This window comes from Pan paniscus, chromosome 5 (assembly GCF_029289425.2).
Source record: "Pan paniscus chromosome 5, NHGRI_mPanPan1-v2.0_pri, whole genome shotgun sequence".
Lineage (NCBI taxonomy): Eukaryota > Metazoa > Chordata > Mammalia > Primates > Hominidae > Pan > Pan paniscus.
The window spans coordinates 99988588-100060676 of NC_073254.2; the positions used below are offsets into that span (position 1 = coordinate 99988588).

General features: G+C 37.5%; 1 protein-coding gene and 1 pseudogene across 1 annotated transcript; both read right to left on the reverse strand.

Annotated features, from left to right (window-relative positions):
- Positions 1-13575: 13575 nt before the first annotated feature.
- ELOVL4 (ELOVL fatty acid elongase 4) lies at positions 13576-46397 on the reverse strand. Its single transcript, XM_003816367.7, has 6 exons — positions 45945-46397; positions 24959-25146; positions 23717-23797; positions 20393-20564; positions 18190-18317; positions 13576-15647 (listed from the first exon to the last, which is right to left on the reverse strand). Exons 1-6 carry the CDS (start codon positions 46042-46044, stop codon positions 15372-15374), a joined length of 945 nt encoding a protein of 314 aa, XP_003816415.2. The 5' UTR covers positions 46045-46397; the 3' UTR covers positions 13576-15371.
- A 5328-nt stretch (positions 46398-51725) lies between these two features.
- On the reverse strand, positions 51726-52779 carry LOC100968692 (glyceraldehyde-3-phosphate dehydrogenase-like; annotated as a pseudogene).
- Positions 52780-72089: the final 19310 nt, after the last annotated feature.

Sequence of the window (72089 nt, forward strand, 5' to 3'; positions counted from 1 at the left end):
ATATAAATAACAATGCAGTGAATCCTTTACTAAGTGGTTAATATACACAATGTATTATGTTACATTAAAAAATGCTTAATACAATCAATTCACAAGAAAGAGGGTGTAATTTTTTAACTATAGAAAAGCCATTTTAGAAGTAAACTTTAAGCCGTGAATAGAAAGGAACAAGAAAGTCATGATGCTGATGTAAGTAAGTAATGAACAGTTTCTTTCCTGGTGGAGGGGAATGTAACCCTTTTTGGAAATGAATATAAGAACATATTGTGGATTGCTTATGACAAGAAAATAGCTTAGGGCAGTTATTCTCTTTATTTTGTATGACTGTGAAAAGAATAATAATCCTGCAAACTACCTAACCTTCCCCATTACTGCCACATAATAAATTAAGAAATGAAATTAAAACAATTTAACCAAATCTGAGGATGAATGAACTTTTAAGGGGATGCCAAGAAAAATGCAGGGAAATCACATTTATTAAGCAATTCCATGAAGCAGACACTGTGCTAAATACTTTGTATGCATTTTTAAATTTAATTTCCAAATATTAATCAAGTTAGAGGTTATATCCCCATTTTACATTTGAAGAAAGAAACCCAGAAAGATTAAGTTACTTGTTCAAGGTTGTATCAGTGACAAAGCTCAGATTGAATCCTCATTGGTTCAAGGATGACTTCAAAAACATTTTCTTTTTTAGGAATATTGAACAGCCTTCTGACTCAAGATGGTAGTGTAAGCTCAACCATTTATTTTCTATCCATCTCAAGGCTCTGTTTAAAAAAATAGTCAAAGATTAGCAAAAATGTCTAAACCCACAACAATGGGAAGAATATGAAGGGGCCTCAGCAAATAAAATATTTCAATAATTTTCTGCAAGATGGAAAGTAGGCAATTAAATTATAGACTCATGAAGCGAAGTAGAGGAAACTGCCACCAAGTTATATGCAGAGGCAGCTGTAGTGAAGGCGGTAACCAGGTTTTCCACCACAGCCCCCAAGAAATGCCAGACTGATGAATTGTTGTTGGAATGAGAAGTTGGGTAAAAAAAAAAAAGGCAGTTTGAAAAGCCTGTATACAGAACAAACTCCCAATTCCCTCATCCACAAAATTTATACCATTATAGCACTTAAGCTTTACTTCTTATATTGTCATTGAAAAAAAGAAAGTTCTGTTAAAATTTATGTTGAGAACTAGGGCATCAGCTAATAAATCAGCTAATAATAAATATCACCTGGATAACTCCATGGACTACAGAATGAATTTGGTGTCTAGAGAATATTGCAAACAACTGGACACACTAGAGATTACACTACAAGCCAGAGAGTAAGCGCAGTCTTTTATTTTTTTTAAGTGGGGAGTGGTTCTTGAGAGTCAAATCAGCTGTATTAAGTGTTTGGTGCTCAAAACTACATTCCCTCAGCCTGCTGCTCATTTCAGTGCTGTAATGGACAGTTCCATGATCACTGGCAGTGAATGTCCCATCTCAAACTAATTTTTGCTGCTTCTCTTTTTGTTTCTGTCTCAGAGTTACTTAGCCTGAAAATAGGCATATCCCAGACATCAGGAGGAGGGTACAGACAATGCTCCCGAGTAACCAACGGGAGACAGAAATCTGTGGATAGATGTCCAGCCTCTCTCATCCTCCAGATATAAGATTCTAGGTGGTCTCTTTATGGTTCCCCAGAGGGTTCGCAGCAGATGTACTTCGTGGCTCACAGCAGTAACCAGCCTAGAATATACCCTTTATTGGCATTCCCTCTTTCCCTATCTTACTCCCTTTACTCATTCATTCCAGATTTCTAGAAGCAACGCTCAAATAAACTGTCTGTATTTAAAACCTGTCATCAACTCTTAAGAAACCCCCAAAATAAGAGAGGAGAGGTGTAGGAATCAGGCCTATGCTAAGATCTGTGGATGCCCAAATTAGGCCAATTATTTGGCACTCATCCAAACATTGAGAAACATTTCTTTAACATTTTTTAAAAGTTTGGAGGTCAGAAAACGGCTTCTGCCATTGCTACCATCACTGATAACATCATATTTTCCCCATGTGAATGAAGCTGATAATAAATGATGAAACATGGGATCCAGCTATTATCAGAGTTAACTGTCTGAGCTATTTGAATTACCTTCTCTCTCCAAAAAATCCACTCACTCAAGTACATTTCATTGGTAAAATATAACCGGATCCAAGGCTGTAGCTTCAAGGAAGGTTGGAAATACAGTTTTTAGCACTCTAGCCCTTGCAATAGTGATATGTGGGAGGGTATAAGAAAGGAGTGGGAATGCATGTCAAGTGCATTGAACAATATTGAACACAGTGTGCTGTGCAGCTACTCAACATCCACAATCTTTTGCCTATATTTATATTTCAAAGAAAAACCAGAGCAAAACCAACATGCTCCAACCTTGCATATTACAACAGGACTTTTTAGAGACAAAAATACGCTCACTGTCTCCTGAAAGAGAAAATCCAAAGTCTGTTAATTGTATCCTTCTAGTGATATTGTTCATTTCTCTTCTAGTTCAGTTATAATTCCACCTTGATATCTTTTTTTTTTTTTTTTTTTTTTTTTTGAGATGGAGTCTCGTTCTGTCGCCAGGCTGGAGTGCAGTGGCCCGATATCGGCTCACTGCAACCTCCGCCTCTCAGGTTCAAGCAATTCTCCTGCAACAGCCTCCCGAGTAGCTGTGACTACAGGCGAGCGCCACCATGCCCAGCTAATTTTTGTACTTTTAGTAGAGACGGGGTTTCACCATGTTGGCCAGAATGGTCTCAATCTCTTGACCTCGTGATCCGCCCGCCTTGGCCTCCCAAAGTGCTGGGATTACAAGCGTCAGCCACCGCGCCTGGCCGATATCTTTTAAACTTAGGGCTAAACTATAAATTTTACCATCAATAATATGCCTTATATCAAATAGAAAGGAATAGAGAGAGAAGAGATTTGGGGTTAATATATACAAATATAAACACCAAGCAGGGGAAAATGTGCAAAACTATCTCAGATCTTGTTCTTGCAACTGGTCACAAAATCATAAGTAGTATGGTTAACCTAATTTTCCACTGCTTATTCCAATTGTCTTTTGCCTCAGTTATTATTTAAACTGGAGAGGATTCTTCACATGGCAGAGAAACCCTAACCTTCATTGCTGAAAGAGTTGAGGCCTCGGTAATCCTGTCTCCTTCTGATTACTAAAGGCATCCATGAAATTTTATCACTGCCCATGCAAATACTTGGAAGCACCAAAGAGGATCTAATTCAAGACATAGACCTCTCTTTTTTACCCCAGCAATCACCACAGCAGATATAGTTCTCTTCTTTGTTGAATGGCAAAAGAATCCCTAAATTTTAGGTGGCCATTTTGACTTTAAGTGAAACCATTATTTTATCTCCCAGTAGAAACTTTCCTTCTCTGGGTACTGAAAATCTCTAAACCAGCACAGCAAAAAGCCACAATGATAAAAACAAAAGATTTCTGCATGTGGGTACAGTATTAATAGTATAAGAATCTGCTTTCAAATCTATCCCTTGGTTCCCAAATCCAAGCATCCTGGCTTGGGGAGAGAGAGATCATACATTGGTGGCTGGTTTCAGAGCATATAGTATACCTTGTAGGAAAGCATCATAGGCTCTCAAACTGTTGTCTGTAAGCTAGCGTCATAACATTCTTTAATAAGACATTTCACTGACTTAAAAGCCACATGCTTCAGGGAGATAGTCTATATGGTAGGTTGCAGATAATAGTTAGAGGCTCACAAACACATTTCCTATCTTCCTGGAGACAAACTTAGATTACATTTCTCAGTATCCTTTGCTCTTAAGTGGAATAATTTGAATGAGTTCCTGTCAATAGAGTATGGGTTAAATTTAATGATAATCACCTCCAAACCTGGGTCATTGACAGCCTACTCCCTCCATGAAATCCTCTGAGAAGCCCTTCGGTAGCTTCATCTCCTCAGCTGAGTGCAGAAAACAAATTGAGGGAGGGAGGCCTGGGATCTCTGAATGACTGTGGACAGAGCCTTTCACTCTGCCCACTATTACACTGTGAAAATGGAAATCGAATTTTTAAAAATTATCTATGTGTTCTGTCATATTAATTATATTAAACCCTTTAATTTGGGGTTGTTATAGTAATTATCCTATCCAGGCTAATACATGGAACAATAACTAAATTCCATATATGTGAAACCATTGCCTTATTTATTTTATTACAAAATGACTTTTGGGGATATGAAGCAATGTTCTGTGGCATAACATGGTATTGGGTAACACATTCAATACATTTACAAATGGATCGTATTGCTGGCAAATTCATTTCAGAGTAAGTGTCATTCTAGTAAGAATGAATTGATCCCTTTCTGTAATGGGAGCGAAGTGGCTGGCTATTCCAAGTCCATATCACAAGGTCAGTCAGCACTGGACTCTGCTGTGGGCAGGTGGGCACTCAGCAGCAGTGCTAGCCAGACCAACCTTGCTGAGAAGTCCATACCATTTGAACCCATGTAAACCTCTTCCTGGTAAATAATACAAATAATACTTGTGTTACTTTCCTGTGGCTGCTATAACAAATTACCACAAAATTAGTGGCTTAAAACAATAGAAATTTATTCTCTTACAGTTCTGGAGACCAGAAGTCCAAAATGAAGATGTTGGCTGGGCTGTGCTCCCTTTGAAGGGTCTAGAGGAGAAACAACTCCTTGCCTCTTCCAGCTTCTGGTGGCTGCCAGCCTTCCCGACTGCATCACCCCAGTCTCTGCCTGTGTCTTCACATCACCATCTCCTCTTTGCAGGTATAGCATTTCCCTCTTTTTTTTTTTTTTTTTTTTGAGATGGAGTTTCACTCATGTTGCCCAGACTGGAGTGCAGTGCTGTGATCTCAGCTCACAGCAACCTCCGCCTCCCGGCTTCAAGCGATTCTCCTACCTCAGCCTCTGGAGTAGCTGGGATTACAGGCATGTGCCATCATGCCCAGCTAATTTTGTATTTTTAGTAGAGATGGGATTTCTCCATGTTGGTCAGGCTGGTCTCAAACTCCCAACCTCAGGTAATCCGCTCACCTTGGCCTCCCAAAGTGCTGGGGCATTTCCCTCTTATAAGAACACTTGGAATGGCATTTATGGTCCACCCAGAGAACCCAGAGTTATCTTCTCTTCTTAAGGTCCTTAACTTAATCACATCTATAAAGACTCCGCTTTTCAAATAGGGTGACATTTATAAGTCCCAGAGCCACCATTAAGCACACTACACTGTACTTTGTCCATTTTGTTTATAAACCCAGTGAGCAAACATGGGGTGGCTAGGGAAACTAAGGAAGGAAGCTAATATCCACAGAACAGATTATCCCGTCCCTCTGTTTATTAACAGCCTCTTCTGCAGTAGGTGCCTTTGGTGAGCATTTACATGGAACACACACAAAAAGTCCCACTCAGAACTGTTTATCACCAATCCTCAATTTTATTCCTTCCAAATCCTTGAGTATCTAGCCAAATCATTATCCGTTACCCAAAAAACTGATGTAAATGCACAACCCTGGGAAGTTTTCGTTCTAGGAAAAGGGAGCAATCAGATGTACTGCCCAAAGTTCTTTCATAAGGAGGATTTTCCTCCCACGCACATTTCAGGGCAACTCCTAAGTGCTGTAATGCTACCACAGTCCATTTCCAGCTGGTGTTTGCATACTATGTGGAATAATTTGTAAACCAGGCTCAATTACTTTCTTTTACAGTTTCTCAATAAGGGTCCCATCATAAATTAGACTTTGTCCCAGATGGTTTAAATACAGAGCCTTTAATGAAAGGATTGCATGTAGAGATATAGGCAGGCATAAAGAAATAAACAAGGGATGGGGAGGTGCAAGAAAACTAGCAAGAGTGTGAGCTGTTATTATTCTCTGGAGGGGCAAGGAAAGAAACAGAGCTCAGTGAGAATTAGACCTATGGAGAAGCTGCTTCCAAGCTGGGGCTGTGGTTGTGGAGGAAGGTATGTAGGGTCAGAGATGCAACACTAAAGTATGAAGAGGGCATGGAAGTGTTCTTCACACTCTGGAAACTTTTGATCTCCCATTGGCACTTGCTATTGATTGAATCCAACTGGAAGACAGCTGGCAAGGGAGCCAAGATGATGTAATCCATATGGTTCAGCATTTCAGGGCACAAAACAGATCAAAATGGATTGGAGGTGTGCAAACACAACCAGCTAACATTTCATAGGAACTTCCATGTGGTCAAATATGTGGGCTGAGGGAGAAATGGCAATGCAGCAAGAGCAGGTGCGATGGTCACCTGAGGCATTGCTCATGCCTCTTACCTGTGTCTTTATGACTTTCTACTTGATGAAGGAGTGCTGCTGTGCATGTCCTAGTTTATGAAATAACACCCAGACCATGATGGGCAGTTGTTTACATGATCATTTTATATTCTGTGGTCAGATACACAAGTCTCTGCCATGACCCAAAAGCAATCCAAGATCTGTTTCTTAACATTTATTTGGAGACTAGGTCAAGGTTTTGCTCTAAAACCTGAAAGGATTGCACTGTAATTCTAAATCAAGGTTTGACAGGGGTCTCCTACAGGATTGCTTTCTGCCAAACACTCCAAGCACCATTTAATCTGTTGGATCTTAAATCTCAAATAGCAGAGTAGCATGCACAACAGTTCATAGTTACAAATCATTTTCTTACTCTGGATCCCATTCAGAACTAGCAATCTTATGGAATACTTGATAAATAGGTCCAAGTAGCACATTTAAAGGTGTGTACGTTGTTTCAGAAGTCCAGTGAGATGGTAACAATCATTGGGTCTTTTTAATAGTGTGCAATTTTAATAGCGATTTTCTTTCACCCACTATTAAAGAGACACAATGATTGTTACCATCTCACTCGATTTTTTCTTTTTTCTTTTCTTTTTTTTTTTTTTTTTTTTGAGACGGAGTCTCGCTCTGCCGCCCAGGCTGGAGTGCAGTGGTGCGATCTCGGCTCACTGCAAGCTCCGTCTCCCGGGCTCACGCCATTCTCCTGCCTCAGCCTCCCGAGTAGCTGGGACTACAGGCGCCTGCCAGCACGCCTGGCTTTTTTTTTTTTTTTTTTTTTTTTTTTGTATGTTTTTAGTAGAGACGGGGTTTCACTGTGTTAGCCAGGAAGATCTCGAACTCCTGATCTTGTGATCCACCCACCTCGGCCTCCCAAAGTGCTGGGATTACAGGCGTGAGCCACTGCGCCCGGCCTCACTGGATTTTTGAAACAACATATATACAGCTTTGTATATGGAGGAGGAAATATCTCAACTTGCTATAAACTAATGGACTGCCATAAACTTTATTGATGTCATGGCCTTTGAATTTACATGATTTGTTTTTTCCTCCCACCTTCTGGCACACGCGTTCCTTACCAAGGAATCTATGATGGTTGCCACTTCCTACTCACCACAGCCAACCAGCATGATGCTAACCATGTAGTGGAACGAAGTGATGTCCTCTGGCATGATGAGACAGACAAGGTTCCTGTGGACTAGATTATTACAGAAAACTGGATAGCTGAGGTAAGATGGCAAAGACATACAGCTTACCCTACCAGGTGAAATGACTTCTGTCATCTCTTTGTTAGAAGGGAGAAAACCACTTTTAACAGATTCATAGCAACACGTCAGCTCTGAACATTTTATTTGCTTCAGTTAACTACATCTGAAACAGCCATTGAATTTGGAGTTACATGGTTAATAATAATACACTCTCTCCAAGACTCCCCAGTTTCTGCTTGGGTCAAACAGGAGTGTTAAATGGGGGTACGACAAAAAATCATCACCCCTGAATTTTTCAGACCTTGGATGATGACATGGACCTCTGACATTCACCCAGAAATGTGGCAATACTTTTGGTCTACTGTTTCAATAAGAAGGGGACATTTTAGAAGCTTCAACTTGGTCCTTCATACCATAATGGCCTTCATTCCATGGGACAGGGAGCTAATGTGGGAGTTCAGCTGGAGGTTGAATATATCTAATCCAACTATACGTGCAGGAACTGGGAAGGGTATGTTTGAGGACCCACTGAATCACTGTGAGATGAACTCAGATCAAAATTATATTTATCACCTGGCCTCTATAAGCCTCCATTTTGACTGGTGAGCACAGTAGCAATTGGGGATGCCCAATGAGCAGCATCTGCTCAGAGTCAGTGTCCCAGTAATCCTCCCAAAGTGTGCTTATTTTCTTTCCCTTTTGGTGAAAGCTAGAAAGAGGACTGATAGTATATCCTGTGACATCACCACAGAATATTTCAAGGGAATCCGATGTTCCCTCCATTTAAAAAACTCTGGGTCTGTGTACTGAAACAAGAATGGGAATTGGTGAGGGGCTGTGTCTCTCATTGTAATGACCCAAGTCGGGCCAGTGTTTATCAGATTAGTCAAGTTATACTAGTCAAGAAGGACCTTAGTCTATCTATTTCAGTCCTCAGGACATCAAAATAAATTGGCCACCACCATAGATGCCCACAGGCCAAGGTATTCTAACAATAACTCTGGCTCTTTTGCCCATGACTATAATCATGTCTATTTTGTCTCTGGCATTTAAATACTGCCATTTGGCCTCTGCCAGTCTGATACTCTAATTCCCACTGAAATTGAAATTAAGGGACTCATTTTAGGGACAGCTTCCTCCCTCCATCATGATCCCAATCTATAGAAAGTAACCACTACAGAATTTTCCAAGGATGCTGGTGGAACTTACCAATAGATATCTCAAACATAGAGAGGGGCTAGTCAAGTGGGTCACACATGGTAGATCTTCTCCAACACTCCTAACTCCATTAAGTCTCTGGAGTCTCTCCTCATTATTCCAAAGAGTTTCTAACATATATCTGAGTTTAATATAGGCTGCCACTGAGTCCCTGTTTCAGTTGAACAACTGAAAAACCAGTAAAGCTGCTCCTCACTGTTTAGCTATGTCCTCAAAATAAGAATTTTTGGTAATATATAAGAACTATATCAATAATTTCAGTTCATTCTAAAGAAATGTTTCTCCCTGCCTTAATACCCTGAGAACCTATTCCTACACATTCCTGCAAATGAAAATTAGCCAAATCCTATCATTCTAACTGCCTCCTCCCAGGATAGATTTTGTATTTGTTCTCCTGGGGCATGCTGCGATCTAATTCTCTTTGCAGATCTGATGGCACTGAAAGGGGAGAAGGCAGGCATAAAGGGGATCAGCATCCCCTTGGAAGGTAACTACCTTGGTTGAGATCATTATAGTATCTCAAGCAACAAAGGACTAATGTCATCTGATAGGCAAGACAGACTGCTTTTATGAACAGGCATATTCAAAGCAATTTAAAGATTCATGTTCTCAGGTTCATCCAAATCTACCCAAATATCCCCATTCTGTTTCTTTAGGTCCCATCCTTTCATGATCAATGCCACAAATTTCACACAGGAAACCACTGAGGCTGTGAAATCAAGTTGTAATTCTGCAATCCAAAGGAGCAAACTTTAAATCTTGTTTTAAGGCATTTTAAGTCTGCAGCTATGATATATAAAAGGGTCTCTTGGGTGGGGGGTCAGGGCGGGTCATAGAAGCTGTCTGCAACTTTTTCCTTGCCCTAAGCCAAGAATTTAATATAAGAGCGAATACTCTTTCTGTAAGCTCTTCAGTGCAATAGGAAGCAATCCTTCCACTCAAGTTTTCTCTGTTTCTTATTTGCACCACAATAGTGCAATGCAGCAGCCAGTCTGCCAAAGGCTTGTCTTCAATAGCTATTCCATCCTATGTGGCCATAGGTGATCATTTAGCTATTTGCTTCACGGAAAACAGTATCCCATTTCCCGGTGGTCATGAAGTTATCACTGCCTATAAACTCAACTAAGTCAGATAACCAATGTCATATTGTATTTAAAAGTCAATTTCTTGATCAAATTTTGGTACTGAATACTGAGCTAGGTAAGGTTCATCACATATAATAGATACCACTCAAGGTATTCAAGCAGAAAATCTTTAATTCAAAAGAGTAGATGTTTATAAAATTATTGGTAACTTGGAGGAATAAAAGTCAGGAGGCTATCCTTAATCTTTAGCTTCAAATTCATACAACCACATCTGTCATAAGTGCCATCACCATTAGCACTGTCTGTATTCATAAAATTGATGCCAAGATAGTGGAACATGTTATCCAACTGTTTCCAACACTTTTGTCTGTAGGAGCCCACTTACATAATTGTGCTACTACAGAAAGGTGACACCCACCTCCTTCAGCCTTTGTAAAATTTCACGAGTGCCTCACATTGACAAAACCTAAATTTACGAGGGGATCACATGGGAATCTGAGAAATGTAATTTTTAGTTCCCCAAACTCTGTAATACTGAAGGAGGGGAGAATGAGAACACATCAAAGGGAAAGGAATGGATTCGTAGTGCCCATAAACAGCTACTACACTAACCTAAAGATGACGCCTGATTTCTGAAGTAGTTAATATTTGGGGTAGACTTCAGGATGTAAGCTCCAAATCTCAACTTTAACGATAAATTAGAAATTTGTTACCCAAATTCATCTGGCTGCTCTTTTTCCTCATGAGTTCCCATATTACTTTTATTTCTGGAGGAAAGATTAGGTACCACTTTACAAGGGCTGGCAGTAATAATTCAAGCATAACAAAAACAAATGTTGAATAAATATAGCTTTGAAAAGCAGCTTTTCTTTTGTGATTATGTCTTTATGACATTTTTACTGAGATCTGAAATCACAATATATTGGAAACCTAACTGTATCATGTACAACTGACAAACCCTAACTATATAATATGCTTATAAAAATTGTAAATGTATTTGATCCCCAGATTTATTAATTAGAACACAAGCCACACTCTCAGGTGAGGTGTGACTGTTGCTAACATAATGCTATCTATCGTACAAGACTCATAATCTACCCACCCTCTAATTACCAAATAGCAAGCTAATCATTATTCTTGCAAGACTGGTTCCTAGGACAGCTTCCTCACAGGGAGGAGAAACTCAGTTGAAATATAATGCATCATGAATGACAAAGAAGGGATTTCAACTGGATGCTTTCTTTTTTCTCCATGGCAAGTTCAATGAAAATAAAATTTAACTGAGAAAAGGAGCAATCTGACAGGCTTCTCTAAAATTGTAGAAAAGGGATTCAGGAATACCTAAAGACTGACAGAGTACATGGAATATGTACATGGACTGATGAAATATTCTTTATAACAATCTTGTATTTAAATTGAGAAATAATAATTTCAAGATCCTATGTTTTTAGAAATAGCCATATTATTTAAACCTTTCAAGATTTTTTTGTATTTAGGATGGCTTTTAATTTGGACATATTCTGTATAGATGTTCAAAAGCAATGTGACCTTCTGATAGCTGCATTATAATTAGATATTAAGTGATGTGTTTCAGCGTGCACTTTTTCTCTCTCAAAGGAGATACTACTTTATTAACACATTCCCTGGGATAACCTCATGTATGAGAATGGAAAAAAAAAAATCAAAATCTAAGTTGAGTTTCTATTTAAGACCAGATGGGTCTCCAAGGAAGAAATGAACAAAAATTTGCTCATGTGTATTGATGTGTAAACATGCTTTGTGTGGTAAATTGAAAAAGACAAGAAAAAAAAGGAAAAGGAAAAAAACAACACCCTAATTAAAAGAAAAAGATAGAAGAAAGTTTAATTTCTCAAAGGAAACAGCAAAACCGACATTTCTAAGTCTGAAAGAACACCAAGGGGTGACTGACTCATAGCATTCCCATTAATCATCTAAAGACAGCTCTGGATCCCCTTCTGGCTAAGTCACAAGGCTCTTCCAGTGATACATTCTAAAATCTTACAATCTTCATGTGGCAGTGGTTCTATATATCAATTATTTTAAATTTAGGTTTTTAAATCTCCTCCAGGATTCACAGCCTCCTATGAAAACAAATTCAAAAGGATCTTTGCCTTTCAATTCACAGCTGTGCCTTCCCCTCTGTAATTTATAGGAAAACTAACTTCTAACACTTACATGATTTGTAGTATTTTGAAACAAAAATATTAGGTTGGTGCAAAAATACAACAAAAAAGGAATCCATTTCTACTTCTCTTCCTTTTCACAAATATTCTTGTCATTCAGAAGTTATCTGCCTAAAATACAAAAGACTAAGCATGGATTCTAAATTACACCACTAATAAGGACTTGCTTTCTAAGGTCACTTGCCAAAATTACTTGCACACTGCGTGGCAGGTGACCAATTTCCTTCAGCAGGTTTTATGATTACTGCTCAGATGTTGTGTGTTGTGTGCCTGTGTACACAGCTTAGTATCAGTCTCTCACCTCTGCTGCCCTATTTACCATCCGGCAGGATGCTGAAATCTGCCACCCAGGTCCATGCTGAGCAGGCCAGCCAGCACACATCCTGGTTAGCTGTAGCTGTTTTTTTCTTAGTAAGCACAGTGTTATGAGTACAGCTGGCTGAGATTATGGCTATAACAAGGAAAGAACTGGGAGAGTGTGAACTCTTCAGTGTGGTGTCTCATTCTGAAGGTGAGAGAGATTCAAAAGTTCTGCTCCAATAGTCAATATATAGTATCTGACTTGTATTGTCAAATAGATAATACAACAAAAATCACTTATACCTCTATGTTCTCTTTCCCATTTACAGGGTAGCTGAGTTGCATATATGAAACAAGCCTGTATATTAAAATATTCCTAATAAACTAAAAGCACTGCTAGATTCCATGTTCTAAAGTACAAACATAATAATCCATGTTAAAATATTTTTGAATACCTTGAGAGCATGCACAACAAGAGAAAGAGAATGAATTAATAATGTTAAAACTAAAACTAGTTATTTGTTAGTTTCCATCAGCAAAACAGTCAAAAGTAACAGACTTGGGAGGCCAAGGCAGGAGGATTGCTTAAGGTGAGGAGTTCAAGACCAGCCTGGGCAACATAATGAAATCTCATTTCTACCAAAAAATGAAGAAGTAACAAAGGAAAGAGAAAGACGTATGGCCATCTATTATAGAGGAAAACTCACATGTCTCAGGTATTTCTAGTTATTGTAAGTATTTAACAAATTCCTTGTCTTCTATGTAAGAAAATGTTACTTCAGTTAGTGACAAAGTTTTACCAAGTAGGAGACACAATCTTTATTCATCAGTTTCTAGATATAAGGCATGCAACATATCTGTGATAATAGAGAAATTATGAAAGCTACTGGAAAAGGCTGTATTTATGACATCTTATAATCATCTTCTATAAAGAAACTTATAGTAAGGACTGAATGATTTAAATGAAAGAATACAAGAACTTCCCCATTTATGTTAAGAATAATTTAGAAGAAAATGGTATGTTTTATGTCTGAATGAAAAGCTCTTCCAAAAGCAACTAATTTTTAAAGTAAAAATATGCTACTATAGAAAATAAGCTTTTTACCAGAAATGGTAGATACCCAAGTTCTAGTCTGATTTTTTCTATATAAGAAATTAGCAGCAGAAAACAATTTAGAATTAACTAAATCAAATAAACATCTAGCAGACAGTTTACATTATAATAAACTGATTAACAAAAAAAAAATCATTTTTTCCCACAGCAGAAGTATATTTATTGTGCTGAAATCAGGTAGCAGGGAATGAATAGCTCTTGGGAACCAGTACAGAATGTTCACAAAGATTTACAAATCTCAGTCATTACACACTGAGCAACAAAACAAAGGTGTTGAATCCTCTTAGATCAAACTACTTTATATGTTGCAAATTTTCTGTAATTCTCATGACTGCATGCCTTTGGGGAAAAAGTATTTAATTTTAATGCACAATAAATATGTTATAGCTTACAAAATATTCTGAAATAGTTTGTACAAACAGCATACATCCTACACATGCAGCTTTGACATGTTGTTGAGATACTTAAGAAATATTCATGCTTTTTTTGGGTCACATTTTGTCTTTCTCTAGTAATCCCTTTGCAACATCCCTTAAAAAATTAACCTATGTAGTAAAACATGATACAAGTTCTTTCCTACTTTATTTCCAGTTGTTCACTTATATTACATGAAATACTTCATTTGTAAATAGCAAATTGAATGTTATAGTTCTGACTACTCTCACTTTTATTCATTTTGTGTTTTAACAACACCTTGTAACATCAAGCATTGAATTTAACAATCTTTAGCACCAAGGAGTCAAGAATATTGCACCAAAATGGGTTTATACTTCATACCTAGTTAATAAATAAGATCTTGCAACTTAGTCACAAGGAAAACGTTACTCCAAAATTAAACACATTGAAAGAGAAGGATAGTTTCACAGAAATGTTTGGTGTATGCTATTTGTCATAAAAGCAAAAAAAAAATACTAGTGGATTTGAAAGTTAACACTAAAATTTACATTAGAAGACTCCTTGATTTTTTAATTAAAATTTATTTAATTTTAAATGTTCTTTCCAACGGAAGAGGTAGGTATATTTCCACATATGAAAAATCAGGAACAGCCATAAATCAAAACAAGGAAAGCCTGATAAAAATCAACATATTCTAACAGCACATAAATGTAACTATCTTATGATGTTACTAATAAAGACATGAGTTGTTTCATGTTTCAATCAGACAATAATCTTAATTTTCATAATATATTTCTGCTACTAACAGGAGTATTCAAATGCTGCCTTTTCATCACAAAAAATTGTTTCCCCACAGTGATTTGTGCCTCGAGTCATGGTGATCTCTGGGTCACCAGACAAGACTTTACTGCAATTCTTTCTTATTTTCACCAACACCATCATCATCAAGCCTCTAAGATTCTACAGAGATCAGTAGATTTTAAAAATTTAATTAAAACCAAAATTATACTCTGACTAGAGGTGGAGAGATTTGACCATTCCGGTCAGCAAATGAATTCAAATGTGCAAGTTTAAGTGTATACACATTTTCAGCTTTGGACAAGAAAATGTAACACCACTGATTTCAGTCAGTAGATAAGATAATTAGTAATTTATCAAAATAATTCATAAAGACCGTTTCTGTGATCGTCTAAAATTCAGACCGAAGAATGAGTGACTATAAGATACATGAAAAATCTCATCCTTTAGACAACTGGATGTGAACAGGGGGAGAATCCCCAAAGTCACTTAATGATTGCTTTGGTCTGGAAAATATCAAGGCTAATTTTTAAAAAAATGTTTAAAATAAAAACTTCATAAATAAAACATCTGGGTATGGTATTAACACTTTACTCAGTCTAAGAGTTACTAGGACATAGAGCACATTTGTCTTTTCTCCCCACCCCCAAGCTCTCCTTTGCTTCTGTTTTCCCTGAAATTTTATATGATATGGGAGTTTTTCCTCACTGTCAACAACAGTTAAGGCCCAGTTCAATTTAATCTCCTTTTGCTTTTCCATTTTTCTGCTTTTTTCCATTTTCTATCACGAGTTGTTTTTCTGATTTGCTCACACCATTTGCTGAAATACCATTCATGGCTGTTTTTCCAGCTTTTGGTTTCTTAGGCTCTTTGTATGTCCGAATGTAGAAGTTAAGAAAGAGAAATATGAAGCTGATTGCATAGGCAATTAGAGCCCAGTGCATCCATTTGGGGAAGGGGCAGTCAGTGTAAAGAGACAGTGCCGTGTGCCCAATGGTCACATGGAATTGAATCTGAAAAACAGAAATGACAGCACAAAATATTTAATCTGAATAGTAAACAACTTTTAACAACATCAGCATCTTCTACATAGCTATCACAGGCCCAAATTTTGCCACACTGTGCAAAATTTATTGTTTTCTGGCTCCCATGGCTAGCTCCTCATTCACAGCTCAAATGCCATCTCCTCAGTAAGGACTCTCTGACAAGACTTCAATTTCAATTGGCCCTCCCAATCCCATTAACCAAAGAGCTTTTTGCATTTTTTTAAGGAGAATTATAACTATTTGAAATTGTCTTCTGTATTTGTTATTTCTTTATTGCCTATCTTTCCACTAGAAAATGACTCCAGAAGGCAGGGCTTTGTCTTGCCCATCGGTGATTCTTGAGTCCTCAGCACAGCGTCAGGATCAATGAATATGTGTTGAATAATGTTATCTGATGAAAGGGAATCAATGGCCTAGGAGAGTAAAGTAATAGTATTGTAGGCTCTTCAATTTTGTTTTCCTCCCACATTTTAGATTGGTTTCTTTCTATCAAATTGTCAGCAAGCAGATACACATACTTAAAATGAGCTTATCAAAATGGCTCATTTATTTCTTACAGATAGTCGGCAGGTAAATTTTTATTTGAATGAACACTATCCTTTAAAAACTAATATTTTGATGGCCAGGTGCGATGGCTCATGCCTGCAATCCCAGCACTTTGGGAGGCCGAGGCGGGTGGATCAACTGAGGTCAGGAGTTCAAGACCAGCCTGGCCAACATGGTAAAACCCCATTTCTACTAAAAATACAAAAAATTAGCCAGGCGTGGTAGTCCATGCCTGTAATCCCAGCTACTCAGGAGGCTGAAGCAGGAGAATAGCTTGAACCCAGGAGGCGGAAGTTACAGTGAGCCCAGACTGCACCATTGCACTCCAACTTGGGCAACAAGAGCAAAACTCCGTCCCAAAAAAAGAAAAAAATAATATTTGGATAAAATTTAGTAGATATTTCAGAATAAATACAAGAAGAATCACTTTCAACTTTAAGAATTTTTAAAAGGAAAAAAGCCCAAAGTGAGATGATTAAAATGAAATAGATTCTGATGTATCAATAAAAGAATGGGTCAAGACATAATGTTAACAAGGGTTAACTTTTTATACAATTAACTTATATGACTAACTGTTGTGGGAACTTCTGGCTTGGAAATACAAACTCAACATCCTGTTTGAAATGGACAATTGTGGTTTCTCTTTTAAGGATAGCATTGTTCTTAAAATATTAATTATTGATTAAAATAATCAGTATTACTTATTTTAAATATTAAAATAATGTATGCCATGTAAGCTAAAAATTTATACTACATTAAAGTTTTATAATTTTCCTTGGCAAATATTTTAATTTGAATAACTTGTGGTTTCACAATGGTTTTTAGAAGCTGCATCACCAAAAAGGGTGTGTATAAGGGTGTGATTGGGTATGGCATCACTCAAGGAGAGCCAGGTGTAGGCTCCAACAAACCAGATAGGACTAATTCACATGATTTTGATCACCTCTTCATTTTCTTAGGTCCATTTACTACTTACTGAGAGAAATGAATTACACAAACTGTGTTAACAGCTTCTACACAAAAACTGGAGGAAGCTTCCTATACCACTCTGGTTACAAATGAATCCTTCGCACCCAGCATTTCCCAAAAGTTGTGCTTCCTGTTTGGTTAGCCAGCTGTTTAGCAACTTAAAGCAAAGATGAATAATATTTCCAAATGTGATTCCACTGATAAAATTGTGCACATGCTATGATTAAAGCAAATTATAATAAATTCTAAAGCTTGAAAAATAGTTACCAGGTTGGCTTTGAATTTCCAGTTTGATTACAGGCTAGTGCCTAGCATCTGAAAGGTACACTAATGCACACACTCAGATTGCCACAAACAGTCTTACTAGCGGGATGTGCTGAAAACTGTCTGGACTAAAGACCACCATTTGAAAATATCTGTCTCTGCTCTCTTAAGGACAGTGTTTTAGAGAATTACAAGGAGTTCTCTTGCCCTTATTCCCTTCCTTTGCCCCACCCCTTCCTTGGCTATGTGCTTTCTTTTCAGCTGTTTAGTCTAAATATATGAGATATGTTAAAGACTGAAAAATGAAATAAAAAACAAAATTTTTAAGCAAGGACAAGATGAAGAGAGGTAATAAAATTTTAAGTTAAGAAAATCACCTGAAGGGAAAAAATACATATTATTTTTCTATTCATACATAAATCTACGTACTTTGTAGCGTGCTTAGATCTTTAATCATCCTTTCCACAAACATGTTTAGAGAATGTTTTCCTTAGAGGAGTAAGGGCTATGTCTAGTCTTTTAAGCATATTATAAAAACAAAGATTTGCTGGGACCAATAAGTCTATGAATAGGTCATCTAGAGTCAAGTGGGCATAACTGTGATATAGCTAGAGGATAAAGTTAATTTCATAATAGAAAATTGTCTAAAATGACTTTGCACTTTAAAATTAATCAAATTTAAACAATTTCAGTATTTTACCAGAAGAAACTTTGGAAGCATTTAACTCACCAGTTGCAACATAGTCAGGTATCGTTTCCACCAAAGATATTTCTGAATCCATGGGCCAAATGCAGTTAACCCATAGTATGAGTACATAATCACATGGATAAAGGAATTCAACTGGGCTCCAAAAAATGCTTTAGAAAAACAACAGGTAATTACAAGATACAGAAAATTTTATTAGGCAGTAAGCCACTGAGATGTACAATAAATGAATACACATTGTTTTTTAATATTTAATCTTGAGTACAGATTAGAAATGAAAAATATAAAGTAGTACTAATGAAAAAGTTTTCCCTTCAGATTAAGCTAGATATTTTTAAAGTTTAGATTTGAGGTTTTACCATATAAATAAAAATGTATGTTCAAATGCAAAGGACTTTCAAAGTCATAGGTTTTCAAATGGAGTACTCCAGTGAGCTTAAATAGGCCCATAGAACTGTTGCCTATGTTACTTTTAATTCTACTATTCTTGCCTTTAGATGTGCCAATATACATATCTGCAACAAAACAGTACTTATTTCTTAGGTTTCTAAATAGTTTAAAATATGACAGCACTACACACATTGAATAATTCATTAAATATAGATAAATCTACAGAGATATTCCAGTCAGTCAAACTCAATGACATTCTTTCTTTTCAGAATATTAATTAAATCAAGGTATAGATGTAATAATAATTAATTTTTGTCATAAAGTGATCTAAGTGTTCAGTTCAGATTTACTAATTTTCTTTTAAAATTACAGAGGTTGCCTTTAACTGTATTGTTTTAAACTGGGCCCCCAATAATATATGTATGAATTCCTAAGCTGCCAATTATCATAATATGACAATGGAAAGCAGCAAGGTGAACTATACTATAATGACTTGTACCCTGGATCCTCCTCAGAGGAATAATCTGCATCAAGCTCAACATGTGAATCATCCTTAATCTACAGGCATCTGAAAAGACAGGAGGCAGATCTTGGCCAAACTATGAATTTAGATCCTCTTTAACATTAACAAGGCTATATAAAATTTCCTTTGAATAAGAACCAACAAGACCTATACAGGCTGAGTATTCCTTATCCAAAATGCTCAGGAACAGATGTGTTTCTGATTTCAGATTTTTTTAAACTTTGGAATATTTGCATAGACATAATGATGTGTCTTGGGGATAGGACTCAGGTCTAAATCCAAAACTTCATATACACCTTATACATGTATCCTGAAGGTAATTTTATAAAATTTTAAAATAATTTTATGCATTAAACAAAGTTTGTGTACTCTGAACATCAGAAAGCAAAGATGTCACCTGTGTGGACATTATCTGTGGTTGTTTGGCATCAACATTATGCTGTACATGGAAAAGGGCTAAGAGGGTCTTTTTTCCCTTAGGTACACTGAATAAAGTGTGTTCTGCACTTGTGTTTTGACTGTGACCCATCACATGAGGTCAGGTGTGTAATTTTCCACCTGTGGTGTCATGCTGGTGCTCAAAAAGTTTTGAATTTTGGAGCATTTGGATTTCAGATGTTTAGATTAGGGATGTTCAATCTGTATTAGAGCAGGAGTGAGCTATGGGCTAAGATGGAAATCTTCAGATTTGAGGGGCTGTGTCTTGGTATTCTTTGGATCAGAACTACTAGACCCGTTCCCCATCAAAATATTGTTTTCTACCTTTAGTCTTGGTTTATGCTCATCTCTGGGGCAAATCTTTAGGTATTAAAGTAGTCACAGATAAAAAGCAAAAGTTATACTTGCCTCAAATTTTTTTAAAAATGAAATGATGGCTGGGTGTGGTGGCTCATGCCTGTAATCCCAACACTTTGGGAGGCCGAGGCGGGCGGATCACAAGGTCAAGAGATCGAGACCATCCTGGCCAACATGGTGAAACCCTGTCTCTACTAAAAATACAAAAAATTAGCTAGGCGTGGTGGTGTGTGCCTGTAGTCCCAGCTACTCAGGAGGCTGAGGCAGGAGAATCGCTGGAACTCGGGAGGCGGAGGTTGCAGTGAGCCGAGATGGCGCCACTGCACTCCAGCCTGGTGACAGAGCGAGACTACATCTCAAAAAAAAAAAAAAAAAAGAAATGAACATGGAAATATGGAAATGATTAACCATGAAAGCAAGTTAAATGGTAGATCAAGTCAAAGTCCTAGGTTCTCATTGCTTTCCACTGAACACATATATGCAATTAAACGCAAGCAGTATATTCCTGAAAATGCTCACCTTGTCCTCCTGCAACCCACTTAATTCCAATCCACCACAAGGTAAACATCGTACAGTGATGATACACATGAAGGAAAGAAACTTGGTTGTTTTTCTTTCTCAGAATAAAAAACACTGTGTCCAAATACTCAACTCCTTTAGATACAAAGTACCACCACAGAGCAGCAGCTATCTGTAAAAAGGGAAAGCATGTTATAAACACCAAAATGACACTATTGTATGGGTTTATACTCATTGTAAGTAAGTCCAAAATAAACATTTGTATATTGCACAAAATGTACAAGGCATGGAATCATTAATGGCTAAGTAGGTTTGAAAAACCTAAGCATCTCTCCATGGGGAAAAATAGAAAAGAAAGAGTCCAAAGCTCTATCTATACAGTGCCGATAAGTTAGAGAACATTTTCTGTCTATTCCATAGGTAGATGTTACATAGTGTCAAACTGCTGAATACAGAGCTGGAAGCACATTCAGACTGCTGTGCTTTTCAACTTGGTAGAGGAACTAAGATGTTTACTTTGTAAAATGATTTTAGTTGTTCATGCTTAGCCTACATTATACCTCAGAAAAACTTGCAAGTAAGTTCATGTAGCAATTGGTCTCTACAAGTGTCTGCCTGTCTGCCCACCCTCTCCCCTCACCTCCCCCTCTCCCTCACCTCTCCGACTGCACCAATATGTGCAACAACATAAATATCCAATCACAGCAGTTTGTATTAGGTATTAAATCTTTAAAATAAAAAATTGGAATGAACAAACAAATATTTCCCAGGTCATAAATATAATCCTGCTTACATGAATAAGTCTTTTCTTTTCCTGGGCTCTAATTAAGGCACCAGATGGTACAGAAAGATTACATTACATACTGAGATTAAGGATCCAGTGAGAGGTGACCTCTGTATGTTTTAAAATGTTTTACAAGAATCCTACTGTAACAGTAAACCAAACTTAATTTTTTATGCCAAGTATTTTCTATGATAAGCATCCTATGTGCAAATAACAATTAAGGCAGTACATAACTAAAATCTATTTATAAGCTTTCATGTGTTAGGGCCGTGTCAGATTCATTCACAGACAGGCTTAGGTGTTTTAGAGTTGAAGGATCCCTTTGCATTTTATACCTGCACCTGGTATATGTCATGAGATTTTTGTTTGTTTTGGCTTTTGCATTTGAAAAACAAAATTATAATTTTAAAGTATGGGGAAAGAAGAAACCGAAAGCATATAAGAAACAAAGTATTTACAAACTGAGAATTATTTACTGAATTTACTTGAAAAATATCATTAAAAATGATATGAATTGGTTAAAAATAAGCTTGAAATAGTTAACTACTCCCAGCAACACTATAGTTAATATTCACTATTATATTAGTTCTTTAAAATAAAGTAACTGTCACCATTTTGGCATCGTAACCTTTAACTAGAAGGAAAGATACAATCTCTTATTTCTCCTCTATCTGGACCTCTACATTTGCCACAATTCACATAAAATAACAACAAATAAGTCTGCTTAGTTTGCAAACTGCACTAGATATCTTTAAATAAACTACACCAAAAAGTGATACTTCTTGGCTACGTAACAATGAATACAGAAATGAGTCTCTGCGTAAAATATTCACTCTATTGCATCCCATATTAGAGAGGAGAAGAGAGCACGAGGAAGATTTCAAATGAAATCTGTTGCAAATCTCAGGTTCTTTATCCTCCTAGATTACAGTTCTCATAATAGCTCATTTTTTAAAGACTTCAAAATTTACATCTGTAAGTGAGAGTGGTATTTTTAAACCTTTATCCTAAAAATAGTAATATGTTGCCCCATCCAAGGGTTTTTCTATGCATACTCCCAGAAGTCAGTCAGTCAAACACTTATCCCTGTTCCCTTCCCTACGGCAAGCAAGAAGTCAGCCCTCCAACTGAAGAGATTCTTTGGCAATAGTTATCAGAAGAAAATTTTTCATAGCCAATACATCTGAGTAGTCTCTCTCATTTTCTCTCAGTCACATTCTAGGTTTTATTTCCTCCTTAGTCATTTGTTTACATGGCTGCTGTCTGCCTTCTCACCCTCACTAAAATGCCAGCCCCACAAAGGCAGGGCTTTTCACCCCTGTCCCCAGTACCAACATATAGTAGATGCTCAATACATATTTAATGAATAAATAAAACCAACATGACAACCAAGACAGGTGATTTTTCATCAGTCCATAAGTCTTCTAATAGGGAAATGAAGATACATACATAAAATTGTTAAGTAAAAGCAATTTTGTCTCCAGTCTTGATGAATACTGATATTTATATATTGTCCACTCCCCATGCCAGGAAACTATTTTTCTCAAGGGAAGCCACTAGATATTATTACTACATATACTATAGGTAACATAAAACATGTTATGTTTTATATGTAATTTCTAGTATGAACCACAGTATATAAGAAGAGTTCAATAAATACTTAATAGAATAAGGTAATCTGTTGTTTCTTTTGCTTAAATTAATGTTAATTTTACTCATGTAAGTGAATGGAAAATAAAATATAACATCTTGTTACTAGTGGTTTATTTTTCTGCAAATATAAAAAAACTGAGTTTATGCCAATACAAATTGTTCTATGCCTAATTTCCTAAACATTCCACACTTCACAAAACATTTACTTTTCCTCACTTTCTTAACACATAACTTGGACTCTAAGAGTTTCTACTCTTGAGCAAAAACAAACAAAAATCTAAAATAATATCTTTAAAATAAACATGAGACTTCTTTGCTTTAACAAGTACTGCATTCTAGTAATTCAATGCATATTCACTCATGCTGCAAAATAAAAAACATTTTTGAGATACAAAAACAAATTTTAAATTAAGTACTTTTTTAAAAAAGCATAGTTTTACTGACTCATAACAATCTAGTATAATTTCACTATCATATTAAAGTACATTTTGCCAGGTGTGGTGGCTCACACCTGTAATCTCAGCACTTTGGGAGGCTGAGGCAAGAGGATCCCTTGCGGCTGGGAGTTCAAGACCAGACTGGGCAACATAGCAAGACCCTGTCTCTACAAAAAGTAAAAAAATATCTAGGCATGGTGGGGTACACCCGTAGTCCCAGCTACTTGGGAGGCTGAGGCAGAAGGATCAATTGAGCCCAGGAGTTTGAGGCTGCAGTGAGCTATGATCATACCACTGCACTTCAGTCTGGGGGACAGAGCAAGAAACTGTCTCTAAATGAATGTTAAAGAACCTGTCTCTTAAAAAAAAGTACATTCTATATTTTCACAGACTGGGGCCTATAAAAATCAAACCACTTTTACTGATTAAGAGTAATTTTAATGTACTTACCCTGACTTCATGAACATTATTAGAATAATCCACACTCTGGCAAATATAGCTATATCCCGCATTATATGATCCCATGAATAACTGGAAAAAGAGTAATAATATTTGCAGTAAAGTTTTAGTAAACACAGCATTAAAAACACAATTATATACAAAATGTAGCCTTTCAAATTATTTTAAACACAATATTTTCTTTAAAAATTTCAAATGCATTAAAAATTTCATGCATTCCGATTGCTAGAAGTTACTGTGCATTAATTTGTTCTATAATTAAAATCTAAATTAAAAATCACACATAAATTTTATACTGAACATTGACTCTATCTATTAAATACTTCACAGTATTAAGAGAAATTTTTATTGCTAGGACTCAGATTTCAGAGTTGTCCTACCTTAACTGGTTTCTATGTTTGATCCAGAGTGGTTTGCATCTAACAAATTAGGTACAGGTATCCAAATAAATTAAAGTGTTCATGAAGTTGAGACTCGAGGCTAAGTTTCCAATTAAAGAAATATTTCTTTTTCTAAGAAGAGTTATTGTTTATTTTCCCAGCATTACTAGTCAGTTCTCTGCGTTCATACAGAATTTTAATGAGTCTCTTAGGAAACAAATTCTTTATACGTATGCAATTTAAAAAATGGCTGTGTCAATCTAGCCTTTAGGATTTCCTTTGAAAATGTTGTGGAGAATTTGCTAGTGCCCAGAAAAGTATATAATGATTAGTAACAACAGCTATACGGTAGTTAATTCATTTTAATTCCAGCCCAAAATACAACATTACGTAATAGGATTTACTTGAAATTGGCATATTTTGATCAGTTACCAAACCAGAAACTACTGAATAAGAATTATAAATAAATAGCTGCTACTGTTTACCGAGTGCTTAATACGTGCCAAACACTATGCAAAAATTATCTTACTTAACTCCGATAATAACCTGAGATGGTAGGTATTTAAGTGGGGAAAACGAGGCTAAGAAAAGTTAAATAACTTTCAATGCCAGAACAGCTAGTAAGGGTTATTTTAGAATCCAGTTGGTCTTATTCAAAATTCCATTTTAAACAACTTTCCTATACCTCATGTTTAATATTTTTGTTATTCAAAAGTGAAAAATGTCAAAAATGTACTTTTAGAGTAGCTAACAGTTATGTCTGGGTAAAATATTACAATGATGGTTTTACACATTCTCATTTTTAAATTTCCAATAACCTTGGAAAATTATTAAAGTGATCTTAAAAACATACCTCTCTGAAGATAAAAAGGTTAAGCAAAACCATCCCAAAATTATAGATAATGAGCACTAGACGCATCTGAAAAGGTTCTCGGTCCTTCATCCATTTTGGACCCAGCCACACAAACAGGAGATAAAGAGTGCTTATACTTAGTGTAGGCCAAGGAGACTGCATCAGAGGCCAATTTTCCACACGCTTATCTATAGAGAGAACAAAATACCATAAAATTCATTAATCAGTAAATGTTTTATAAAATACACTTTTTAGGAATCAAGATGTTTCAACTTAATTTCCTAATTTGACTAAATACAGATCACTGTCCTTTGAGTGCCAACAAAAAATACATGGCATAAAAACCAAAGAAACAATACTGACTCCTGCAAGTGGCTTTTGAAAATTATGCTTCATTACTTATGTCACACATTATGTTTTACAGAGACCCTACAGAACAAAAACAAGAAATAAAGCGCACTAAAAACAGAGGTGGTTATCTTGGGATGAAAAGTTAATGAAAAACTTCATACACAGAAAATAAATATGTTAAGGAAACATTTGTCTTCCATATTATACACGTGAAATTTCTCAGGGCAACTTGGAGGCTGCTCTGTGTGTCCACTCCTAAAGCAGGCAAGAATGTAACTGGAGAGGTACGTACGGGGCAATGGTAGCCATTTGCTGAAATATCTCGAGACACTGAAGACAAGAGTACAGGGGCACTGAGAGATTAAGTTAGGGTTAATTACAATTCTATAATGTATTTAAACAGTCACCATATTCAAGACATTTTTCTAACTTTTTCATTGAGAACATGCACCTATTTTATTCCCATGAATAACTAACTTGAATGTTTTTCTCTAGAGCTGTAAATCGCATAACTTACATATGTGTAACTATATATATAAAATGCAACACATTATTTTACTTAAAATGAATTGATTGTCCAGCATATTCAAATACGCAACTATAAATCAATTTTATAATGGAATGTTGCCAAAAGTAAAACATTTCTGAAACAAGCATGATAATGAAATATGGATGGGATTAACAAAAATTCATCTTTTAACACATTATAAAAATAATATTAATTTTTATATTTCTAAAAGCTAAACAACAGTTGAAGGTTGCAAATCTAATTTCTAGTTTATTCTTGGCAATGCAAAACATTTTATGTCGTATTTTGAAGAAATAATGTATTTTTAAAGTAGTAAAAGAAAATTCAACTTCTTAGAACCAACCTAAATGAATTTAACTTAATTGTTGATTATAATAACTCCCTATTTAAACTGTCATTTTTACTAAAGGCTGTATATGCAAAATGCTTCTGGATTAGTGAACTAGGTATTAAAATATCTTACTTAAAAATTAATCTGTGTCTATATACTGTCAATAGACAGTAAGATACAAGATACAAAACACAATATTTAATCAAACAATTTGCAAAGTCAGGAAATGACACAACTATGGTTTTAATGAAATCAGAGTTGTTATGAAGGTGAGCTATTGCTTGATGACTCGTGATATGGGAAAAAAAGGTGATAATGACTTGAAAGAAAAACACATATGGGAACCAGGAAAACAGAAAAACTGATTTTATTTCATAGTTTTAAAAGGAGGTCTACTATTCATAGAGATTATGGCTATATCACTCAAATCAAACACATTTCAGAGTTAAAAATAAACCAATATATTTGAACCACAGGAGAGATGGTAAACTTCTCACAAGGAGGAAATGACTTAAAAGATAGCACGGCTGACTTTTGTTAAAAAGGCGTTGTGCCACGAAGGTCTTATCAGTGACTGTTCACTTTTCTTAATGGCATTTTATCATTTTATGTTCATTATCATTCTATGACCATATCTTTCTATGCTAAAGTCCCCCTATAAAACATGAGGTGTGCATCTACTTAGGTATTTCTTTTTCTATATTATAGAAAAAAAAAGATTTGGACAAACCCCCTATATTAGAGAAGAAACATTTAGACAAACTCTCTGTTCTAGGTCACAGAGAAGGAGTTGCTGTGGTATCCTGTTCTTTTCCACAAACTTTAAGGCAGGTGCTGTTTTTCCCATGAGACTTATACAAAGAGCAAAAGTACTCTGATTAATGCCATACTCCATGTAACAAAGAAAGGAAGATAAATGTATCTGTGAGGAGATTTTAATTTCTAACATCATAGATTATCTCTCACCCTTACCACACACAGAATTCCTACTGACTTCAAAGAAAGTTCTGAGTAGCGGGTAGAAAAAAAAAATTAAAGAAATAGGTCCAAACCTCTGCCAGAAATTAAGAGTAAGTAAAAGTGCTCATTCTTTTTGATGTACAGTGTGGTATGCTGTTCGTTTTCATTCAACAGAGAAATTTAAAGAGAGGACTACCACAGGAGAGAGGGAAAGAGACACTAGTGAGAAGCTGAAGATCTTACAATATGAAACACTAATAGAGGCCAATAGAAGAGTAAAAAAGTAAAGAGAAATAGGAAATAACAGAGGCATCAGAGAAAGCACACAAGACCCTACCAGTAAGTAGACTGGTGACTGGGTTTTTTTTTTGTTTTTTTTTTTTTTTAAGAAATGGAGTCTCATTCTATTGTCCAGACTAGAGGGCAGTGGTGCACACATGGCTCACTGCAGCCTCCACCTCCAGGGCTCAAGTGATCCACCTGCCTCAGCCTCCTGAGTTGCTGATGCCACAAATTATAAGTAAATAAAAATGCTCATTCTTTTTTATATATAGTGTGGTGCACTGTTGTTGTCTCATTCAACAGAGAATTTCCAAAAGAGAGAAGGAAAGAGGCACTAGTAAGAAGCCACCATGACCAGCTGACTGGCTGAGTTCTAACACTGGCTCTGCTACTGTGCATAGGACCTTAGGAGCACAATCTATCTTCATTTCCTCCATCTATAAAACTGGATGGGAAGTAGGTGAACCAGATTAGTGCTTCTCCAGTTTCAATGAGAAAACGAATCACCAGGTTGGGGAGGGGGGCGGGTGGGCATGGTAAAAATGCAGATTTTGAGACAGTGGGTCAGATATGCAGCCCATTTCTTTTCTTTTCTTTTTTCTTTTTTGAGACAGAGTCTCGTTCTGTCACCTAGGCTGGAGTAAAGTAGCACGATCTCCGTCCATTGCAGGCTCAGCCTCTTGAGCTCAAGCCATCCTCCCACCTCAGACTCCCAAGTAGCTGGTCCTACAGGCACACGCCAACACACCCTATTAATTTTTGTATTTTTTGTAGAGACAGGATTTTGTCATGCTGCCTAGGCTGGTCTCAAACTCCTAAACTCAAGCAATCCATCCACCTTGGCCTCCCAAAGTGTTAGGATTACAGGCGTGAGCCACCATGCCCAGCCCATGCAGCCCATTTCTAAGAAGACCACATTTTCCAGGAAGCTCTAACTGATGCTATGCCATTATTCCATGGACCATCCCCTTTTGAGCAGTAACAAACTACATGATCATTTAGGTTTATTTTAACTTCTGAAAATTGTTACTTTTAAAAATAATTATTAGGAAGAAGAATAGACTAACGGTGAGGAAAACTGGATCAAGAAAATTTTAACTGGTCAGGGGACGCATTTTGCATGACCAGAGCACCTGCACATGTTACTATTCCATTACAGCACTCATTACACTGTCCAGTGACCTTCTTTTAAACTGTTTTCTCCCTGAAAAGAGGGGCTGGGTGTTTCATTCTTGTATTGCAAGGCCTATCAAAGTACCTAAAAATATATTTGATGAATAAATAAAGAGTAGATAATTTTTTCACACTATTCCTCTATTCTCTATCCTTTCTGCCAAATCCAAAAGCGCATTTGTTGATATTCAAGGTTTCCTCAGTGTCCAAGAACCCTTCCTAGAGCTTTTCCCAGATCCTCCTCTATGTTGGCATAATAACTTTATCCTCAAGTCAACAACTCATCAACCTAGTATTTAGTGAATATATGTGCTCTATAAAGCTCAATGACCTTTTACTTCATTCCTTACTCCAGGGGAAAAAAGCAATGCCCTCACTTCTTTGCCCAACAATGCAAGGCATGCATTCATTCAACAACCACTTAACAAATCCCTGTTTTCAGCCTATAAAAGGCCACATTTTACACCATACTGTTCTCAGATTAGCCCTTCTAGTTCAACAGGGTCAGAGAGCTTTCAAAAATTCAGCCTCCCAGGATTATCATGGAAGCTACAGTAACTGTCAACCCCTAATCCACAGCATAACAATTCCCAACCTTTTAATAATATTTGGATGAAATTCCTCCATGTCTTTACATGTTATAATACTATACAAGTTATGTTTGTTTTTCTGCATGTATTTGCATTAATATTTCCTTTAGTGCTTCTGATGAGATGCAAATATTCTATATTTCTTTCATATGTTTCCTTTTCCACTAAAAAGGGCTGTGTCACAATAGTGCCATACAATGATATGAAAATTCATCATTACTACCAGTTCCACCTGAGTTTTAAACCAAAAAAAGGTTGGGGGGCTAAAACAGTAAAGGAAAATCATGAATACTAATGCTTCATGTATTTTATGTAAACTTTAAATATATTAAATTATCCATATTTTCATTAACTCGAACGTTTAAAAATATATATTAATATTTTACAGCTAAATTAAATCCTCTCATTTGGGCTATGTATTGAATCCAAATGTAGATTATACATATTAGCGTGACAGGAGATACATTTCTATTATGTTGTCAACATCCTAATCCTACACAGTTATCAGTGGGATTCCATGTCATTAATTCATTAAGAAAAAAGACTGAAAAACTTCGACTAAAATCCTACCTCTCCTACCACCACTGAAGTCAAACCCTGCCGCCAAATAGTACAAAGATCCAAATATGTTTTATGTAGCATTCTTGGGAATTTCTCTTTAGAAAGTTTTGGTGGGGTGGAGGGGGAAAAAAATGACACAAATATAAATGGACTCGTCAAATTTATCAAATTATCAAATTTGTTTATCAAATTATTTTTATATTTTATACTATTAATATGCTTATTAACATGTTTGTACCTTCATGTGTTAATAAATTTGCTCTTATTTTGAGCCTATTAACCATTTTAAGCCTTTCACGTTATCATGTAAACCTTTACCTAAACTAGAATCATAAAATTTTAGATTTAGAAATGATCCCTTTATCTTAAAAATGAGATTCAGAGAGGTCAAGAGACTTGCCACTGCAGGTAAAGCAAGAGCCTCGTGTAACCTAGCAGCTGTTGTAGGCACTACTCAATCACCATGTACTTTAATCTTAAGGGAGAGAATTTCCCATCGATTTTTTTCTGAATTATAGATACAAATGCTATATTTTAAGACTGTTCTTTCAAGGGAAAGAAAATAAGACAGACTTTTAAAAGTTCCCTCAATAGAAAGAATGACAAGAGTTACTCAAAGGAGCCAAGTCTTACACTTCATTAGGTGCAGCATCTGGCAGACTTGGGCCAGGATCATGAATGCTTCAAAGCCATGACACAGAATAAGGGAAAAAGACTAAAGACTAAAGCCTGGAAAAGAGAAAGAGGCCTCAGCAAATACTAAGAGAACTTATGAGAAATCAGATTTAATTTCCATTTTCAGAGAGCGGAATTAGAACCAACATAAGTTATAGGAAAGTAAATTTCACCTGAATTCAGGAAATTTCTAACCAGTGGGTCTTTCCCTTTTGTACACAGAAGGAGTTGTCTCCTTTGGTAATGGGTTTCCCATCATAGTTTTGAACGAAATTTAAGCAAATCTAAAGCCAAATATCATAGCAAATTGAGCTCAGGAGCAAAAGCCTTTATTTTAATTATGAGAATTACTAAGGCACATTACACCTTAACCCTTGTGGACCCTTAAAGAGTTAATAAATAGTTTGTAATGAAAATATTTTGATACTGATTTTTAAAGCTTATGCCAAGAGGGACTGATTTAATGTGTTCAGCAATCATACAATTTTATCTTTATTAAAAGGTTACGTAATAATTATGTAACTATGTGTTTGTCAAAACTCAAAAACTGTTCACTAAAAGGAGTCAATTTTACTATTTGCGTATTATTCCTTTATAAAAAATGAGGGGGCCGGGTGCAGTGGCTCACGCCTGTAATCCCAGCACTTTGGGAGGCCGAGGCAGGCGAATCACTTGAGGTCACGAGTTCAAGACCAGCCTGGCCAACATGGTGAAACCCTGTCTCTACTAAAAATACAAAAAAAATGTAGCCGGGCGTGGTGGTGTGCGCCTGTAATCCCAGCTACTCGGGAGGCTGAGGCAGGAGAATTGCTTGAACCCGGGAGGTGGAGGTTGGAGTGAACTGGAATCACGCACTGCACTCCAGCCTGGGTGACAGAGAGAGAGAGACTCCTTCTCAAAAAAAAAAAAAAGAGTCCACCTGAAATGGGGTTTCCCTTGAATATCTTCCACCAATAAGTTTTTATTCTTAAATCTGATTTTTATCTTAAGATCACATAGCATGGTGGAATAGATGGTAAGTCATATACTCCAAAGTCATATACTACTCCTTTGCAGCAAAGTGATTTTGGCCAGATCACTTGGTCCCTGACCTCTCAATGCTCCACTAGCAGAGGAAGAGACAGACATGAGAATTCAACTGCTATGCAGTGTGATGAGTGTTATGTCAGAGGAGTGTCTTATGAACAGTGGTAGGACAGAAAAGGGGAGAAGGCAGGGTATAAACACAGACATTTGAACTTTTTTTCAAAGAAGAGGAATTTGACAAGCAGACAGGGAGAAAAGTCTTTTTTCAGGGGGCAGAATTAGAAAGACCTACAAAAGTTCCCTTAGTACAATGACAAGATATATGCAAATGAGAATATCTGAATACCCTGAGAGAAGTAAATGTATAAACAGCCCAGAAGCAAGAAATAAAACAATCTGGAAACTAAGCAGACATGATGGAGAGGATATATACAAAGGAAGAGGGCAGGAAATGACTGTGATTATCCCCTAGGAGGTCTTACAAACTACACTGAGGATGCTGGAATTTATCATGTAGATAATGAAGAGATATTTGATTGTTTTTGTTTGTTTGTTTGTTTGTTTGTTTGTTTTGAGACTGGGTCTGGCTCTGTTGCCCAGACTAGAATGCAGTGGCATGATCTCAGCTCACTGCAGCCTCCACCTCCAGGGCTTAAGCGATTTTCGTGCCTCAGCCACCCAAGTAGCTTGGACTACAGGTGCATGCCACAACACCCAGCTAATTTTTGTGTTTTTTGTAGAGACGAAGATTCGCCATGTTGCTCAGGCTGGCCCTGAACCCCTGAGCTCAAGCAACCCACCTACCTCAGCCTCCCAAAGTGCTGGGATTACAGTCATGAGCCACCACACCCAGCCAGTTTTGGCTTTCAAAAGATCATGGTAGAGGCAGTGGGGTGTGGACTGAGGGGAAGGGGATATGTCAAGAGGCAGGAAAACCAACTGCATCAGTGGTTCTCAATACTTGTCTACCACTAGACTACCCATGTAAGAATCATGTGCTTGCTAAAATTATAGATTCCCAGGTCCTACTGAATCGAAATCTCTGCGGGTGGGACTGGACACTATGATCTGAGCTCCCCCAGGTGATTCTGACAGGCAGGCAGACTTGGAGACCACTAGGACATAAGAAATGATGGAAACCTGGGTCAGGGAGCTGCGCTGGCAATGAACAGGATAGGTAGATACGAAGGTTTCGTGGGTAAAATCTACAGACTCCATGACTGTTGTGGATGTGAGAGAAGAGAGTCAAAGAAAAGTTCAGGATTACTCCCAGATTTCTGGTCTATCTGGCAACACAGACAGTGAAGTCATGATCCAGAACAGAGTAAAGGAAGAGGAGCAGATCTGGGAGAAACTGATCAGGTGAATGTAAAACATCTCGCATCTGAGCTACTTTTGGGACAGCTAGGTGGAGGCGTCCAGTAGCCTCTGGAGCTGCAGAGGAACTGCCAGGGCTGTGGACACACAGAGGGGTCACTGACAATGACAATCACACCAGAGTTTGAGGTCACAAGGGAAGGAGCATGTGCAGTGAGAGAATAACATGAAAAAGGAATGACTCTGAGGACAGTTGAAGATGAGTGGGTGAAATGGCAGCAAATAAGCCAGAGAGGCAGGAAAAGGGAAAACCATGTCACAAAGATCGAGAAATTTCCAAAAGGAAAGGGTGCAGAACAGAATCTATAGCTGGAAAACCAACTGTTCTTCCTTTTTCTTTTTTTAATGAGGAAATAGTTACTTCATAGGGTTAAGATGTGATAACTAAATGAACCAAAGTATGCGAAGGTTCCTAGCACACATGGATACCACGACATCATGCATTCCCTTCTGCTGCAGCCTATTCTCTCCCAAATTTACATCTTCACAAAGTATGTCTCATGTCAGAGATAATCCGAGCCCCTCCCCTTAAAAGTCAAGCCCCTCAATGTCTTCCAGGATTTTTCTTCTCAACCTAGAGAGTTCTATATTCTGAATATGGACTCTCAAATCAGACTTACCAGCATTAGACTCCTCACTTACCAGCTGAATAAACCCAAGAAGTTACTTAATGCCCCTGGCCTTATAGATGATAGTAGGGCTGTTGTGAGGAATAGAACAACATGTATACAGCATCTGACACAGTATCAGAGTTCAATAATTTTTGGCATTTCATTATTATTGACACTGATCAACCACTAAATCCTCCTCTATCTTCAAAGAGAAAAGTTAAACCAAATTAAATAAAAATTACCATGAATAATTAAACTTAGAAGAGTTTACACTGAGAATAAAAAAACATTTTATGACATAGACTGAGAAGACATTTTATAATTCTGTATTTATTTATTCAGGAGATAAAATACATACAAATTCTCACTCTGATTTTTAAAATTATTTAGAGAGGCTATTTTTAAAAACTCCTTTTCATGACAATATAAACCAGATTTTAATAAATAATAAAATGCCTGTAATCTAATAGTTTTCAACTAACCCAGGTAACTTCTACTTAATATACAAACAACTATAATTAATACTTACAACAAATTATCAGTATGTTTATTAAAGCAACTTCCTTAAAAACCTCTAATAGACCAATTTTTTTCTGATTTCTTTTAAAGCTTTTTGCAAATCAGGATCTCCACCAGTCAGAATGAACTATCTTCCCCAAGTAAGCTAAGCTAATAAAGTTTTACTATAATCTCCCAAAAGAAAAAACAGTAATTAAAAAAATTTTAGAACACCCAAACCCCTAGAAGAACTAAAGAAAAGGTATACAAGAATACAGTAGGAAATCATCTTAGATGATGGCAAGGGGAGTCACATGGAGCAGAGGCAGCTTGATACAGGCAGAGGGACAAGACTTGAATTAAAAACCTAAATTCTAGCTCTGTCATTTATTTTCTAGCCCCATGATGATGAACCTGAAACTCAGAGCCACTATTTTCGCATGTGTAAAGTGAAGGTGATAATAAGATTAACCAAATCATTGGCCCTTTTGATTCAGGTAAAATGAGCAACAGTTACTGATCAATATAATACGGTTCTAGAAGACACACAAAATTCCTGTTAGGATAAAAAACAATTAAATCTAAATACATCTAGCATTTGATTTTTACATTAATAACTTAAGCATGTTTAAAACTTCTTCTTTTTCCCTAACAGTACACAGCAGTAGATTGCAAAACAAATTAGGAATACTCCATTCCCTTGTTATTCAAAGTAGAGTCCATGCACCAGCAGAAAAGCATCACCTGGAACCTTACAAGAAATGCAGAATCTCAGGCCTCACCCCAGAACTGCTAAATCAGAATCTGCATTTTAATAAGATTCCACAGTGACTTTACACATTAAAGTCTAAGGAGCACTGCTCTGGTCTACTCAGAAATGTGAGCCTACTTTAACATGTAATTAAGTCACAAAATAAAGTTGACTTGATTTCTTCCTAGATTCTATCTGAATAAATCAGCCACTTCCTCATCTTCTAAAACCATCTATATTTGTTTAATCTACCATAAACAAAAGAAGAACACAAGTCTAACAATCGCTAAATATTGAGCAGCTTCAGGAGTATATTCAAGACACCAAGAAGTCTGTACTATACTATTCCCTAAAACTATCCATCCTTTAATTTGTTAAAACCAACAGTTGCAAATTAATTCCTTTTTTTTAAACATCTGGCTACTGATCACCACTAATATACTAAGTGATATTAAAAATCCATTTGCCTTTACTGATTACACAAAAAGGTTACCTATTAGTATGTCACACTGTACACTGCAAGTACCCCAAAGGGTAACTGCAGTCTTTTTCTTAAGGAAATAGTCAATGTCTTCCTCCATTTCTTATAAATGTCACGAGGGCCAATGCTACAGCCCTTGTTCCTTGCTGTATCTCTGTTAACAATGTCAGGTATGTAAGAGTCTTCAAAACATTTGTTAAAAGAAATTTTCAATGAAAACTGTAGACAACGGTTGTCAAGAAGAGTCTGGGAAAGAGCTTATTTCTAACAAACAGAGTAAACTCTATACATCTTAAAGGCCTCTCCTAGGTTCAAATCTAAAATACGATGCGTAATATATTCCTCAAGCCATGTCTATCAGTGAGGTGAAAAAGGCAGAACTAGAAGAGAAGGGCCCTTCAAATACAACTGGACAAATGAGGCAGGTAATGAACAATCTGAGACACACTCTAGAAACAAACAGATCCTGAAGGTGGTGGGTGAAGAATAGTATGATCAGTTTCCTGTATAGTCAGCATGATTAGCAGGGAAAATTTCTGTTCTAACCCCTATGTACTCAAAAAAGAGGATGGAAGGTTTGAGTTTGGAAGAGCACCTGGATGAATGGGAGGAAAGGGCAGCTTTTGCAGAATGCAGAGGTAGACAAGACAGAGGCTGGGCTAAAAAATGGCAAAGAAGTCAGAATGTGATGGGCAGACAGGAGGGAACAGAGACCTTCACCAGTGAAAGAGGGGAAAGCTGCAATGTCTCAAGGTATGAGGGAGCAGGTGCCCTGAGAGTCGTTCAGCACAGGGTTAAAACAAGATGTTTCCTCTAACTCAGTTCTATAACAGTTACCCAAGAGCCTGAAAGAATGGAGGACAGAGTTAAAAAGCAGAGGGAAAAAGAATTTTCGTTGCAAGTTTGCCTGAATAGAGATCATAATAATGGAAGAAAGTGAGAGAAATTATAAAATTTCCTAGAGCAAGCAAAAAATAAGAACACATTCAGAAGCTGTAAAGGAGAAAAGACAGTTAACACAGATGAGAGAATCAATGTGTGATTCAAGCTGAAGGCTGGTTACCCTGGGATTTAATTTGACAGGGTTAGTATTAGATGAATCAGGTTCAGGGAAAGTCAGTTTACTCAACTGGAAAATGGGGATAATAACGGTACCGAGCCCAATGGAATATGAGGACTAAATGTGATAATACATATAAAACACTGGACACAGTGCCTGACACTTAGTAAGCATCCAATAAATGTTCACTATTATTACTGGGCAATAAAATGGTATTTATTGAATAAATAAGTAGGCTATGTTGCATTATAAAAAGGTCACTGTTGGGAAGGAGAAAGATCTTGATCCTATTCCAACTCTGTTACTTTCTAGCTATGTAGCTTTGAGTCTATTTCTTCATCTATAGATGGTTAAATAATATCTAACTTATAGAGATGATCTGAAAATTAAATATAAGGTGTATCAAATACAGTACTACAGCATCTTAAAATGGTCCTATACTAAATGCTCAATAAATGGTAGTGAGTTTCATCATGTGCAGATGATATCTGGTTTCAAATTCCTGACCTCAATGATCCACCCGCCTCGGCCTCCCAAAGTGCTGGGATTACAGGCGTGAGCCACCATGCCCAAGTGCAGGTGATGTCCAAATTCATGACTTCAGAAAATGGCCTATTCATAAAAGCCAGTTCATAGGGGAAAAGGAGTCAATTTCAAGGGAGAAAATATATCTCGAGAGAGAGAGCTGAAGAATGTTGCCTCGTTTCCTGGAAGCCAAGATCAGAATACAAGCAGTTTCCTTCTCTCCCTGTTTCCAATTTTGCTGGGCTTCTCAGAAAAAGTAGTCATAAAACTTAATCTGGGAGTTCCAAATTCAACCATCCACCCAATGCTGCCAATGAACTCAAAGCTTTAAGAAAATTGAAATGGTGTTTCCCTTTAGCAAAAAAGATGGAAGATACCATTAGAGTGTGTGTGTGTGTGAGTTAATGGGAACTTTAGCCAACATCTTCCCTTGACTCTAACAGTTCTATAAGTTGAATAGCCACTGGGTAAAATACTGTTAGTCCTGAATGAATTTCATTATCCTTTCACTAACAAGTTTCTAGCTCTTGTATTATGCAATTTGGCAAATACTTTCATAATTCACTTTGAATACACTTTTTTAAAACAATCCTACACCATCATATGGAAGTTAACCATCTTCTCAGGCTAAATATCACATTTTGTATTCTACATATATTCACATACTTGTGTATGTATATAGTATATGAATAAATATCACTTTGTAGTTTAATCTCATACACCAGCCTTTATAGCACCTTTGAATATTTAGATGTCTTTCTTTAGATGATCTTTGGTAATATTATGACTTTGTTCAGATTTAGTATTCTAAACAGTGATACTTTGTAGATAACAGTAAAAGAAAAGGTAAAATAAAAGAGAAACATAGATTACAGGCCTGATTATTTCTTTCTTGCTTGGCTAGTGTGACGGGAAGACAAGAGCACTGGGCTAGGGACAAAACAACCCATGCACATTCATTTGCACTATAGTGACCACCTACAAAAGTTACTTAACTTCTGTAAATCTCAAGGACTTCTAAATATATGGAAAAAATGCCTTCAAGGCCTATCTCCCAGAGTTATTTTGAAGTTGTTTGTAAAACCATAAAGCAAAATACAAAGCTAAAGTTTTCTTTCTTGTTATTTGCTACTTTCTAGCCACTCGGATTTTTTTTAAGCCAACAGCTATATAGTCTCTTTATAAAGTCAATTTACTTTAAATTGAAAAAATAAAGAAGAATTGACTGTTTTACCATTGAGCACTGAAGAGATCATTTCTACAGGTGCTAATGTATTAATTTTATAATATATGAAATTCTTGCATTGCGGTAAAAAGAAAAGCACATAACATAAAATATACCATCTTAATCATTTTTAAGTGTACAGTCCACTATCATTAAGCATATCCACATTGTTGTGAATCTCTGGAACTTTTCTATCTTGAAAAACTGAAACTCTATACCTATTAAACAAGTCATCAGTTCTCCTTCTCCCCAGGCCCTAGCAAACACCTTTCTACTTTCTGTTTCTATTAATTTGACTACTTTATTTATTTATTTATTTATTTATTTATTTATTGGGCCAGGATCTTACTCTGTCACCCAGGCTGGAGTGCAGTGGCACAATTATGGTTCACTGAAGCCTTCACCTCCCAGGTTCAAGTGATCCTTCTCCCTCAGCCTTCTCAATAGCTGAGACTAGAGGCATATGGCACCAGGCCTGGCTAATTTTTAATATTTTTTTGTTGCCCATGTTGGTCTTGAACTCCTGGGCTCAAGTGATCCTTGAGCCTCCACCTCCCAAAGTGCTAGGATTATAGGCATGAGCCACTGGGCCCAGCCTGAATTTGACTACAGCAGAGGGTCCATATAAGTGGAACCATAATGCCACATACATAATTATCTTTTTGTGACTAGACTATTTCACTTAGTAACAAGGTTCATCTATGTTGTAGCACATGTCAGAATTTCTTTCCTTTTTAAGACTGAATAATATTCCATTGTATGTATATACCACGTTGCGTTTATCCATTTATCCAACAATGGACATCTGGGTCGTTTCCACCTCTTCACTACTGTGAATAATGCTGCTATGTACATGTGTGAAAAAATATATAAAATTAGTTAAAAACACACATCTGTGCTCAAGTTTTTGTTTGATAAGTGAATAAAAATGAAAACAGAAAAGCTTGTTCCTTGGAATTCTGCAGTTCAAAATCACAAATGCTTTTATGTGATTATACCTGACAGTGAGTAACTGATTTCCTCAGTGGACTAATGCATTTGTCTTTCAAATTCCAAAAATTTTACTCTAATACAATATAATCATAAATAAAACATCATACTAAGGTATTTGTTTACAAATGGTAATATTTCATGAAGAAAAATATATGGCAAAAGATTTTAAAAATTTGTATTTTGATTAGTTAAGGAACATACTTATATCAAAACCATTTAGTTTCTTTTGTTTTCTCTTCTGTAAGACCTACATATTTTTATCAATTTTACAAAAATCTTAAGCCATACTTCCAAACTTAAGTAAACAATGCTCATATATAAAGTGTTTATAATAGAAAATCATTTGTAATGATGTATGTTAAAATTTCACATTTTCTATTGGAAAAATATGAAGACTGAGTTTAGACTGATATCTAGGCTGCTGTTTTAGGAGATGTTATAAGGATTCAATAAACTAAGCCTTAAAGGTTATGTAGTTCAACCCTCTCACAGCGCAGGTAGAAATAAGAGACCCAAAGAGTCATGAATAACTTGCCTAAAACGACATAATATGCCATCCTCAAAAGCTGAGTATCACAAAATAAATGTAATATATAATTGAGATAATTTTATTCTTTAATATTATTGCTACTGTTTTCGATAAAATAGTTGGCTCTTGGTTATTCAAGGAATCCAGATAATTAAACAGGTATAGTGTTACAGCAACAAAAGCAATGTTATTTCAAAACAGACGCTTAAATATCTCTATACTTTTGTTGCTCTATTCCTCTACCTATTTCTTATAAAGCAAATTTTAAAAAGTAAAAAGGACTAAATAAGAATCTGTTATTTGTACTATTTAGGCAGTGTTGATAACAGTTTTGCTGGAAAAAAATTTTATTTACTACAAAGAATGAGGTTTCTGAATCCCTGATAAATGTACATTTATTTGAAATTGCTTTACCTATTCCAAGAATAAGGAAAGTGATATCTATATCTAGACTTTTAGAGTCAGGTAGGACCTTACAGATTACCTAATTTAACCCTCTTAATTTACAGAAGAACAATGCTGAGAATTGGGAAGGCAAAGGAACTTGTCCAAACTCTCAGAGCAAATCAGCAGCAGACCAGGACTAAAACCTAGGTCATCTAAATCCCAGTCCAGAATTCTTCCCATTCACTATACCACACTGCCCTCCTCACTTCCACACAAGGTAATGCTTCTGCACAGACAATGAAGAGAACAATCATATCTGATTTTATATGTCTTGGAATCTTCATTTTTTATCTGTTTTGTGCTTCTAAATGACTTAATGGCCTGATTTACTCATTAAATTTAGTGAACAGCAACTGAATTAATGACCAACTCATAAAAAATATCATTCTTTTAAAAAACTCTCTGGCCGGGCACAGTTGTGCCTGTAATCCCAGCACTTTGTGGGGCCGAGGTGGGCAGATCACATGACACCAGGAGTTTAAGAGCAGCCAGGGCAACATGGTGAAATCCCCACTCTATGAAAAACAAAAACAAAAACCTTCTGTAATTTAGTGTGGTCTAAAGCCTTATTCATGTTTAGCAACCACAATATATCATGATTCAAAATTATGCTAGATTAAGAGGGTCATCTCCTGATACATATCATATCAACAAATATATGTGATAATCTCTGATGTTGGAGAGAAAGATACAAAGGAGTGAAGTGGTAAATAATAACGAAAGTTTAAACAGTTTGACACTAGGGTCATAGAAGGAATGGCACAGGAAATACGTGAGTAATTCCTAAAGACAATGAGCTCCTGTGAGACAACAACTTGCTCCAGGGTACCATAAACAAGAAAGGCTTTGCAAAGGAGGACTATTGTACTGGGTTCTGGTAAAAGGTATCTGGAGAGGTAAACAGGGAAAAGGTGGGTAAAGGCAAGGGGAATGGTGGGATGAGAAACATAAAGGTGGACATGTACACATTTTACTTAAGGGTCAGTGAGTTATGCCAGTTGGCTAGAGCTGCAGGTCTTTGGGCAGGGGAATACTGAAGGATCAAGCAAGAAAGTTAATGTGGACCTTGGCTTTAAAAGGCCATGTGTTTCCTCCCATCTTCTTTCTGAAATCCAAACCCACGTGATTTTAAAATATATATTCTAATGGAAAATAAAACAATAGTACCTTCGTTTGTTAACAGGCAAAATGTCCTGATAATGAAGACGAAAAAAAACATCTAAAGTGAAAAAAGATAGACTGTTACACTACTCATTTCGGTGTGCTAATATATGCCTAATTCAGAATAATAAGTGGCTTAATAAATGAAAATACTTACGTTAATAATGTTAAATCATTTACAGGTGACATTATCCACAGGACTTGAGCAAAAAAATAAGAAAACAAATTGAATTTTTAAAGGATGACCAAGTGCTCTGTGGCTCTTAAGTTTACAAAAGTGCCATCTGATATAATTATCTGCATAATTCTTAAAACTTTGTCTTCCTAAGCCAAAGAATCTAAGTTAAAATAGTTAAAACTGTGTCCTGACACCCGTTTTAGAATCTGCATTGTTCACCCTCCTGGAATTCCATCTGCAATAGGATGTTTTACTTTATGCTATCATTGGGGAATGGATAAGAGCATTAGCTATTAAACTCTAGCAGTCTGCCACCAAAAATCAAACTGGTGAAGGAAAAGACAATAAAAACCAAACCAAAACAAAAAACCATAAAATGGCATGGACATCCCAGAGGCTTCAGGGAGCTTATGAGTAAAGGATAATTAGGACGTCACTGAAAACAGTGACCAAGGGAGATCCCATGTTAGGAGCTGGTGATGTTTCTTTCTTTCCTTTTTTTTTTTTTAATTAGCTGCCTACAACTTGGACTCAGAATGTCTTTTCTCAAAGAAACATTCAAAGAAAACTGCGTTACCAGGCTAAGCCAAACAAATAAACCTATTTTAGATAATAACATAGATGAAAAACTAAACATTAACTGTGACGAATAATAAAATTAATGTAAGCATACTGTACAATATTTAAAATACATGCTCCTCTGGGACCTAGCAATCCCTAAGACAAACCTGCTTTTACTTCAGCTTATTTGAGCTGAGTTAAACATCCCCTCCCACTAGCCCCCAGCTTCATCAAACCTGGATGACTCACTGGCCTGACCCTTAAGCACCTTCCCAGTTTCCATGGTTTTCAGTCAAGCTGTTCCCCTTGCCTTTGACACCTTTTGCCCTAGTATGCCTCTCCAAATACTCTGACAGTACTCACATCAACTCCTCATTCAAGGGTAGAGGGAAGTAAACTGTGGTGAAACAGCTAAAATATTCTAAAAACAACTGTATATTCTTTTCACTTAGGAGAAGTAGAGATGAAAAGAGCAGGGAAGGACTTTTCTGATCTTCCCTAGGCCCCAGCTAGTCCTGAGTCTGACAGATCACACTGCCTCCAGACCATGATGTCAAGGAAAGGGGAATGACAGTGACCCCCTAGACTTTGCAAGCTGCATGAGGGCAGTGACCAAGTGTCCTCCTTTCCTTTCCAGAGCCTAGAACTGTGCCTGTACATGGCAAGTAAATACGGAAAGAAATGGTATCATAAGCCTGGCTTCCACATTTCGTCATCCTACAGCTCTCCTCCCTCTTCCTGTACCACTCATCCCTTCTTTCTGACCCCTCCAAAGTTAATTCAAGGACCCAGCAAGTTATGTTCTAACTGCAACTACCAAGTAGACAATTTTTTTCACCAAAATGTGGGGTACTGTATCTGCGAAAAGAGGGCCAATGCCAATCATTACCACCCCCAACCAACAGACAGCACCCATACCCTGTGAACAACAGCTATTTAGAAACAAATGTTCAAAAGATACATGGCCTCACAGGAGACACCTGGCTTTACCGTAAGCATCCTACTAACTCTCTAGGGTGTTTATACGCTAAAGGTCAGGTATGCAAAAAAGCTATTAAACATTTATTAAAAGCATGAATAAATGAATAATGTAGATAAGTTGGGTATTCATAGATTGGGGAATATTTAGATTCATCAGTTTAAAAAATGTATATACAACTTTTATTAGATGTATACGTTGAGCCTAGGACTCCAATCCTAATAATTTAAATGTACTCATGAAGTGAAAGAATAGAAGAAAAAAACTAACATGATGACATGGAATACCTACTCTAATACTAACAACTAGTATAAAGTCCTACACCAGCCTATACTTTAACATAAACCAACGCTAATTTCCTCGTTCAAAATGTCTACAAATATAGAGAAATAAAAATTATTTTTGTTGTTTTTCTAAAAGTATAGCTCTTTCAAACTTTCAATTCCAATGTACAAAGTGTTAATACTATAGTAAAAGTAACATTTTTGTTGTTAACATTATTATGGACCATATTTTGTATTTGCTACATATGTGCCTCCGAAAAGCCCAGTTTTCAGACATTGCTTTGGATATGTTTGAATATTTAAAGCACCATTTGATATAATAGCACAAAATGGCATTTAATGAATTAATAAAAGAATGAAAGAAGCATGTAACTACAGCACTAGGAATGAGAGCAGCCAAGGACAAGGAGCCTACCTCATTTCTTGCTCTCCCTCAATAATTTGCATCCTTTCACCACACTCATCACTATTTCTCAAGACCATCTTTCTATCCCGCCCATTTCTGTTTCCCCTTCTTTCCAAACATTTGACTCACCAACTTTTGTTTAACCTCATCTTATAAGCTACTTTTCTACTTTGATATCCCCCACCCAGATTTTCATCAAATTATGCTGAGAGGTGGAATCAGAGCAGAGTGAATGAGTCCAAAAAAAAAAAAAAAAAAAAAAGGAACACGAGGAGCATAGAATGAGGGAGAGTAAACGTAAATGGGACACCACAGACTTCAGGTCTATTCGGCCTGGACCTGAAAAATACTCCTCCTCACACAGCAGTACAGCAGAACAGACTATATCCACTAAGCCTCTCTGTTGGTTAAGAAATACCATCTGCCTACATAAGGTAGCTCATTACAGAAAGCAAGGAAGCAGTCTCAGGTTTCGTAAGTGGATAGTCAAAGCATAGGCAAATACCTTCCTTCGGCCTGCTAGTGAGAGGTCACTTGTGTTCTAGGGCTACTCTCACTTCTCAGGCTTGGCCCACAATATTATATTATTTTATATGCCCTTCGAAGCCTCGTAGCAAGCTTTCACATGCGGCAATTGCACAAAATTTCCTGTTTCATTTGTGTGTGTGTGTGTGTTTTTACACAAACATCATCAGGAAGGAATTCACCATCACAGAAAGGTGTATTCTACCTTTGCCCTCAATTTTTCCTTCTGAGACTCAAGAGATGGGAAAGCTCCGGGATAGGATAGGAATGACAGGACTGAGAACTCCTGGGTGTGGCTCTGGCTATATGGAGACTGGAGTATCTCAACAGTGTCTGACTCCTAGGTGTGCGAAGTGCAATTACCTGCTAAAGAACTTGTCTGATGTTCAGCTCTATACAATTGTGTAATGGGAAGCCCTGATGCAACGTTTAAAGAACCGAAATCACAGACGTGAAGGGAAGGGCACATCTTTCCCAGTTTTTGCAGGTACAGTGTAACATCAGTGTAATAGCACATAGAAACAAACAAAAAAAAACCTGAAGAAACACTCCATTGAAAACTGCCTTTTAACCATTTTCAGCTGTAATGGCTTATTAAATAGCTTATTTCCCAGTGTCAAAGTTGAGATCTTCTGAAAAAGAACATACTTTTCTAAAGAAGTGAATGCAGTATTAATGCCAAATAATCATTTTGTCTCTCACAAAAATAATTCCAGCATACGTTTTTCCCACAACATAAGCCCTATGTATCGGACTACATTCATGCTGTGACCACTGTCTAATCTGTCTAATTTACTCTAACAACAATAAACACAAAAACTACAGGAGTACATTTTCATTTCGAAGTAGGGAAGGCAGAGTCATAAGATGGAACGTTAATATCCTTCACTGATAGGATGCAGTGTGATACTGCAAAAGGACCAGAAAAATTGACCTCGTAAAATCATTTCTGAAATCCTTCAAACCTTATTTTAGATTTCAAAGACTTTTAAATGCTTTAAAATGAAAAGCAGCGAAGCAAATGAAGAAATAAACAGTACAATGTAAAAATATAATATCACAGTTGGACGCTAGGAAAGCTGCATAAATCAAACAATTGACAGCCCTGCCAAATTAACTGCAACAGCTAAAGAAAAGTTTGCTGATTTAAGAACTGTATATATGTAGGCATCTGGGACAACCTCTAGGTGTTGCTGTAGAGACCCCCTTCCTAAAGACTGATTTCTTCCCCGGTGTTTTGGCCTCCCCCTCCCCCTGACTGCACTGCAGTGCGCAAAGCCATTATAGACAATCACTTCAAACATATTTGCTGTTGAAAATGCCTCGGAAACTAACATTCTTCAAGGTTCAAGGAGCCAAACAATATTATTTTACTTTTCAGTCCAAATTATACTATAGATGAAGGAGCTAGATAGAAGAAAAGATTAGCAGGGTTCTGTCAAAGCGACCAGGAGGCTGAAGAAACCTCCTGTACCTTCAGCTGCCCCTGAAGCCCTCCTTCCTCCCCAGCCCGCTCTCCATACAAAATAGGACTAAATGTTAAAAGGAATCCTGTGCACGGGGAAGAGTGAGGCGAGCTCGGGAGATGTGGGAGCACAGGGTGGGGCGGCTCCTGCGAGGAGCTCCTGGCTGCACAGGCTCCATCTGATATGTCAGCTCCCGCATCCGAGAGCTGATGAGAGATGGAGGGAGCTCAGAGGAAAACCCTGCGAGTGTCGGGGGAGGGGAGGCCTTAACATTCGGATCAGATTAACCAGTGCTCAACCGCAGTGCCCGCGCCGGCCCCTCCGCTGATCCGCAGCATCCGAAAGCCGCAGGGCGCGGGGGCCTGTGGGGCCGGGCCCGGGCGCTGCGAGACCAGGGGCCGGTGACCCCCCGCGGGGGACCGAGCGAGGATGGGGAAGTCAGCGGCTTTACCTGCGATGGACCAGGTCCAGCGGTAGAACTCTACCGTGTCGTTGAGTGCCGTGGACACTACGTTTAGGACACTACCCGGCTCCGAGTCCAGGAGCCCCATCGCGGCGATGAGCGGGCGCTGGCGGCAGGAGAAAGCGGAGACCCAGAGAGAGGGCTGACCCCGGAGGCGGTGGCGGCCGACGGGGCGAGCGGCGGCCGGGAACCCCTCTAACGGCGGCGGCCCGGCCGCGTCTTCTCCTGCTCCTCAAGGCGCCGCGGCGGCGGGGATGCGGCAGAAGGCAGGGCCAAGCGGAAGGCGTCGTCAAGGTTCCCGGGAGAAAGACGAGGAGGTGGAGGAGGCCCAGCCGCCAGCACAGTGCGCTGCACCAGTCTGCAGCCTCGCGCAGCCGCCCCTCCAATCTCCTCAGCCGGCGTCACGTGGCCGCGCGCGGGGGCGGGGGGCCGGCCGCCCCTCCTCCCTCCCTCCCTAGTATTGGGACTCGCGGGCGTAGGGATGCTGCGCTCAAGGGTGCGACGCGAACTGGGCTCGCGCAGGCGCGCGCGGTCGAGCGGGAGCGGGACACCTGGGCCCCTCCTTGGCCCCTCCCCGCACAAGTCGCCTCATTAGCCTTCCCCGCCCCTGTCCCGGGCATCGGCCCCTGCGGAGGAGTTCACCGCCTCCCCACGGGTGACTTCTTATCCGCCCCGGATACGTCCTGGGAAACAGGACACGGGAAGAATGGGTGTTCTGTGGGCAAAGATGAGGTAGGCGTGGTGCTTTGGTCCTTACCTGACACTCACCTCGATTTCACTTGTGTTCCTGTTTCTTTGACCTCCACCAGCACATGCCTGTCACCATGACAAGAGAAGTGCATGTGTTATGCCTCTGAAGAAGTGAAGGGTATTTGTCTTCCATGCTTCAGCGATGGAGAATAGACTTTGGGGCCGACCCATGAACAAATCAACATATAATTGCATGAATGCTTGCATGTGTTTTGTAGACTCTTTTACTATACATGGAATGAACAAAGCAATATAATTGTGCTAAATTAGGCCATTAGTAGTTCAGAGAAGAGGGAGAACCGAGAGGGGCTTACAAGTGAAGTCCGCTTGAACCTGAAGAAGTTGAGGTGAATCTGAAAAAGATAATCGCTCAAGAGGCAAAGGGCAATTTAGTGTAGAGAGGAAAACAAAGTAATTGTGGCTATTTTGAAAAATTGTTTAGATAAGGTATAGGAGAGCCTACCCTTGAAAAGTAAAAAAAATACAGTACTTGGAATTCATAATTTGATGGTTTCTCACATAAAACAAGATTTTTGAGAATAGTCCAATAACCTTTTCATCTACTTGTTTTTTAAATGTGTCACCTACTTGTTTAACCTTTTCTCCACTTGCTCATTTTGGATGCTACATTTTAAAGACCAGTGAGTCAAGTGTCTTATTGTTCCTGCCTTTTCACACTGTTAATGTGAATACTATCTTTTATCATACTGAAATGATCTATTTCCCAATTGACCTGGTTATATATTGTCTATATTTTATATTGGAAGCATCCTAGATGGTAAGAATTATTTTTGGTTGCTTAATGAGTACCTAACCCAGTGCTATAAACAGTAATTAATAAATATTTATGATGACAAAAATATAACATGTCTTTCAGAGAATAATAAGGATTATTGTGACTGGCAGGAACTTTATTGCCGAACTAAAGCAAACACAGACTTCTTTAAATGCCCTATTCTTGAAATTAACCAAATAAAATGTTAATTTATTAATTTGTCAAATATATTTGCAAATCTAAAGTTTTCTGGATTGGAATGACAATTTCTCAAGTCTCAATCCTAAATTATGTGTAACAGATTCTAGTAGCTATATAAAAAAAAGAAATCCAGTCAAGTCTCTTCATTTAGGGAGTGGATAAATACCCATTCATTTACAGTGATGATCTAACAAAGTTCGGATTAGTTCGAGCTTCACCTAAAAATTTGATACTATTTCTATATTGTGGAATCCTGGACTTTTTAGGGAGAACAGATCTCTACCCATACTTCCATTCACACACGCAAAACTGCAGCATAATACTTAATACAAGGAGAAATTGTTAAAACAGCTTCAGGTATTTCCCTGATATTTCTTCTACCGTGGAGGTCAACTTAAGTCCCTAATTCACTAGGGGGCGCCAGTCACGTATAAGAAAATCATAGATGAGATAACCTTCAGCTGGGAATGGCGGTCACACGGATATCACCGTGTCCACACTCCACCTGTAAGAGTAGAATGTTTATTTACATTTATAAGCTGTCTAAACATATACCAAGAACCAGAACATAAAACTTACCCAATCTGGAACCCTATTACCTGGCATGAATAAGTGGTTTGTAAATACCAGTGACGGCCCAGAACCAAAGCCTACCTTGTTTAGTTGTGCAAAGGGAGGGAAACCCGCATGTCTGCCACCTAGAATAACAGCCATCTAACCAAAATCTTGGTAGCATCATAACAGAGTAAAAGCAAATACAAGCAACAACAGCATCTGCAAACTTTGAGAACAGAGTTCTTTCATGTGGATCAAATGCAAATAGGATACAGTTACCTACAAAACCTAAAGGAGAGGACATTTTATCATGAATTTTTTTGTATAAAATAGCAATATTTTTTTCTTTTTAGAAACAGGATCTCACTCTATCAGCTAGGCTGGATTGCAGTGGTGCAATCATAGGTTAGTGCAACATCGAATTCCTGGGCTCGAGCTATCCTCCTGCCTCATCCTCCTGCCTCAGCCTCCTAAATAGCTGATAGAGAAGGAGGACTGGCTGTGTTGCCCAGGCTGGTCTCAAATTCCTGCCTGCAAGCAATCCTCCTGCCTTGGCCTTCAAAACCACTGGGATTACAGGAGTGAGCCACCACACCCAGTACAAAATATTTTTAAATGTCCTACAGTCCATACAAGGTTAGCAACATAAATCAAGCTATCCATCTTTTTTTTCCTAGTCCACCTTTCCATGTTGGTAATATTGTCAGCAACCTCTGCTTTCAAAGAAAAGTGAAACTGGAAGCCTGTTGAGTCAGGAGTAAAAAGAAATAACCTAATTAAAGAGTTGTAGAGAAAGACTTTGAATCTTCTAGAAGTAAATTTTGCTACATGGATGCTACTTAGAGAAAATGGAGAAAATTTTTGATAACACTAACTACTATTAGTTCCAGTCTTTTGTTTTATTCTGCTCATTACTCCTCCCCCACGTTATAGCCATCATATAACACAGGTGCTTGACTAACTTGGAATTACAATGTTTTCCACAAGATATGTTTCATTCAAACTTTTAAAGATGTTTACCTTTTTGTTAGCTTGTATGAATTATTTTTATTTTATTTAAATGGACATAGATTATCCTGATAATACATTAGCACAGATAAAATAACAAAAAAAGAAACAAAATGAAAATCCCCCCCATAATTTTGTCTCCCATTCTAAATAAATTTTACATGCCTATATAAGCCTTTTTTTCTTAACACAGATGGTTTTTTTAAGTAATGCTACTCTATAATCTGCTTTTTAAAAAACTTAATACATCAGGAATACTTTTCAACATAATACCAAGTACTTAATATTCCATTATATGGATATACACTCATTTATGTAGCCATTTACCCTATAGATTAGCATTTAGATTGTTTCAAATTTGAACTACTGTATCAATTGGGCTATTAGTATCCACAATATGCAATTTTGTGCACTTGTTTAATAACTCTTAGCATAAATATTTACAAGGGAAATTTCTGGGTCAAAGGTTTGGGACTTTTTTTAGGGGTGGAGAGGTGGTTGTTTTTGTTTTGAGACGGCATCCCACTGTCTCGCCCAGGATGGAGTGCAGTGGCCCAGTCTCGGCACACTGCAACCTCTGCCTCCCGGGTTCAAGGGATTCTCATGCCCCAGCCTCCCGAGTAGGTGGGATTACAGGTGTGTGCCATCACACCCAGCTAATTTTTGTATTTTTATTAGAGATGGGGTTTCACCATGTTAGGTAGGCTAGTCTCAAACTCCTGGTGTCATGTGATCTGCCTGCCTTGGCCTCCCAAAGTGCTGGGAGTACAGGTGTGAGCCACTGTACCTGGTCAAAGGGTTTTAAGTTTACAAATTTTGACACATCATGCCCACTTAACCTCCAGAAATGTACCAATTCACAATTCCACCAAAATTTATGAAAAGGTGCTCATTTCCCCACCCCATTCTCTTTACTGAATTTATGCTTTGTAATCATTCCCAGTCTGAGAGGTAAAGATTGATATTTCATTGTTGCTTGACAGATTATCATGTTTCTTGCAATTTTAGCCTTCTTTCAGGAATTGCCTGTTTGAATTCTTTAGACATTTTCCATTAGTTGTGTCTACTTTTTCTTATTGATTTATAAGACATCTTCATATAATAAAGTTATTAACAGTTTGTCTGCATATGTTGCAAATATATTTTCCCAGTTTGCTATTTGTCTCTTACTAAATTTATTATAATGATTTTCAACTAGGCATATTGAATGCTGGGAATAAGTTAGGTTCACCCGCCACCACCTCCACCAGAATCATATATCAGAATGCCTTCTCAGCTTTGCAACCCTTGATGCATATTTCTAAAGTACATATGCTACTCCTTTCCTAAGAATGACAACTACAAATTACTTACATTGGATATTCATTGTTTTGGTGTCACCCAATATGTACACCCAATCTGTATTATTTACTGGTCAAAGCCATTAGCCCAGTCTCTCTTCACATAGCCATGTTTCAAGGCCATATCCCACACTTTTAGTCATACATTCAAGCATATAGTGATAAGAGGGCCAAACCATGGTGGTTCTGCCCGTTTTTCCTGGCTTGGCTATACCAAGAAAAGTTTTGTCACTCTTAATTGAGTATTGTCTGAGTTGTGATTTCCTTCACTTACTACTCTAACATCTCCGTCTTCATGGATATCAACAAACTTTGGTCCAAGAAATCTGGTAATAAATTCCAAGTGTTAATGGGGAATGCCTTTTCACCCTGCTCTCATATTCCTATTACTGAAGAGCAATCTGGTTTCAGGGTCGGAGAAGATAAAAAGAGCCCGAGAGGAAATAAACTCACCATGATAGAGGAAAGAAACCGGCTGTATTTCAAGGACTTACTTTTAAAAACCCAAGACATCAGAAAAATACTTGGTTCTAGGCAAGCATTTAGTTGATTCCAGAAGCTATCTCCTACCAGCCATCCCGATGATCCAGGAATGCTTCTTAAGGAAAATGGTTATATGTGAATAAATGCTTAAAAACTTTCCAGTAAATGAACCATTATTTTATGGACTCAGCAACTTTGCAGTAGGACTCACCTGCCTGTGAACCACACAAAGATGAATGACCTCCCTCTGATCTTGGAGAAACTGTCTTGAACCTGAAGAATCCATACACACTATACACAAAAGCAAATGTGAATAACAACTGAGGGAAAACATTGACTTCTGTAACATCATTTATATATCTGTTCCCTCTTTCTCATCCTTGTTGGTTTCTCCTCTTTTTGTGGCCTGTGAATGTTAAAATTCAATTATTTCTGGCTGCTTTACAAGTTTTTTTTTTACTTATGTTATCCTTTCTGCCTAAACTATTATGATTGTTATTATTTTTGGCTGAGCACAGGGGACTTTATTGATGGTACACGACAACATGGGGCTCCCTGGGCCCCTCCCTCTTCAAGGGGTGTGCATGGAATGTGTGAGGAGGGAAGATTCCGTGTGGTGGGGAATGAGTGTGCCAGGGACTCCCCAACAGTGAGGGCCTCTTTCTTCCTCCTGTGCTCTCGCTGGGGCTGGTGGTCCAGGGGTCTTACTCCTTGGAGGCCATGTGGGCCATGAGGTCCACCACCCTGTTGTTGTAGCCAAATTCATTGTCATACCAGGAAATGAGCTTGACAAAGTGGTCGTTGAGGGCAGTGCCAGCCCCAGCATTGAAGGTGGAAGAGTGGGTGTCACTGTTGAAGTCGGAGGAGACCACCTGGTGCTCAGTGTAGCCCAGGATGCCTTTGAGGGGGCCCTCTGATGCCTGCTTCACCACCTTCTTGATGTCATCATATTTGGCAGGTTTTTCCAGGTGGTAGGTGAGGTCCACCACTGACACGTTGGCAGTGGGGACACGGAAGGCCATGCCAGTGAGCTTCCCATTCAGCTCAGGGATGACCTTCCTCACAGCCTTGGCAGCCCAGTAGTGGCAGGGATGATGTTCTGGAGAGCCCTGTGGCTGTCACGCCACAGTTTCCTGGAGGGGCCATTCACAGTCTTCTGGGTGGCAGTGATGGTGTGGACTGTGGTCATGAGTCCTTCCATGATACCAAAGTTGTCAGGGATGACTTTGACCAGGGGCGCTAGGCAGTTGGTGGTTCAGGTGGCATTGCTGATGATCTTGAGGCTGTTGTCATACTTCTCATGGTTCACACCCATCATGAACATGGGGGGATCAGCAGAGGGGGCAGAGATGATGACCCTTTTGGCTCCCCACTGCAAGTGAGCCCCAGCATTCTCCATGGTGGTGAAGATGCCAGTGGACTCCATGACATACTCAGCGCCAGCATCACCCCACTTGATTTTGGAGGGATCTGGCTCCTGGAAGATAGTGATGGGATTTCCATTGATGACAAGCTTCCCGTTCTCAGCCTTGACGGTGCCATGGAATTTACCATGGGTGGGATCATACTGGAACATGTAGACCATGTAGTTGAGGTCAATGAATGGGTCATTGATGGCGATAATATCTACTTTACCAGAATTACAAGCAGCCCTGATGACCAGGCGCCCAATACAACCAAATCCATTGACTCCAACCTTCACTTTCCCCATGGTGTCTCAGGGATGTGGTTGGCAATGCAAGAGACGATGCAGCTGTCTGTCAAACAGGAGGAGCAGAGAGCCCTGCCTAAATTATTTCATGCACTCTCATAGCATTGGTTACCATCTGCATTCATAACTCTCAGATATATGTGTTCAACCTAGATCTTCTTTCCAGCTCATGTATCTCATAGCTTGTGTGGTACTTTCTCTTTAATGTAACTCAGGCATCTTGAAAATCAACATGTTAAAAACCTATCTTCCCCTCCCCTCAATCTGTTCTTCTTTCATATTTCCCTATTTCCACACATGCCAAAAGTGATCAATGACATTTTATAATATTCTCCCTTCCAACACACATCCAATTCATGACCACCTCCTATTAATTCTGTTTGCAAAATATATCTTGATTTTTTCCACTTCCCTCAGCTCTACTGCATATAGTTTAACCGAAAGTTCCATCATTTCTCTCCCACCTTAAACACTTCAAACTTCAATCACCTCTTTTTTTTTTTTGAGACAGTCTTGCTCTGTCACCCAGACTGGAGTGCAGTGGCATGATCTTGGCTCACTGCGACCTCCGCCTCCCAGGTTCAAGTGATTCTCCTGTCTCAGCCTCTTGAGTAGCTGGGATTACAGGCACTCACCACCATGCCCGGCTAATTTTTGTATTTTTAGTAGAGATGGGGTTTCACCATGTTGGTCAGGCTGGTCTCGAACTCTTGACTTCGTAATTCGCCTGCCTTGGCCTCCCAAAGTGCTGGGATTATAGGCGTGAGTAACCGTGCCTGGCCTCAATCACCCCTTAACTGATCTCTCTGCATCCATTTATTTCCTCCTACAATTTATTCTCACACAGCACTTTGAGTATCTTTTAAAATTGCATGTCAGATGATGGCATTTCTCATCTTAAAATCTCTTAATATTTCTAGTACTCTCAGGAAGCTCCAAAGCCTCCACATCTAGAAGCTTAGAACATTGTAAATCTTTCTTCTTGCCTAATGAAAGTGTGATCTAGAATGCCTATCATTCCTTTACCACTTCTGCTTTTAGTATACAGGGAAGCTAATCAGGACCTCCTTCTGTTTCTCCAAAGAGCCAAGCTTCCCTTGACTCAGGGCTTTTGCACATAACTTTCTCCCTCTTGGAATACTCTTTCACAACCTCTGACTAGAGCTAATACCCACTTTCCCTTAAATGTATGACTTAGGAAAACTCTGACTCCCATAACAAGGTTAGATCCCCATTACACACATGTTCACGGTGTCTTGTACTTTTTTGTCATAGTATTTGTATCATTTAGCATTAGATCTGATTACATATTACAGAAAAACCCAAAAGAAAGTGCCTAAAGCAAAATAGAAGCTTTTTATTTTTCACTTCCTTAAAGGATGTCAGGATGTGGACAGACCAAAGTTAGTAGAGATAAAAGAGCCAGTAAAAGGTAAGCACATAATAACAGACCTTTAAGATACATAAAGCAATATTTGACAGACTAAGAAAAAAATGAGACAAATTCAAGATTATTGTTATAGAATTTAATACCCCTATTATATAATTAATATAATAAATAGGCAAAGATAAATTATAATATAGAAGAGATGTATTACACTGTAAATCATTTGACCTGGTGGAGGCCAAATTAATGCACATGAAACAATCACAAAGATCTATAATTTTATGGGCTGTTAAGTAACTCTTAATAAATTTCAAATAGGAAATAATATAGAACTTGACCACAAGGGGATTAAATGGGAAATCAATAACAATGAAATATCTATAAAAAATTTTAAGGCCAGACACAGTTGTTCACACCTGTAATCCCAACGTTTTGGGAGGCAGAGGCAGGAGGATCAATTGAGGCTGGAAGTTTGAGATCAGCCTGGGCACCTAGTGAGGCCCTGTAGAAAGTATCCAAACTAATTTATTGAGAGTTTTTAGCATGAAGGGCTGTTGAATTTTGTCAAAGGCCTTTTCTGCATCTATTGAGATAATCATGTGGTTTTTGTCTTTGGTTCTGTTTATATATTGGATTACGTTTATTGACATGCGTATGTTGAACCAGCCTTGCATCCCAGGGATGAAGCCTACTTGATCATGGTGCATAAGCTTTTTGATGTGCTGCTGGATTCGGTTTGCCAGTATTTTATTGAGGATTTTTGCATCGATATTCATCAGGGATATTGGTCTAAAATTCTCTTTTTTTGTTGTGTCTCTGCCAGGCTTTGGTATCAGGATGATGCTGGCCTCATAAAATGAGTTACGAAGGATTCCCTCTTTTTCTATTGATTGGAATAGTTTCAGAAGGAATGGTACCAGTTCCTCCTTGTACCTCTGGTAGAATTTGGCTGTGAATCCATCTGGTCCTGGACTTTTTTTGGTTGGTAAGCTATAAATTATTGCCTCAATTTCAGAGCCTGTTATTGGTCTATTCAGAGATTCAACTTCCTCCTGGTTTAGCCTTGGGAGAGTGTATGTGTCGAGGAATTTATCCATTTCTTCTAGATTTTCTAGTTTATTTGCATAGAGGTGTTTATAGTATTCTCTGATGGTAGTTTGTATTTCTGTGGGATCGGTGGTGATATCCCCTTTATCATTTTTTATTGCATCTATTTGATTCTTCTCTCATTTCTTCTTTATTAGTCTTGCTAGCAGTCTATCAATTTTGTTGATCTTTTCAAAAAACCAGCTCCTGGATTCATTGATTTTTTGAAGGGTTTTTGTGTCTCTATCTCCTTCAGTTCTGCTCTGATCTTAGTTATTTCTTGCCTTCTGCTAGCTTTTGAATATGTTTGCTCTTGCTTCTCTAGTTCTTTTAATTGTGATGTTAGGGTGTTAATTTTAGATCTTTCCTGCTTTCCCTTGTGGGCATTTAGTGCTATAAATTTCCCTCTACACACTGCTTTAAATGTGTCCCAGAGATTCTGGTATGTTGTGTCTTTGTTCTCGTTGGTTTCAAAGAACATCTTTATTTCTGCCTTCATTTCGTTATGTACCCAGTAGTCATTCAGGAGCAGGTTGTTCAGTTTCCATGTAGTTGAGTGGTTTTGAGTGAGTTTCTTAATGCTGAGTTCTAGTTTGATTGCAGTGTGGTCTGAGAGACAGTTTGTTATAATTTCTATTATTTTACATTTGCTGAGGAGGGCTTTACTTCCAACTATGCGGTCAGTTTTGGAATAAGTGCGATGTGGTGCTGAGAAGAATGTATATTCTGTTGATTTGGGGTGGAGAGTTCCATAGATGTCTATTAGGTCCACTTGGTGCAGAGCTGAGTTCAGGTCCTGGATATCCTTGTTAACTTTCTGTCTCATTGATCTGTCTAATGTTGACAGTGGGGTGTTAAAATCTCCCATTATTATTGTGTGGGAGTCTAAGTCTCTTTCTAGGTCTCTAAGGACTTGCTTTATGAATCTGGGTGCTCCTGTATCGGGTACATATATATTTAGGATAGTTAGCTCTTCTTTTTGAATTGATCCCTTTACCATTATGTAATGGCCTTCTTTGTCTCTTTTGATCTTTGTTGGTTTAAAGTCTGTTTTATCGGAGACTAGGATTGCGACCCCTGCCTTTTTTGTTTTCCATTTGCTTGGTAGATCTTCCTCCATCTCTTTATTTTGAGCCTATGTGTGTCTCTGCACGTGAGATGGGTTTCCTGAATACAGCACACTGATGGGTCTTGACTCTTTATCCAATTTGCCAGTCTGTGTCTTTTAAGTGGAGTATTTAGCCCATTTACATTTAAGGTTAATATTGTTATGTGTGAATTTGATACTGTCATTATGATGTTAGCTGGTTATTTTGCTTGTTAGTTGATGCAGTTTCTTCCTAGCCTTGATGGTCTTTACAACTTGGCATGTTTTTGCAGTGGCTGGTACCAGTTGTTCCTTTCTATGTTTAGTGTTTCCTTCTGGAGCTCTTTTAGGGCAGGCCTGGTGGTGACAAAATCTCTCAGCATTTGTTTGTCTGTAAAGGATTTTATTTCTCCTTCACTTATGAAGCTTAGTTTGGCTGGATATGAAATTCTGGGTTGAAAATTATTTTCTTTAAAAATGTTGATGGGACGTATCTCAAAATAATAAGAGCTATTTATGACAAACCCACAGCCAATGTCATACTGAATGGACAAAAATTGGATGCATTCTCTTTGAAAACTGGCACAAGACAGGGATGTCCTCTCTCACCACTCCTATTCAACATAGTGTTGGAAGTTATGGCCAGGGCAATCAGGCAGGAGAAAGAAATAAAGGTTATTCAATTAGGAAAAGAGGAAGTCAAAGTGTACCTGTTTGCAGATGACATGATTGTATATCTAGAAAACCCCATTGTCTCAGCCCAAAATCTCCTTAAACTGATAAGCAACTTCAGCAAAGTCTCAAGATACAAAATCAACGTGCAAAAATCACAAGCATTCTTATACACCAATAACAGACAAACAGAGAGCCAAATCATGAGTGAACTCCCATTCACAATTGCTTCAAAGAGAATAAAATACCTAGGAATCCAACTTACAAGGGATGTGACGGACCTCTTCAAGGAGAACTACAAACCACTGCTCAATGAAATAAAAGAGTACACAAACAAATGGAAGAACATTCCATGCTCATGGATAGGAACAATCAATATCATGAAAATGGCCATACTGCCCAAGGTAATTTATAGATTCAATGCCATCCCCATCAAGCTACCAATGACTTTCTTCACAGAATTGGAAAAAACTACTTTAAAAGTTCATATGGAACCAAAAAAGAGCCTGCATTGCCAAGTCAATCCTAAGCCAAAAGAAATCACACTACCTGACTTCAAACTATACTACAAGGCTACAGTAACCAAAACAGCATGGTACTGCTACCAAAACAGAGATATAGACCAATGGAACAGAACAGAGCCCTCAGAAATAATACCACACATCTACAACTATCTGATCTTCGACAAACCTGAGAAAAACAAGCAATGGGGAAAGGATTCCCTATTTAACAAATGGTGCTGGGAAAACTGGCTAGCCATATGGAGAAAGCTGAAACTGGTTCCCTTCCTTACACCTTATACAAAAATCAATTCAAGATGGATTAAAGACTTAAATGTTAGACCTAAAACCATAAAAACCCTAGAAGAAAACCTAGGCAATACCATTCAGGACATAGGCATGGGCAAGGACTTCATGTCTGAAACACCAAAAGCAATGGCAACAAAAAGCCAAAATTGACAAATGGGATCTAATTCAACTAAAGAGTTTCTGCACAGCAAAAGAAACTACCATCAGAGTGAACAGGCAACCTACAGAATGGGAGAAAATTTTTGCTATCTACTCATCTGACAAAGGGCTCATATCCAGAATCTACAAAGAACTCAAACAAATTTATAAGAAAAAAACAAACAACCCCATCAACAAGTGGGCGAAGGCTATGAACAGACACTTCTCAAAAGAAGACATTTATGCAGCCAACAGACACATGAAAAAATGCCCATCATCACTGGCCATCAGAGAAATGCAAATCAAAACCACAATGAGATACCATCTCACACCAGTTAGAATGGCGATCTTTAAAAAGTCAGGAAACAACAGGTGCTGGAGAGGATGTGGAGAAATAGGAACACTTTTACACTGTTGGTGGGACTGTAAACTAGTTCAACCATTGTGGAAGTCAGTGTGGCGATTCCTCAGGGATCTAGAACTAGAAATACCATTTGACCCAGCCATCCCATTACTGGGTATATACCCAAAGGATTATAAATCATGCTGCTGTAAAGACACATGCACATGTATGTTTATTGTGGCACTATTCACAATAGCAAAGACTTGGAACCAACCCAAATGTCCAACAATGATAGACCAGATTACGAAAATGTGGCACATATGCACCATGGAATCCTATGCAGCCCTAAAAAATGATGAGTTCATGTCCTTTGTAGGGACATGGATGAAGCTGGAAACCATCGTTCTCCGCAAACTATCGTTAGGGCAAAAAACCAAACACCACATGTTCTCACTCATAGGTGGGAATTGAACAATGAGAACACTTGGACACAGGAAGGGGAACATCACACACCAGGGCCTGTTGTGGGGTGGGTGGGGGGAGGGATAGCATTAGGAGATACACCTAATGTAAATGACGAGTTAATGGGTACAGCACCCCAACATGGAACATGTATACATATGTAACAAACCTGCACGTTGTGCACATGTACCCTAGAACTTAAAGTATAATAATAATAATAAAAGTTTCCAAACTAAATAATAGTTAAAACACAACATACTAAGATGTATGGGATGCAATTAAAGCAAGCTTTACAGGAAAATAAATACTTTAATTAGAAGAAGAAATTGCAATCAATGTTCTAAGCTCCTAATTTAAAGAGCTGGAAGAAAACAGTAAATTAGAATAAAAGTAAACAGAAGAAATAAAAAAATGCAGATAAGAGCAGAAATAAAGGAAAATAGAAAACTGACAGTTGAGCAATTCAGCAAAGCCGTCATTTGGTTCTTTGAAAATAGTAAGAAAATTTATAAATCCTGACATATTCTAATAAAGAAAAAAATAGAGAATAAAAGGATATTATTACAGAATCTATAGGCATTAAAAGGATAATAAGGAAGTATTATAAACAGTTTTATGCTAGAAGATTTGATGAATTAGGTATAATAGACCAATTCCTTAGAAAATACAACTTATCAAAACTGAAACAAGAAGAAATGTAAAATTTGAATAGCCTTGAAAGAAATTAAGTTTATAATTTCTTAATCTTCTAACAAATAGCTCTATGCTTAGACAGCTTCATTGCCAAATCCTATGAAATATTTAAGGAAGAAATATTACCAGTGTTACACTCAAACTCTTTCAGAATAAAGAGAAGGTAACTCTTCTCAATTCATTTTATGATGTCACCATAAATCTGATACCAAAACCTACCGAGGACTTTTCAAGAAAAGTAAATTATAGTCTAATATTCCTCATTAACATACATGCACAAATCCTTTAGAAATGTATCAAATCAAATTCAACAAGATATAAAGAGGATAATACATCTTTCTTGTGCATGTACCCAATACCAGTGTCAAAATATGTGAGGCAAAACCTGATAGAGTTGTGAAGAAAAATAAACAACTTCGGTATTAGAGACTTCAATACTAATTTCAGTAATTGATAGGTCAAGCATTCAGAAAATCAGTAAGAGTGTAGTTGATCTAAAGAACACTCTCAGTTACCTTGATCTGACGGACATAAAATATTTCAACCAACAACAGCTGAATACACTGCTTTCTCAAGCTCATGTGGAACATTCACCAAGATAGACCACATTCTGGACTATAAACATACCTTAACAAATCTAAAAGAATAGAAATCATACAAAGTATGTCCTCAGACCACAATACAATTAAATTAGAAATCAACAATGGAAAGATAATTGGGAAAACCAGAAACGTTTGGAGATTAAACAACATATTTCTAAACAACATGTGGGTCAAAGAGAAGTCTCAAGAGAAATTTTAAAATATTTTGAACTAAAAATAAAAATGCAACTTATCAAAGTTTGTGGGATGCAGCAAAAGCAGTGAGGTTTCCATAGTATTAAAAGTAACATGTTAGAAAAGAAAAAAAGGTGGAAAATTATTAAGCTTCACCTTAGGAAACTGGAGAAAGAAGAGCAGTGTAAATCCAAAGGAAGCAGAAGAAAAGAAATAATAAAAATCAGAGCAGAAATCAGTGAAACTGAAAACTGGAAAACAACAGAGAAAGTCAATATAACCAAAAGCTGCTTCTTTGAAAACATCAATAAAATTGAAATCTCTATCTAGGCTAAGAAAAAAAGAAAGAAGGTGCAAATTACTAACATCAGAAATGAAAGAATGGCCATCACTACTGCTCCCATGAATGTTAAAAGAATAATATATGCATGCTCTGAACAAATTTATGCCCACCAATATAATAAAGTAGGTAAAATGGGCTAATTTCCTAAAATATACTTATTACCAAAATTCATACAAGGAAGATTAGAAAATATGAATAGAATTATATCTATTAAAGAAACTGAATCCATAATTCATTAACTTCTAAAATGTAATGCACCTCGTCCAGATGGTTTCATTTGTGAATTCTACCAATATTTAAGGAAGAAAGGATACAAATTCTCACAATCTCTTCCAGAAAATAGAAGTACAGAGAACACTTTCTCATTTCATGAGGCCACTATTACTCCAATACCAAAATCAGATAAAGATATTATAAGAAAGGAAAACTACACACTAAAATCTCTCATAAAATAAATGTTAAAATCCTCAATAAAATATACCAAATTGAATTCAATAATGTATAAAAATAATTAAACATCAAGACCAAGTGGGATTTATTCTAGTTATCCAAGGCTGGTTCAAAAATCATTCCAAATAATTCAAAAATCAACATTTAAAAGTCAGTCAGTATAATCCATCACATCAACAGGCTAAAGAAGAAAAATATGATCTTATCAACTGATGCAGAAAAATCATTTGCCAAAAATGTAACACCCATTCATAATACAAACTCTCAGCACACAAAGGATAAAGGGAACTTTTGTAACTTGATAAAGAATATCTAAAATTGGCCTACAGCAGACATCAGTCTTAAGATGACTAACTGAACATTTTCTCTTTAAAATTATAAACAAGGCAAAGTTACCCTGCCCCACCACTCCTAGTTAGCATCATACTGGAATTCCTAACAAGTGCAATAAGATAAGAAAAGGAAATAAGTGTATTTAGACTGGAAAGGAAAAAATATAACTGTCTTTATTCACAGATAACATGATTATCTATGTGGAAAATCCCAAAGGGTTATCAACAACAAAACTCCTAGAACTAATAAGAGACCATAGGAAGTTTACAGGATACAAGGATAATATCCAAAAGTTAATTGCTTTATCAATAATGAACAACTTGAAATGGAAATTTAAAAAGCAATACTATTTACAATAGCACCAAAGAAAATGAAATACTTAGGTATAAATCTAGCAAATTATGCACAGAATCCATACGTGAAAATCTGTAAAACTCTAATGAAATAAATCAAAGGAGATATAAATAAATGGAGAGATATGATATTCTATGTGCACTGATTAGAAGACTAAATATTGTTAACATGCCAATTCTTCCCAATTTGGTGTACACATTCAATGCAATCTCAATAAAATTCCAGCAAGCTATTTTGTAAATATCAACTAACTGATTATAAAGTTCATATGAAAATGTAAGAGACTTAGAATAGCTAACACAATACCAAAGAAGAACACAGTTGGAGAATTCACACTACTTGATTTCAAGACTTAATATAAAGCTACAGTAGTTAAGACCTTGTTATACTGGGGAAAGAATAGACACATAGAACGATGGAAAGAATGTAGAGCCCAGAAATTGACCAACACATATGTAGTCAACTTATCTTTGACAAAGAAGCAAAGAAAATTCAATGGAGAAAGAAGAGCCTTTTCAACAAATAGTCTAGAACAATTAGATGTCCATGCAAATACAAAGAAAACAAAACAAAACCTAGAGAGAAAAATTACATCTTTCACAAAAATTAACTCAAATTGCATATGGACCTAAATGTAGGATGCAAAACATAAAACTTCTGTATGAAAATATCAGCAAAAATCTAGGTGACCTTCATTATAGTGATGAGTGTTTAGATACAACATCAAAAGCACAATCTATGAAAGAAAAAAATTGATGTCATTAAAATTAAAAACTTCTGCTCTGTGAAAGACTATTTATTTGCAGAATTAAAAGACAAACTACAGAACTGAAGAAAATATTTGCAAACACATATCTGATAAAGGGCTTGTATCCAAAATATACAAAGAACTCTTAAAACTCAACAATAACAACAACAGTAAAACAACTCGATTGAAAAAATAATCAAAAGATCTGGACACCTCATCAAAGAAGATCTGCAGATGGGAAATAAGGATATGAGATGCTCAACATCATTTGTCATTAAGAACTGCAAATTAAAATAACAATGACATACCACTACACATTTATGAGAATGGCTAAATTTCAAAAGAAAACCTAACAATTCAGAAATCATGCTCCTATTTATTTACCCAACTGATTTGAAAATGTATATCCATACCAAAACCTCCACATGGTTCTTCTCACCATTTTGTAGTCTGTGGAGGCCTACTGGGAAAAGGACTTCTAAAAGATAAATCTGTTTGGAAGGCTGTTTTCCAAGGCCTCTTTTGATGGCTGTAAGTGGGATCTCTGGAACCAAAGGGAGCACATGGCTCTTCTTAAAATTGAAGGTATTTGTGTCCAAGATGAAACTGAATTCTGTTTGGCCAAGAGATGTGCTTCTGTGTACGAAGCAAAGAACACAGTGACTTCTGCCAGCAAACCAAACAAAACCAGAGTAATCTGGAAAAGGTAACTTGTGCCCATGAAAAAAGTGACATTGTTAATAATAAATTCCAAAACAACTTTCCTGCTAAGGCCATTGAACACAAAATCAATGTGATACTTTTAGGTAATTAGATAGATATTAGCAGCTGGGAGGGGGTAAGAAAAGAGAACCAAAAGGCTGTCACTAAGGCAGCCCATGGCCCACCTGAGTTCAGCCCCAGAACTGCCGTAACTCCACCCTAACAGTTGGAGTTTGTGGTAAAGTCTGTGGGCCAACACATCCTGGAGAAGGAGAAAGTAGGGCACAGGTGGAAATTACTTAAAGTGGCACATGCCCAGTAACATAGAACTGTGTCCTCAAGTTCACCCCATGATCATTATACCATCATTATAATAAAATTTACATGTGTTTTTACAGCCGCCCACCATGGGCTTTTGTTAACAAAATATGAGTAAGAGCATGCACAATTTAATTTTAGCTACATGTCCATATACTGCCAATCAAATGACATCATCTTGTTACTCAGACAGAGGCCAAACCCTAACTCCTTCCCACAAAAGCTGCATCAAAGCCCTCTGAGTTTTGTAAAAAGGGGCTGATTTCACTTCGCAGAAATCAGCCCACTCTCTCTCTGAGAGTCTATTACTGTTCTTCAGTAAACTCTGCTTTGAGCTTGCATTTTGGTGTTAGTTTGCAATTCTTTGCTCAGTATCACAGGAACCAAGATTACCGGTCCAGAGCTCCAGCTCTGTTGATCTTCTAGGTTAAAGAATCCATTCCAACACAGAATTCCCAGTAACAATACTGTACCCCTCAAGGACTTAAACTAATGAAAAGTAAATAAATAAGTGGATTTGTTCTCTTGTAAAACAAAACAAAATAAAAAATTCTGCACAGAGATGTTTATACCAGCTTTCTTCATAATCACCAAAAATTGGAAGAAACCAAGATGTCCTTTAATAAGTGAATGGATAAAATAATTTTGGCACATCCATACAGTGGGATATTATTCAGCAATAAAAAGAAATGAGCTGTCAAGCCATAAAAAGACATGAATAAAACTTAAATGCATAAATGAATATTGCTAAGTGAAAGAAACTAGTCTAAAAAGGCTACATAATATGTGATTCTAATTATCTAACATTTCTAAAAAGGCAAAGCTCTAGAGACAGTAAAAAGATTGGATACCTTCAGGTACTGGAAAACCTGAGGTTTTGGCACTGGATCAGAACCCCAGCATACTGCAATAGCCCTGTGGAAAAGTGGCCAGAGTCTTTGTTACATGGGTCCCTGATCTCACATTTCCTCACTGGACAGGTTCTCCTGGCCTGGGTCTCCAGCCACCCCACACTGGACTATCGAGCCAGTAGTAGCTCTTCAGCTTCCTGAGACAGAGCTCCCAATGGAAGGGGCAGATTGCCATCTTTGCTGTCTTCCAGCCCTCACCCTTGCTGTTTCCAGGCTCTGGAGCATCCATGAAACCAGGTGTTGGTCCAGACCCCCAGAGGAGCACCTACCTCATGTAAAAGTGTCTTCTCTGTTCTCCATGAAGGTCCTGGTCCTTACTTCTCACTGGGCAGGGCCGCCTGACCTGGGACTCCAGTACAACCACCATGCCGCCACCTGACTACTTCAATCAGGGATAGCCTAGCCGTTAAAGAACACATACAAGCAGAGATGAGAATGAACAAATGCAAGAACTCCAACAACTCAAATGACCAGGGTGTCTTATGTTCTCCAAATGACTACGCTAATTCTCCAACAAGGATTCTTAACTAGACTGAGTTGGCTGAAATGACAGAAATAGAATTCAGAATACAGATAGAAACAAAGATCATAAAGTCTCAGGGGAAAAGCAAAACCCAATTTAAGGAAACTAAGAATTACAAGAAAACAATACAGGAGCTGATAGACAAAATAACAGCTATAAAAAGGAACCTAATTGATCCAATAGAGCTGAAAAATACACTACAAGAATTTCACCATGCAGTTGTAAGTATTAACAGCAGTAGACCAAGCTGAGGAAAGAATCTTGGAACTTGAAGATTGACTCTCTCGAATAAGACAGTCAGACAAAAATAAAGAAAAAAGAATGAAAGGGAATGAACAAACCCTCTGAGAAATATGGGACTAGGTAAAGAGGCCAAATCTACAAATCACTGTCATCACTGAAAGAGACGACGAAAAAGCAAACAACTTGGAAAACATATTTCAGGATATTGTCCATGAAAATTTCCACAACCTCATTAGGCCAACAGCCAAATTCAGGAAATACAGAGAACACCTGCAAGATTCTACACAATAAGATCATCCCAAGACACATAATCATCAGATTTTCCAAAGATAAAATAAAAGAAAGAATGTTAATCAGGAAATACAGCAAACTCCTGCAAGATTCTACACAAGAGGATCATCCCAAGACACATAATCATCAAATTTTCCAAGGATAAAATAAAAGAAAGAATGTTAAAGGCAGCCAGCAAGAAAGGGCATGTCACCTGCAAAGAAAACCCCATCAGGCTAACAGTGGACCTCTCCGCAGAAATCCTATGAGCCAGAAGCGATTGGGGGCCTATATTCAACATTCTTAAAGAAAAATATCTTCAAACAAGAATTTTATATGCAACAAAACTAAGCTTTGTTAGTGAAGGAGAAATATGATCCTTTTCAGGTAAGCAAATACTGAAGGATTTTATTACCATCAGCCCTGTCTTACAAGAGCTCTTTAAAGGAGCTCTGAATATGGAACGGAAAGACTATTATCAGCCAATACAAAAACACACTTAAGACCAGTGATACTATAAAGCAACCACAGACCAGTGCTACTATAAAATAACCACATAAACAAGCCAGCATAATAACCAGCTAACAACACAATGACAGGATCAAGTCCATACATATCAATACCAACTTTGAATTTAAACAGGCTAAATGCCTCATTTAAAAGGCACAGAGTGGCAATTTGGATAAAAAAGCAAGACTCGGTGGTATGCTGTCTTCAAGAGACCACACACAATAACACCCATAGGCTCAAAATAAAGGGATGGAGAAAAAGCTACCAAGCAAATGGAAATCAGAAAAAAAGCAGGAGTTACAATTCTAATTTCAGACAAAACAGACTTTAAACCACCAAAGATCAAAAAGGATGAAGGGTATTATATAATGGTAAAGGGTTCAATTCAACAAGAAGACCTCACTATCCTAAGTGTATACACACCCAACACAGAACACTTACTTTCAAAAAGCAAGTTCTTAGAGGCCTACAAAGAAACTTAGACTTTCACACAATTAATAGTGACAGACTTCAACACTCCATTGACAGTATAAGACAGATCATCAAGGCAGAAAATTAATAAAGATATTCAGGACCTGAACTCAATATTGGACCAAATGGATCTGATAGACTTCTACAGAAGTCTCCAGCCCCAAACAACAGAATAGGCATTCCTCTTTTTGCCACATGGCACATACTCTAAAATCAATCACATAATTGGACATGAGACAATCCTCAGCAAATACAAAAGAACTGAAATCATATCAAATGCACTCACAGACCACAGCACAGTAAAAATAAAAATCAAGACAAAAAAATTGCTCAAAACCATGTAATTATATGGAAATTAAACAATCTTCTCTTGAATGACTTCTGGGTAAATAATGAAATTAAGGCAGAGATCTGTAAGTTTTTTGAAACTGATGAGAACAAAGATACAATATGCCAGAATCTCTGAGATGCAGCTAAGGCAGTGTTAAGAAGAAAATTCATAATATGAAATGCCCACATCAAAAAGGGATAACGATCTCCAATTAATAACCTAACATCAAAGAACTGGAGAAGCAAGAGCAAACCAACCCCAAAGCTAGCAGAAGACAAGAAATAACCAAAATCAGAGCTGAATTCAAAGAGATCCAGATACAAAAAAATTCAAAACATCAACGGATCCAGTAATTGGTTTGTTTAAAAAATTGAAAAGATAGATAGGCTGCTAGCTAGACTAATAAAAAAAAAGAGAGAAGATCCAAATAAACACAATCAGAAATGACAAATGGGATGTTACCACTGACTCCGCAGAAATACAAAGAACCATCAGAGACTACTACGAACACCTCCATGCACACAAAGTAGAAAACCTGGAAGAGATGGATAAATTCCTGAACACATACAACCTTCCAAGACTGAACCAGAAAGAAATTGATTTTCTGGACAGACCAATAACAAGCTCTGTAACTGAATCAGTAATAAATAGCCTACCAACAAATAGAAGCCCAGGACCAGACAGATTCACAGGCATATTCTACTAGATGTACAAAGAAGAGGTGGTATCATTCCTATTGAAACTATGCCAAAAAATTGAGGAGAAGGGACTCTTCCCAAACTCATTCTATGAGGTCAGCATCAACCTGATACCAAAACTTGGCAGAGACACAACAAAAAAAGAAAACTTCAGGCCAATATCCTTGAGGAACACTGATGCAAAAATCCTCAACAAAATACTTGCAAACTGAATCCAGCATCACAATTGTACTACAGGGCTACAGTAAACAAAACAGCATGGCACTGGTACAAAAACAGACACATAGACCAATGAAACAGAATAGAGAGCCCATAAATAAGGCCACACACCTACAATCATCTGATCTTTGACAAAGCTGACAAAAACAAGCAATGGAGAAAGGACTCCCTATTCAATAATTAATGCTGGGATAATTGGCTAGCCATATGTAGAAGATTGAAACTGGATCCCTTTCTTATACCACATACAAAAACCAACTCAAGATAGATTAAAGATTTAAATGTAAAACCCAAAACTATAAAAACCCTGTAAGATAACCTAGACAATACCATTCTGGACATAGAAACTGCCAAAGATTACATGACAAAGATGCCAAAAGCAATTGCAACGAATGCAAAAATTGGCAAATGGGATGTAATTAAACTTAAGACCTTCTGCACAGCAAAAGAAACTATCAACAGAATAAATGGACAACCTACAGAATGGGAGAAAATATTAACAAACTATGCATCTGACAAAGGTCTAATATCCCACATCTATAAGGCACTTAAACAAATTTACAAGAAAAAACCAAGCCCTTTAAAAATTGGGCAAAGAACATAAACAGACACTTTTCAAAGAAGACATACATGTGGTCAATAAGCATATGAAAAAAATGCAATATCACCAAGCATTAGAGATATGCAAATCAAAACCACAATGACATACCATCTCACACCAGTCAGAATGGCTATTGGTAAAAAGTCAAAAAATAACAGATGCTGGTGAGGTTGCAGAGAAAATGGAATGTTTATACACTGTTAGTTGGAGTGTAAATTAGTTTGACCATTGTGGAAAGCAGTGTGGCAATTCCTCAAAGAGCTAAAAACAGAACTACCATTCAACCCAGCAATCCCAATGCTGAGTATATACCCAAAGGAATGTAAATAATTCTACCATGAAGACACGTGCACACACATGTTCATTACAGCACTATTTATAATAGCAAAGACATGGAATCAACCTAAATGCCCATCAGTGGTAGAATGGGTAAAGAAAATGTGGTACACATATGCTATGGAATACTACACAACCATGAAAAATAACAAGATCATGTTCTTTGCAGGAACATTGATGGAACTGGAGGCCATCATCCTTAACAAACTAACACAGGAACAGAACTGCATGTTCTCACTTATAAGTGGGAGCTAAATGATGAGAAAACGTGGACACAAAGTGGAGAACAACACACTGGGTTCTACTTGAAGTTGAAGGTGGGAGGAGGGAGAGGAACAGAAAAAAGCAACCAATGGGTACGAGGCTTAGTATTTGGGTTATGAAATGGTCTGTACAGCAAATGATGTGAGTTTGCCTATGTGACAGGCCTGCGCATGTACCCCTAAACCTGTAGTAAAAGTTAAAAATAATAAATAAATAATATAAAAATAAGTAAATAAAAATAAAAATTAAAAAGAGCAAGAAAGCCTTGCTAGATTATATGGATGTTTCATTTATATTTCTCTTCCCTTATTCATATGGTCTTCCTATCAGTGGAAACTATGGAGAGTCATCCCTTCCTGCAGCATATGCATAGGACTGCACAAACTAGACTAAAAAACATGATAGTGGGCCTGTGGAGATCAGTTTTACTGTTTCTTCCTGTAAGTCTCATGATAGAATCAATGGAGTAAAGGTACAGCATAATGAGGGCTATAAATCATAAAATAAAGAGGATATATAGAAATTTGAAAAATCTGCAAGCTTTCTCCTTTTATATGTGGATTTTGGTTAATCCTGATTCCTTTCTTTAAAAAGAAAAAAAAAAGATTTGTGGTTGCCAGGGGCTAAAGGGGAGGGGAGAAAATTGAATATGTGAAGTATAGTGGATTTTGTTTGGGTGGTGATAATATTCTGTATGATACTGTAATGGTGGATAAATAACACTATGCTTTTTTTTTTTTTGACGGAGTTTTGCTCTGTCACCCAAGCTGGAGTGCTATGGCACAATCTCGGCTCACTGCAACCTCCGCCTCCTGGGTTCAAGCAATTCTCTTCCCTCAGCCTCCTGAGTAGCTGGGACTACAGGCATGCACCACTGCGCCCAGCTTTTGTGTGTGTGTGTGTGTTTTTAGTAGAAACGGGGTTTCACCATGCTGGTCAGGTTGGTCTTGAACTCCTGACCTCAAATGATCCACCCCCCTCTCCGCTTCCCAAAGTGCTGGGATTACAGGCATGAGCCACCGTGCCCTGCCGACACTATGCATTTCTCACAACCCATAGGACTTTACAGCAAAGAGTAAACCTTAATGTATGCAAAATTTCCAAAATTATTTTGGAATTTGGAGGGTTCCAGGATGAAATATAGACTGTGACAATATAATCTAATTGTATTTCAAAATGTATAGAACAACCTCACCGAAAGGTGTTGGGATAAAATTTGCTGACCTAAATCCATTTGAAAATGAGTAATCTGTAAGACTAAAAGAGAAAGGAGCAGCACATAGGTAATGTACTGTAGTTGATATAGTTATTTCCTACAGTGTTATGAGTCAACAATTCTGATACTGCTGTGTATGTGTACTAGAATTGAACAATTAAGTAAATGAATGGCAAATAGTGGAAGCCAGGTTTCTTACTATTAAAGTGTAAATTTATAGGTAAGCAAAGGGAGGAGGCTAGGATGATCCCTATTGTAGTAGATTAGAGTTGGACACACCAGCATAAACTCCCGTTTGGCTTAATATAGATGCAAAGAGTTTTACATGTAGATATGTTTACAGATGTTCCTGAACTTTGATATTCAGATAATCCCATCATAAATTAAAAATATTGTAAGTCAAAGGTGCATTTTCGACTAAGGTATTTTCAGCTTATAATGGGTTTATCCAGATATAGCCCCACTGTAAGTTGGGGAGCATACTGAATGTGCATGATTTTTTGCACCATGATATAGTTAAAAAATCATCATAAGTCAGGGACTGTCTGTAAATACACAGGTCAGTATACACACATGTATTCCTTTGCCCTGTCAGCTGAGAGGGCTAAGAGTAAATGATACTCTACAGGCAACAAGCACACGTCGCATCCAGATTTTGGTGTTTTTTTTTTTTTTTTTTTTTTTTTTTTTTTTTTTTTGAGACAGAGTCTCGCTCTGTCTCCCAGGCTGGAGTGCAGTAGCGTGATCTCTGCTCACTGCAAGCTCCGCCTCCCGGGTTCACGGCATTCTCCTGCCTCAGCCTCCTAAGTATCTGGGACTACAGGCGCCCGCCACCATACCTGGCTAATTTTTTTTTGTATTTTTTAGTAGAGACGGGGTTTCACCGTGTTAGCCAGGATGGTCTCGATCTCCTGACCTCGTGATCCGCCCTCCTCGGCCTCCCAAAGTGCTGGGATTACAGGCGTGAGCCACCGCGCCCGGCCCAGATTTTGGTTTTTAATACCATTTTCCAATCTAAGTAACCAGAAATCCTTGAAAAAATAACTAGCTCTAGGACTGGGGCAGGACATGTGTAAGAAGAGCCTGGTATAACTTTCTGTAGTTATGCCAGAAAGTAAGGAAGTACTCAGAGAAACCCCCCCCCCCCCCGCCAATTTTATGGATATGGCAAAGGGATACCGGAACCAAAGCCTAAAGCTGAAACATTTTGAGTAACAAATTAAGGTAGTATTGCACTGTAGCCCAAAATGTAAAACAAATAGCCATGAACCAAAAAAGGGAGGGAGGGAGCGAGGTGGGGAGGGGAGAAGAAAGAAAGAAGAGATAAATTTCCCTTGCCAAAGAATTCAAAATAATTTATGTAGATACTCCACCTTCAAGGAGGTGGAACATAACACCCCATTCCTTAAATGTAGGCTGCACGCAGTGACTTCTTCCCAAAAAGTGCAGTATGAAAAGAGGGAAAGAAGAGTATCTTTAAAATGGATACACCTGACAAATACTACCTCAATCACATGATCAAGGTCAACATCAACAGTGATAAAAAATGTTGATAGTAGGTACCCTTAATATGATTTGATGAAAATAACAGTTTACCTCTGTGGTCTTTCTTCCCCAAATCCACAACCCCAGTCTAATCATGTGAAAACATCAGACAAGTTCCCAAAACATTCTACAAATGTATAATTAATACTCCTAAAAATGATAAAGGTCATCCAAAACGAAGAAAGTCTGAGAAACTGTCATAGCCAAGAGGAGCCTAAGGAAACATGAAAACTAAAATAATATAGTTAGTATTCTGGAGGGGATCCTGGAAATGAAAGGAACATTAGGTAAAATCTATGGAAATTTGAATAAAGTACAGACTCAATATTCGTTCAATAATTGTGACAAATGTACCATCCTAATGTAAGATGGTAATAATAGGGGAAAATGTGTGTGAGGTATATGAGAACTCTTTTATCTTTGCAATTTCTATTTAAATCCAAAACTGTTCTAAAAATGAAGATTATTTTT

Coding starts and splice junctions, on each gene's coding strand:
- ELOVL4 (XM_003816367.7), bottom strand. CDS start 46,044: ATGGGGCTCCTGGACTCGGAGCCGGGTAGTGTCCTAAACGTAGTGTCC. Junction 20,565..23,716: donor ATAATGTTCATGAAGTCAGG/GTAAGTACATTA, acceptor CCCTTTTTACAG/ATAGCTGCTGCTCTGTGGTG. Junction 18,318..20,392: donor GTGGGTTGCAGGAGGACAAG/GTGAGCATTTTC, acceptor GTTTTTCTAAAG/CATTTTTTGGAGCCCAGTTG.